The following is a 53,420-nucleotide window of genomic DNA, read 5'->3' on the forward strand; positions in this document are numbered from 1 at the left end:
CTTAATTAAATTACCCTATACAAGACAAGATTGATAAACGATATGTATATGTGCATATATCAAGATATAAGAAATACAAAATAACAACTTTTACAAAATCATAATGTTTCTCACAATAGCAAAGATGAGAGAAAAAACGTGTTTCAGTAACGGAGAAAAAAAAACATGAAAATCTAAATGTCAAAGTACCGTATCACACGCGACGAAGGTGCGTCGTGAAAAACAGATTATTGTTATATTACGAAATGGAGAAACAAAACTGCCGCGCCGCTATATGGCATCGGTGTAGTGACATGCTTATAAGAGATTTCAGGAGATGAAGTCCAGCGAGAAAAAAGCGATACACTTAACGGTAGCTCGTCGAGTAGGTACGCTTGTTAATCTGTGCTTTAACAGTCTGGACCGAGGTGAGTGTAAGGATTCATTTAATGTCAACACCTTAACGTCGTCTATACCGTCCGTCGTTGCAGTTGTCGTATTTCAGAGGATGCTTCTGGTTCATTATTGCAAGACGATTCTATCAAGACGCCTGCTTCATCATTGCGAGAAGAAGAGGAAACCTGTCATCTGTCCGATGCCGTGTGTTGTCATTTTTTACAAGTCAGAGTTTCATTAATGGATGTTCGCGATAAAAATATCTTTTCTATATATTCAGAAGGCGTGTAAAATTTTATATATGCGTTACGGTAATTTCGAAATAAATTGCTAGGTCATATAATACATTAATTAAACATTTAAGATATAGAAGACAAAAATAGCCCGTGCAAGGTAAGGTCAATATGAGATAGCTGTCAATGATTTATCGGATTTTATTGTGTATATAGACATATTGTGTAGATCGATCATGACCTTCAATTTTTAAAATGTATTGATCGGTTGCACAATCGGGAAAAATCTAAGGTTTTAGATTTCGGGCAATTTGTGCACTTAAACATTACAAAAGTGACTGCGTTATAATTTTCGCCATTATATAAATACGATGTAGAATGAGCACAAAAAATTTACTATACATGCGTTTTCAATATTTACAAAATATCATTTTATTAGATATATCCAAAGTATAAAATTATTACTAAAAAAAGAGCATCCCTCATAAAAACAAATAAGATCTATTTATATGTATATCGTTTGATGTAACAACTTTGTACGGTGCGTGTAAAACACGCGATCGATTACGCGAAACCTATTATCATTATTGGCGTGTAATAAAGGTATAGAGAAATGCGAAAGTTGCGCTCGTTTGACCCCGACTGCCGAAAATAAAGGAGATTTCAACTTTTTGTTTCGATATTAACGGAACGGCGTTCCTGAATCGATGCTAACCCCGAGGGGCCTCTCCGTATAGCATTAGCTACAGGGTAGGGGACTATACATATAAAGGAGAGAGCCCCGTACTCCGGGGGCCCAGTACCGTTCAAAGATGCAGGCTGCCGGGACGCTGTGTGGTACCAGGGCCATCTCCCTTCTGGCACTCCTGGTACCTCTCATTGGCTATGCCTGTGAGTAAAAACGACGTTCAAAATTCCCGCCCGGACGAGCATTGATATGTGACACGATAATATGCAATCGCATTGTGGAGGATCAGTGTTGTGCAGTGATCACAATTCGGGATTGTTGCTAGTGCGCTACTTTGAAGATTTTAAGAAACGTCGCGAATAATAAATTTTAAGAGCATGATAAATTTGCAAAACACCCCACGAGTTACGCATATTTTCTTAAATTACAAAATAAGCTAAAAAAGACTCTTTTAAATTCAAGTATACAATTTTTTTTATGTGCAAGTGAAAATTGAAGTATTTGTAAAGTAATGAATTAAACTTCGACGAAACAAGCAAAATTTTAAGTTTTCTTTAATTATTCTTCAGTAAATTTTATTTAAATATGTTTGAGAATATTTGAGAGTTCATTTATTCAAATAAATAAATATTAAAATTTGAGTAATTAAATATTAAAATGCAGGAAAATATAATAAAAATTTTAATTCCATAAAAGACTTCATATAAAAAATAAATAGTTTTTAAAATAACACGTCTGTCATATCGTTAGAATTTGTAATTAAAAGTTGTCAAAGTTAATGAAAAAATAAAAACAAATTTTCAAAGATATAAAAAAAATATTTTTTTAAGTTCAAATAATTTTGTATTAAAATAAATGCAACCGCATGAGGAATTATGCAAACCAAAAATTCAAAAGTTGCATACATAACTTTTACTCCTATAACTTTTAAACGAAAAAAAAATGAAATAATACCGCAATAGAGATAAAAGCTGGTTAGCTAAATCAGTCAAATGATTACAATAACTTACGATTATCGCAGATGGTGGGATTTAACTGAGCGCTTAGTCTAGCTAATCCCTATGCACGCGATTAAATATCCGCATTGCTATCATAGCCAATAAGCTTGCCTTGCCAAGTGAGCATTTCCACCGCAATCATCTGCATTAAGCATACACCGTTTCTCACCGCCTAGTTTCAACTAGCGTATTCGACTTCTTTTAGATTCAAGTCCCATTCAATATTTGCCCAGCATCCCGGGATACATACCTGTTTATATAAGATACGGAGATGAGCCGTTGGAGGGAATAAATCCCGAGTTGGCCGAAGCTTTCGGGGAGACATCAAATTCGGTTAAGGTATCAATATTCTGATAATTAAGATCGATAATTACGCCTTTAAATGAGAAAAACATCCACGAGAAGTTGTTGCCAGTTATAACGGCGAAAAAAAGATGTCGGTTGATCTTTAGAGTAAATCATAAGTGCCACGTAAATTGAGATATATATGTAGTTCACAAGAATATTAATCTCATACCATGATAGAGTTTGCAGAAGATAGACCACACGCTCGCTCACGAATCTGACAATTTCAAAGATGACGACATAAACACTTTTATGGAAGAATCGAACAGAGAGCATGTTTATCCGTTGCACGTTCGAGAAGCGGAAAGTCGTTCATTCGCCGCTGTCAATGACAACGAGCCAGGGAACCCCAATAAACCAAAACTTTTGACCATTTACACATTACCTGACGATAATGAAAACGGGCCACGTAGACGTTATCGAGGAAGATCTAGGATAAAGAATTCTAGAAAACGACCCGCGTTTAAGGTATAGATATAAAAATAGCCAATAATTAATTATAATCACGAAACTAATTAGTTATACGTTTTGACAAATAAAAGTTTTCAAAAGAAATTGCAAAAAAAATTCAGGAAACAAATAATTTGTATTAATTTCGGAGGATTTTTAGAATAATGTGTGCAGAATATAACGTTCTTAGCGGATAAAATCTCATCAATGACTCAATGAGCATTTATCATCCTATAATACTTTTATCATTAAAAATAAAGATTGCTTCATGTTAATTGTATCCGCGGTAAACAGCGCATTTCATTCCAAGAAAAGGAATTACTAATTTGAATATAACGCATTTTCGATTTCTGCACATCTATCTTGTTTGACGTCCGCTTATAATCTAAAAGAAAAATCTCTTTGAGTTGCCTGATGTTGTTTGTCGCTTCATTGACACGCAGCGACGCATTTAAAGATCTTATCTACGCATGATTGAGCTTTATAAGCCGGTATGTGGTGTTGTGTAAACCGGGTAAACATCTTTAACTTATTTTTAACACAGCAACTATAAAACGTAGCCATTTATGTCTAAGTCGATTGTTTCATTTATTCTCGCAACTCAAATCTTTAAATAAGTTATAAAACATAATGCCAGTTTAAGAGAGAAAAATACACGTTACGAGAAGATTTTTCTTCGTTTAACAAATATTGTAACACATAAACTTTTATTTATTATGAATAATCTCTTTATATAATTTAAAATAACTAATATATAAAGCTCAATGCACGCGTAAATAGAATGCGCTTAAATCTTTAGATGCTTCAACTATTATACTATATAGATGCCGCATGTCGATGAAGCAAGATATATTCGACAAAAAACTATGTACACATTGTTATTTCTTGTGCTACATAAAATAGGAAATTTATGTAAAATATTCCAAATAGGTCAATCCACTCTCCGACGAAGAAAAAGAAGAACTGGAAAAACTGGCGATCGAGGTAGAAAAAGAGGAGACCAAACCGAATGAACTCTACGCTCCATATCCCAGGTATCCTGAATCACCGTCTGAGAATACACACAGTCGACATAGAACGCACAATTTTATCGCGCCGATAAAAGTGCAAGTTCCGCTCGACGAAACCTTGACAGACCTGCCGAAAATTCCTCAAATCAGCGATTTTTCGCAATCGGATCATGATATCGCTACATTTGAAGCGGAGGAAGAGGAACTGCCAATTAAAGGACAACGTCCAGCTACATTTTTGTCTAATGTAGATAAATTGTCGCCTATCGACTTGCCAAACGAAAATGAAGCTAATAAAAATACTATATCCGAAACTGAAAAAATTAAAGAGAGACCACTTATGAAGATAGATCTGCTAGAAATACCTCAAGTTACGGATTTTTCGAAATCTTCGGACGAACACAATATCGCTGCAGCTAAAACTGATAAAAATGGATCGCCCATTAAAATACAACGTCCAACAACATTGTTGTCAAATGTAGATAAACTCTCGCCCATTGATTTGCCAAACGAAACCAAAACCAATGAAAAAAAAGAAATAAAAGACTTTGTACAGCATGCCGACGAAGTAGCAACGGATTAGAAGATTAGATAATCAAAGCTTTTGAAGCAAAAATTTTTTATAACTTATTTGTTGCAATAATACTGGATGTTTCAAATAATATTTTTCTTCAATCGTAAATTTTTCGAAGAAATCTCAAGGTAAAATTTTTCTTGATGAACAATTCACGATAAGACATTTGTCGCAATGTTTTCACATTTATCCCGACGCTAATTATTATAGAGTAATTAAAATGATTTTTCTAAAAGTTATTTCGCGGCGTTAATTAGACTTATTATAAAATTCGTCATAATTCAAAGTATTTATAGTCGAAAAAAAGTGTGATTGGTTATGGATATCCTGTATATTACGATAAGTTTCAAGCACAAACCACTTGCGTAAAAAAAATATATTTCTATGATTCTAATTTATATAGTATTGATGATGAGACAATCTGTTTATGCTATTACAAATAATACTTTATTACACTGTGTGGACGTTACAGTCTTTTAAGTAACTGTTATTGCTCTCGAGTTTGTAAAGTTTGTTTGCACATTGTAAATTATGTTAATGATAAAACCACCGTGTAAAGTTATTTTAGAATATTTCTAATAAAATCGCTGTCGCAGAATTATTCACAATAGTGAATACACAAATTTATATATTGACTTTTCTTTTTACATTATATTTCACCTATCATTTACATAAATGTATAATTAAATGTTATTCGCGTAAATAAATAATATTGCAAATAATATTAATTAAAACCAGGAAATCATCAAAAAATTAGCACATTATAATTGCATTTTATTTGAGCATACAATCTATTTCAATAATTAATTATTAATTATATCGCTGGTGATTTTTAATCGTATAAGATAGGTGAGTATGCTCACTCAATATTTTTGTCGTCAGCTATCTGTTCGTATAAAATAACACTTTATTGATTACATATTCTCGTGCTCGGGTTTTAAGATAGCTGGAATTAAGATAGCTGGAATAACGTTGAATCGATTATTCGTGAGAGTTATGGCATGGTTGTTTAGTTTACGAAGCGTCACATCGTCGATGTTGAAGCACAAGCTATTCCTACACACACGATCTTGGAAAAATCTTTTACTCGAGAGAATAAACGTTTTGCTTCTATGTAGATGTGCATGCATACAAAGGAACGTTTTCATTTATCTTCAGTATAAACATCTCGCATAATTCGACAGTAAAAATGTTCTTATCCGAATCCATCGTTTGATGAATTGTCGGAAATGCCATTGGACGATAGTTTCAAAGTATCAAGGAATAACGATGTTCTAGTATCCTTTGCAGAAACTCCGTTTCATAAATACGCGAACTCTCGGCATTGTAAACATATGTGATTAAATATCGTCAGATTGAAGCGGGATCTTCTTATAATCGAATTTTAGCAATCTTCAACAAAGTAGCAATCAAATAATTCGTTCCTCTAGGAGACATTTACTTTATATTCTTCATGTCGATGGCACTTTGTCTCAAAAGGGATGGAATTTTCTGAGCTTCTATTAACGCTCCAAAAATCATCGAATATCAGATGTTCCGTTTAGACGATTAAAACATCCTTCACGTCAATATCAACCCATTATTTATTTCCCGTATTACTCACCGGTAACCCATCGCTACCTATCAGATTGAAATCTGCCAACAGCAGGAAAATCGTTAACCGGCATATTGACATTTTGTTCTACAAAGCTAACGGGATTTTCTTTCAGTGCGGCACGTGTGAATTAGTCCTTGCTAGAAAGTGGCGCGAACAGGCACGCGTTTGCGACAATTGCGGCTATGTCGCAGGCCGCAGAAGATACTGACGGAAAAAATTAAGCTCGCGTGAACGCACGAATGAATGAGGTTGCTGGAGAACGACAAATTGGACTGTTATGTTCCACGCCTTAACTCCTTGTGCACTGACCCTATCTCCTCTCCGAACGTCGCTTCCCATGAAATCTTTTTTGTTTGACCAGGTACCAGAGCGTATATTCAAGGAATCGCATCGAATTTCTCGTATCAAACTCAAGTAAAGCAAAGTTCAATTATAATTTACTTGAATGTAACTCCTGATTACAATCGCGATAATTATCCATTATTAAAAAGAAAAAATTATTCGGTAATTTTAGAAAAACTGAGAATAAGTTTAAATAAAAGCACAGAATATTAATTAACTGAAGATACATATATATTAGTTAGTTTTTTATTATTGGCGAGTTCACTTTAAAGAGATATACAGTTTAAATTATAATGCAAAGTTGTTTATAGAATTTAAAACGGTTACAATTTTTATCATAAAATTTGTAATTTTGTTTATTCTTTACTTTTTATAGCGATTAATTTTTTTCTGACTTTTTGTACATTATAAACAAAATTTTATATACTTGTATGAAAAATAGCCGTCCATAGGCGTTAGTTTCTGCATGAAACGCCCGGTCAATAATGTGTTAATATATAATATTTTATTTATTAATCTACGTAAAATAAATATCTGTAAATTAAAATAAAATATAAGATTCTGACTGCAACATTTAGCTTTTATCTCTATACTTTCCTAAATATGTAAGTATTTCTGTGAATATACAAATAATTTATATTATAATATTTCTTCTGATGGTAACGAACTTGATTAGACATTCTAGACACGATCATGTGAAAGATATTCCACCAACGATAACAATTGAAAAGAGAAAGAGATTTGACAAATAAAACTCTACGCTTCATAAATTCTACAAATAATATGTGGTATTTATCAGTTGCGGGTACTTAGTGTTACACATATTTTGCGTCGATAAAATATCGACATTTTATCATTTATATAAATATGACGTCTTATCAGTTTACATCGCATTGTCGAAACATTGTTTGTTGCTTGCACAGGGAAAAAGGAGAAAGTGCATAAAGATGCAATGATAAAAACAACTGTATTGCCTGCGTAGCGCGAGTGCACTCTGACAACGATGTATTCAATAATTCTCTCACGTGACGAAAGGAGACGCGTTTGCACGCGTTTGTTTGACGGCTTGTTGCACGCGTGTATCGAAGAAAGAGATCTCCACATGATTCTCTTATAAACAACGTGATATCGCTTGATAAATTAATAATATAACTAATCAGCCTAATCAGGTAACCCAACTATATTAGAACTTCAAGAAAATCACGACATTATTGACAATTGATTAGACAATGTGACAGACCTCCTGTTTTTCACAAAAAAAAAAACTTTGAATCATGTGTATGTAAAATTAATTGCAAATTTTCCTTAACAGCAATAATGTTTTTAAATAAAAATTACGTTCTGCGGGCACGCGCAACGTGGTTAACCTCAAAATGACGATTGATTGGTAATGTTGGTGATTGGTAATGTTGATTTCTGTTCTAGTGGATGTACAGTTTAGCGGATGGAGCGTATGTCAATCAATTGACAAGTATTATTTCAAAATAAAACGCTAAATAAGATGGCTGGGCAACAACATCCTTTCCTACCTGGGTTTCCCAATGTGCAGCAATCGCCTATGCGCACACAGTTTGGTGGCGGACAAATGGTTTCTGGTTTGATGGGACCACAACAAGGGAGTGAGTATTTAAAAATGTCTTCCTATTTATGTTTTTATTTGTATGTTAATATGTGTATAATTATGTGTATATTAAACACACTAAGTACTGTGTATCGTTAGTGAATAGTATAAAAATGAATATTATCCACTTACATCTATGTTCATCTTCGATTGACAATACCGTCTGTTTCAATGTTATGTAAAAAATTAGAGTTTAATTGGAATATTGTGGCTTTATCTTCAAATTTGTGATCATATGCACTTTGATTATTTTAATTTCTCACACTTGTAGTAATCATATAAATTTTAATTTTTTGCAAGCCTAAGGTGTAAACTTTAATTTTTCACACTTCTAGGCTATACATCTTAATTTCTCACACTTCTAGCCTACTATCTTCAATGTCTGAGTAATCTAAAAATTTTTTAAAGTAATTTTCAAGTAATTTGAGAAATTGAAGTGATTTAGATTCTTCAAGCGGGTATTAAGTAGGTATATGTATCAGCTTTCATTAGACGTAATAGAAGTATTTTTTGATGGAGACCGGTATTTGCGAGCAACAGATTCTAATTTTTATGAAATATCTCGACAATCAATTTTGACAATCAATTCCAAACTAGAAATTAAGGAATTTGGTACTAATTATTGTTTCAGATATGGTAAGCTCTCAACAATTTGGCATGGGAGTTGGGGTTGGAGTAGGTGTCGGTAATGTTGGATCTAATGCCATGGGAATGCCCAATACCCAACAAGTCTTGGCGCAACAGCAACAACAGCAACAGTCCATGGCGATGCAACAACAAATGCAGCAGATACAGCAGCAACAATTACAATTGCAGCAGCAACAACAGGCTGCAATGGTTCAACAGAATAATCAAACCAATAATCAGGCCACGACGCCGCAGACTCCAGTACCACCCACACAGCCACCGCCGCGACAACCGCAGGCTAAGGATATTAACACCGTTAGTTTATGTAAATATGGACAAGAGACTGTACAAGAAATAGTCAATCGTACCCAAGAGCTCTTCGCAACTCTCAAGGTCCTTCAACCACCTAACGGTATTTATTTTCCTAATTCAATAATTAGAATGTCACCCTAAATATATTTTATGTATATGCATTAATTATGAATATAGGTACCGCACAAGGGGCAAACATGGCAAACGAGAAGAAGAAGAAAGTCTACGAACAATTGGATATGATCAAAATAATGTTCAAACGCCTGAGACTAATATATGAAAAATGTAATGAGAACTGTCAGGGAATGGAGTATACGCATATAGAAAGTTTAATTCCGTTGAAGGAGGAATGGGATATGAAATCCGACGAGAAGAAAACCTCAGAATCTTACAGACTCAGCTGCGAGGAGAGGAAGGAAATTATGGAGGTGAGTAGAATGAAATTATATACATTAATGCATAATTCCTATATTAATTTTCAATAAAAAATGGAATTTGTTTCTCTTTCAGCAAGTGGTATTAAAGAATAGGCACATTAAGGAAATAATCGATCACTTAAGGCGCATTATTTCAGAAATAAACACAATGTTAAATATGCGTCGATCTTAGGTTACCAAATATAGATAATTATGTTTTTGTAAGATTATGTTTATGTATTTTTATAATAATATATATATTGTAGTTAAATATTTATATTATTATAAAAATACATTAATAAAGAAACTTTTTTTTGGAACATGGTTGGCACTGCAATATTCGTTTACTTCTCACACATTTCTCTGTTTTTCATTGTTCAATATTAATGTTGTCTATGTCTAAACAAATTATGTCACTGCTCCGGAGGATGGCTTCCGGTATCGTTCCCATTGGTGTCTCCAAGTTCTTTACAAAAACCTTAGAACATTCCACGTCGCAACCCTTGAATTCGCCAGATACGCGTGTGTTTTCAAGTAAGTGAACTTCTGTTGGTTTACCTACAATATTTGAATACCAGTTGGTTACGACAAATGCTAAATAATTATTTATATCCACATGAATGAGTGTTAACGATAGTTAATATTTCTTTTTTTAATAATACCTCGTGACAAATATTTCCTGCACAAGTAGCAGTAGTTTGAATGTTTATCGTGAAGCGTTGTGCAAAATTAAATAAACTTTGCTTCGATTTGCGCAATATAGTAACTTTAAGAGAGAGAGATATATTAAAATGACTTTAATATCTCATTCACTTTACCGGCGGGAATTGATCTAGTTAAATTCTTTTAAACTTGATTGAAACAAAGTTATGATTAAACGCGAACTTTCTTACCGATAATGCCGGTAACGACACGCAGAAAACGTTCGCGCAGAAACGCACGGGCCTTTTGTTTTTCCGCAGATGCGAATGGCAAATCGGGTTTATTTGCACTCGAATTAATTTCGTCTTGGTCTGTCATCTTCTGTCCAAGAAACGTTCCGTTCCGTCTCGAGATGTCTCGAGATTGACACTATGGCTGCCGTTCCTTTTGACGCTTTCAGCGCTGAGCCGCTGAAAGCATCGCTCCATCTCTGTTTGATATATTCGATATGTAACGAAGACATAATGATGCTTTAAAAGCGTCAAAAGGAACGTAGCCTAGAGATGATATTCATGGCGGACTCAACGTGAAGATCGTGCGCGCGTCGAAGAGAACATTGGCGCTCTATTTGAATTCTCATAAAGCATTATCAGTTGATATTCATAACGATGTGATAATGATAACGATGAAATAGACTATTCGACACAATCAAAGTGTTTGTTTAACACAAGTCCGCTGTTACGTCAGTACTATAACATTAGAACCATTAAAGAAAGTGAAAGTTCAAACGAATGATGAATCACAATATATGTAAAATGCACGATGTGAGCCTATTGAAAGTAAGTAACTGTAAAAATAACCGTAAAGGAATTCTCAATATATTATATCATTGATGCGAAAATGTAATTCAATTAATATGTTAAAAAATTAGAGATTTGTTTCTGCAAAAAAAATTTAAAAATATTTATAAATTAGATAGCTCGTACAATTTGTTTCTATGAAAAATTTTAGGCAGAATGTAGCTATAAAAAAAATATAATATAAAATTACTTAACGAATTAAATTTCTTTGGATAAATAATATATTATCGTTTTAACTTATATAATTTAAAAAAAAAACGGCTGTTTCAATTTTATAACGAAGCATTTGCATACATATACACGTAAAATATCTCCGAATATGAAAGTTTTTGAAAGCAATCGAATACACAATGAAATAATCTCGGACATCCTGCATCGATAGCCCACATTTTCTATACGAGGCTAATTGCCACAGTTAAAGAGGAAGCTTAGATCGACACAATTATCATACTTATAACGATATCTACCAAACACACTTTCTCGCAGCCAAACATGGGGGCAACCCGCAGCTTTTTAATTTCTTCGGAGAAGACACGAGTTGTCACCTCATTTTCGTTCCGATCACGACGCGGTAACGATGGGTTCCCTCATCATTGTTTTAACAGCCTTCGCCGTATATTGTAGTGGTAAACAACTATTCGACATTCGATATTCGAACGATATTTCGACGTTGGTTCTGTGGCCACGTCGTCCGATTCATCCTCCCGATTCCAACGATTCTTTTTGTTACAGAGGTGTATTGTGATACACATCCGACTAAGGTTGCTGAACCAGAGGATACCGTGCTACTCGAGAAAAATAACAACAGTAATGCGACGATCGAGAAGGGTAGTCTTTGGAAAAGTCTCAGTCCATCGAGACGCAAACCGACGAAACTGGAGGAGTCGAGAAATCTGGTCAGCAGCACAAACAGCGAAGCGAACAAGAGGAGAGGACGATTTCTGAGTAGCTTAGCCTTTCTAACTGGCCTCGGCTTCGGCGGATTAGCCACCGCGGCATCCTCCACCGTGAAGAGCAAGACGATCGCCAAGATGCCACAGGTGTTCAGCATAAACCTAGGTGCCTCCAAAACCTCACCATACTTCGCCGCCTATTACGGCCAATATCCGCAAGCTCCCTTTCTACCATATCCGTTCTTCTATCCCGGTCCCTCTGGATTCGCGCCAACGATCGGCGCCGTAAAAACCCAGACGTCGCAGAACGATCTGACGCCTCAAGTAATAAACCTGTTCGACAACAGACCGAACGATCTCGTGGGAAACAACGAGGACTATGCAGAAGACACGGAGAACGCGGGCAACGGGGCTGATGATCGCATAAGATTGCAAGCCGAAGCCGATCGAAACGCGGAAGAGAAGGTAAGGATGTGATAGATCTCGGCTCGTGCCGTGGTGAGCAAATAGAAATCAGAGCGGAAAGCCACGCGACGTTTTATCTCGATAAGCATCTCACTCGGCAACGAGTACCGTGCTTTCTCAAAAACTCCAACATCGATTACTCGTACGCTCAATTAATTGTGCGAAAGTATTAATTATAGTGTACCCGTGATATATTTATGCATAAATTACAGTTATTAATCGCTTTACTTACAGTATACTACGTATTATCCAATCTAATAGGAGCGTAGCTCTTAATCTCTAAGCAAAATCCTAAAGCGAGCTTCAAGGTTTTCGAGTTACTTATACATACCGGGATGACCCGATAAACGCGGCACGTACCTTTCCTATTGGGTCTACGGCTGGATCTATTCGTGCGAGAACAGGTCATCTTATCGCGTATGCTCGGATAATAACATACTTGTACGACAGGTGTTCATATGACAAATGATTAAAGGCTTCATCGTGTCTATCGTTACTCTTTCGTAGCTTCCACGCGTGAATGACTAGATACGTGTGTGCCCGTAATTTTATTTGGACCCACAATGTGTATGTGTCAAGATAACGCGCGCGTTGAGGTATTGGCTCTTAAACGGAGCGGTATCTTGTATAAAGTCATGCGTGTCTAGTCGTAACTAATCTCGTACGTCGTAACAGAAATATTTTTTTACTTTATGGCGTTTCTGTTTTGAGGCGCGTATAACGTAGCTTCGTTAAAAGATAATTTCCATAATGTCCTAATAATAAATGATATTAATAATTTTGTTAATTTATGTTATATCGTTTACTTGTGTAAATATATGTATATATGTATATATATATATATATATATATATATATATATATATATATATATTATATCATATACGTGAAAAAATATGTAATACTTTTTGAGCATTTTCTCGCGGAGATATACTTATTTACGCTTGATTCGCGACAACACATTGCACGTTAATTTGTACTATTACAAATTTTATTAGGGTATGATAGGCGAGTGCAAAGAGGGCCAACGGAAACATGGCAAGGGAACAGCCAGAGAGCGTGAATATCTCCAAGTGAATGCCGCCGATTTGCGAGCAACCTTGAATTTTCAAGCTGCGAATCAGACCGTACCAGATAACGCAACTACGACAAGTTCACCTAACGATACAAATACAACACATCATCATCATCATCATTATGGCGGTTATAAGGAATACCCGCACTTCCCAGGATATTATGGTGGGTATCCGCAAAATATACAACACGTGGACATCACAACAACGCAACCGTACAGTCAGATTAGCTATAACGTACCGTATGAACAACCCGCTAATTTTTATCACGACGATAAATACAATGTTTATCCGGGACATAATCCATTTCTTCCCGCGCCATTCTCGTCCGATCACACAAACGAATATGTAGGCACGGATTTTAATCGATTATATCCTTCGATTATTCCTTCGAACTATCAGCCACCGAATATCAGCGGTTTTAAACCCTTAAAATAACTAAAATAAGTCATATTTTTTATACAAAGCTCATTATACACAAATTCCACCAAATCGTAAAGTAGATTATATCTGATAAACTTATAAAAATTAAAATGTTGCAGTTAAAAATTAATCATACAAAGATATCCAAATACACAAGATAAATAAGATCCTGAGAAGAAATTTTAAGCTAAATTAATATGAAAGTTAATGTGTTTAAGATTACAATTTATTATACTGTATTTATTATATCTAATACAAAATATTATAATTATTTTTCGAATCAGCTATATGTATACTAGAGTTACGGACATTTTTAGAAACACTTGATATATTTTGCTTCGTAATGTTCTGATAAAATAGAGAAATTTTTATTATGATTTATTTTTTCTATGTATAATTATATTTTTGATACATTCACAAGTTCTCCTTACACATTTTTTTTTAATATACATTTATATGGGTTAAATGCTTTTAGAAAGTTTTTTTTTTTATTATATTTTACGATACCCATTGTTGTACTATTTAGGGAAAGGTAATTATATTCACGAAATACTTGCAACATTAGTCAATAGATAACAGATGTACCTATATTGTCAATCATTGAAATATATTGTCTGTCAATTTTATCTAGTTGTATTTTGATTTATGGCACCCTTACTAGTTAAAATATAATTATTACCTTAGCATTTCATATCAATGTATTTGATTTTTAAGAAATTATAATTTCTTATAAACTATAGTTGTTATATAATCTCTCTGAGAGATAATTATATATATCTCTCTCAATGATTAGTATATCTAATACTCTATTATATCTAAGCATTTAATTATTGCATAGAAATTAAAATTATCTACAGTTAATGAAATAGAACCTCGTGAGAAAATATACACATTGGATGAGAAATGTTTTGTGCACTACGTACAAAAATTCAAATAAAAATTATGAAAAAGTTATACAAATCATTATAAATTATTATTATTTTTTTGTAATATCTAGAAGCCTAATTGCTACTCTATAATGCGTATAACTCTTTTTTAAAATTCTTTTTAGTAATTATATGCACATTATTATTGCTAGAAAAGATCCTTCGAGTAATTGTAATCAATTCATAAATTTTTTAATCACATCACTGTAGGTATTCACAATTCTGTGATCGAATCCGTAATTGATAACATTATTGAAAGCAATTGCGACACTTGTAAAAATAGCAATACTTCACGAGAATGTCCATCATGGAGAAGTTCGTATTCTTGATAACACAAGTTTCTACGTGTGTAGTTTGTTTGAACAATTGTTCACAGGATTGCACAGTTGTTCGGGATTGATTTTCCGTAAGCCAATCAATAACATGATTCACTAATGGCATTCGAGTTTCGTTGGTCTACATGAGTGGCACATTGACGACGACAACTGCCATCGGAAATAAACGTCGGATAATAAATAAATGACTGTTTCGTCGGAGTCTCGACCAATTGGACGTCGCCGCTCGCAAGGAAGAAACCTGTTTTATTTTCGGACGAGTTTGGAGGGCTGGGGCTCCTCGTCTATTTCGAGAAGGCCGCCAACCGCTGGTATTGTGTCTTTAAAGATACCGGTACTTTGCAGTTTTCGCGCGTAATTTTTCAGCCAGCAAAATTTCGTAATCTAAATCGCACATCAACATTCAGTTCGCGGCGATAAGCAAGATATCATATTTAAAAATCAGAAGAACAAAAAAACACGTTCCGATATTTACCTTCATTTGCCAAAAGTGACACAAATATCGTTCGTCAAGAATATTACCATCATATATTATAATTAAAGGAATAGTAGAATAGAAAAGTAGGTTGTAGAAGATGCGGAAAGAGCTCGGAAAGTGTGCGGATACGATATGCAAATACGTATACCCGGATATATTTAATTATTGTCGTCGTTGCGCTTTCGCTCTTAACATACCCAGGCGGCATGGTTTCAACAAGTCGCGCGTGCCTCCGTCCTGAAAAGCGTGCCAAAGACGGGAACTTTACAGACGGCGGGTGAGTCAATCGCGAAACTCTGACACGCCGCGATTACAGTAATTTCCCTCGATCGTTACCACTCTCGGCGTGACGCGCGTGTACGCCGTGTATACGATACGCGGAGTCGCACGTCGCCGTCGCTCGCCCCGTCGATTCCGTGAGTTCGCGGCGCGGTTATGTGGGTGAGCCATGTCGGTATCGCGTGCGCGATTGTGCAATAAACACGAGATAGGAAATGATCGGCTTCCTTCGCGGAAGTGTTAAGTTTTCTTTAAAAACGACGACGATGCTATCGACGGCCACGTGGCCGGTCAATTTAATGCCCATTTCTCTCGAACGTGTAATCGTAAATAATTCTGTTTCAAAGCACATGGCTCTCGCGTAATAAGCTCCGTTCAGGATGATATCTGCAAAACGTTTTCGAACAAGTTATCGTAGAAATTAATGATTGAGATAGATCTGCCTACTAGGCGATGGTCCCTTCGACGTGTCGCCTTGTGAACTCCACGCTGCGATTTCATTCGTATTTCGTTACGTGTTTCTACGCGCGCTATAAATAATCTAGCACGATTTTGATAATTTTAACGATGCGATTTAACGATTGTTTGTAATCTTACTTCTTTTGCAGCGACGAAGTCTCAGACTGCACAGTAACTTTTAGTTTCTAAATTATGACTACTATAAACACACAAAATCTTTTGCTTTCAAGCGATGAGAATAATTCTGGGACGGGATATGGTGATAGGTTCCATAAGATTCAGTGTTACTTTCAACATCGGGATTATCGATTAATCGCTTATCCATGTACGTATCTATGAAATCGGACTAGATCGGGTCTCTTTAAATCTAAATATATACCGGTCAGAGTTGAACGCCCTGGGATTTCCGGTTCTTGGCGTGTGCACTTCGCTTTTCCCCCTTCACGGTCCTTTTTATTTTTCGTACGAGCACTTACGTCTCTCTCTCCTCGTATCCTCTTCTCATACCCACTTTATGGTGCCGGCGCGATCTCGTTCTTTTTTTTTTCACGCGAAATCCAATAGCCCTGTATCCTCTAGGATACTCAGGACTATTTCCTGCGAGACTGCGCCGGTCGAGCCGGATGGGAAACCGCAAATGTAAAGCCCCATGCATATAGTCCCACTTCCCAGTGGCACCATACGTACATACATGCAATTCAGCATGTATATTTCGTACGAGAAATAGCGGCTATTGAACTTTTCAGAGATTTAGATATATATATATTCCTTTCAATACTAATAACTTTATTCGCACTTGAGATTATATTTTTACTGGTTATAACTTATTTGAAAGATTATTGACCAGAATACAATAACATTTTTAAAAATAAATTAGATTCAGAAATTCCAAAAGTCAATAAGTTCAATGCTGCGCATTTAATAATTACAATTAATAAAGACGTTAACAAGGACTATAATTTTGTGCCATTGAGATTGCGATTTCGGAAGTTTGGGAGATTGTTCAGAATATTTTGACGGATTTTCCGGATCAAGTACTTGTCGAGATTCATTTCTTGGGAGGACTCGAATGGGTGCTTCACTCGTCGCAACGTGCCATGCAACGCTAATAAAATATTGCCGAGTCGTACGCGCACGTGCGTCGTGCACACAGAAGCGAAACGGTTCGTTCGGTGTGGTAAATGCACCACGGTTGGGTAAGAACCCTGGTCTCGTATATGGGGGACGACAGAGGAGAGACAGCTGTGGGGCAGCTGGCAGCGCGTGCCATGAACCTATGGGGTCTCCTTCGAGCGCGGACGCGACGGACGATGATATCCTATATTCCGTCGCACGTAAGTAACGGCAGGTTTCGAACAATGCGATGTTCCTGAGCTTCGTCTATCCTTGGCATCAAAGAGAACGTACGTAGCTGGGCAGCTACGAATTATCGCTGCCTGGTTGCCTACCCCCGTAAGCCCCGTATAATAAAATTCCTTACGACTATCTTAAGACTGCGATTTGTTGGCATAACGCGTACAAGAAGCACCATGAAGACTACTTCACATTGAGTTTCATAAGAACATAATCGTAACTCGAGCAGGTCGTTACTGATGAGTATCATAAAACTATCTATGAAGGATGATATAGTAAAATTCATGCTAGGCTTCTATATTCAGAACACTATAATTATTAAATAAATTTGCTTGATGAGTTCAACGTTAACGACAAATAATAGTTTCTATATTTTCGTACATAAAAAGAGAGAATTTCTTTCATAATATTAATATTACTAATATACATTAATAACAAGAGCATAAGTTGTACGTAGGAAAATTGCTTTCGCAAAAAAGTTATTCTAATCTAACAAAATTGCAATAATAAGTTAACATTTTTCCGAAGTTATAAACTAATAAATGGACTTATGAAAAATATACTACAATTTGTTCAACATTATTTAGTTATATACTTGATATTAAAATATACAAAAGTATCAAATTAACGTAGCGTTAAGAGATTTTTGATATAGTTTTAAAAGAATCATTATACAATGCGGGATGCCGGATATCCTGGCATTCTATAATTTAAGATAACATGCATTTATTTTCTGTATGCGTTGCATTTGTTCGTGCAAAGCGTCGAAAAGGTGCGCTTTCCTTCGTGAGTTTTTCACCGGCTTGAAAGAAAAAGGATCAGCGAGTTCAAAGCTTTCGGGGGAGAACGTTTCAGGCTAGCGAACATCTGCCATCGTCTGCAACGATAATAATTCGAACAGCTGATGCTCTTCCGCGGACCACCGCACCGCCTCGCCTCGTATTATAGATCCCTCAGAATCGTTTCGCTTTGTTATGCACTTTCTTAGGAGAAATCCTCGCGGAAAAGAAAAGTGTATTTTTTCACTCTAATAAAGTAATAAAATTCTTTTAATAATTCTTTTAATAATTGATTCCACAATAAATGCTAACATATGTTGTTATTTGTTGAGATGTATTTTTAATGTACAAATTATAAGAGGTTTATTTTAAAAATATATCGATTTAATATAAATATATTTCTAGAATTTTGAAAGAGGAATTATTACAAAAATATAGAATTCAATTGTAATTAAATAATTAAATGATATTCATAGATTTATCTTCTTGTAAATATAATTATATATATTAAATATTTATATGTACAAATCATAATTCTAATTGTAATTATATGTATAAGTGTCAATTTATACGGCTATGTGTGCTCTTCATAAATCAATATATTTGTCCAATGGAATAAATCATAATTGAAAATTTTGAGTAAAAATTCCAATCGAAAAGAATATAAATAGACTATAATTACGTCGATCGTCAAGTTTCGGTGGAGTCTCTCGAAGAAAATCTATAGAACACACAAACACCTCAGAAAAAAGAAAAGATCGACAACTTGCCCGCGATTATGCACGTGTCCCCGTCGCGCACACGTGTTTCTCGGGACAATCGATCACCCGGCAACAAGTCATTACCCTGCCCATGCCCGCGAGAAGCATCTCACTACCGCGGACCAGCGTCGCCGAATACCGCGTGAAAACACCGATCGTACCCGCTTTTTGAATTTCAGCGCTCGTGTTTCCTGGGGGCATAGGGCTGCCTGCGTGCGCACGTATCCGTACACGGGAGTGGGAATAAATGTCGGCCAATCGAGAGGCTCGATGGCAAACCAACTGGCAAAAGGAAACTGGCGAACTGAAGCGCCATGCAGTAGCCGCGACAACTCAAACGGAAGAGTCGGGCATTCGCACGTGGGCCTTGGTCGGCGTCGGTTGCGTTTTGCGCGCGCTCTCGATCGCAAAAAAAACCGAGCACTGTTCGTAGCGCGTGGTGGACTAACGTACTGGCCGAAAACCACTCTGGATGTAACAAGGTGCCTACAATATTTCCGAGTATTTCTCTGGCGAGCAGAATAGTCGTCTTTCCGATAGTGCATCGTGCTTCATACAGATCACGCGGATTCCACACGGGCGGAAGATCCCTCCTAACCTTGGTGTATAGTACTGTTTGTGTATCGTCATTTTCGGATTATCACGGCAGTAGCTGCAGTGCGACAAACGAACGTACACAGTGCGTAAAAAAACGTAAGTAAACAAATCTTTCAACATTGATCGTTAACGAAAATTCTTAGAAGAAACCCGACTACCGAAAACTGTATTACAAAAATATTTCCATGTAAAATTGGATGTAACCAATCTGAATCGATTTCCTAATTGCCCCCTCAGGAGGTGCGATTAAACTACGGCATACTCCACTTCTCTTCGATCGGTCTATTTTCGATCGGCGTTCCATTCGCTGTTGTTTCTTTTGAAAATAGCACACTTGGCTACAAAATAACTCGTAAAAAAGTCATCGGTCTTGCGCGTTAGCACGCGTCATATTTAATGCATAGCTCCGTGTAAAACTGCTCGTCGTGTCCGTTGCATGAATTTTGGAATCGCGTGGCTCGTTAGCATTAATAGCTATAATTAATGTCAATTAATGGTAGTTAATGGCTACCATTAATTATAGGCGTATCGCACTCTCACATCGCGCGGCTTTATCATTGTAAAAATATGCAAGGTCGATAGTAGATTGATCTTTAATTTCTGAACATAAAAATAAATTGTTTTCTTTGTTCGAATTATATTAAATTATCATTCCCAGTATAATTGAGATATTCCATTTATAAATATATAATTTTATTTAGCTTGAATCCCATGTTCGCAAGAGACTTTTTAGCGATTTAACACTGAGAGATCATTGATTAAGAGGCAATAAAAAAGTAGGAAAGAGTTACGCGCGAACAGAGACAAACAAAACTAAAATAATCAATCATTTAAATAAATGACGAGCTAACAATGCGGCTGTGGCCATTGTATGCGGCTACTTAATCCTTGGAAAACATGAAGTATTATCAGTTATGAGGGAAACACACTGCCACTGCTCACTCATTCGCCTCTGCTATATCGCGACATTGAAATGCACCGATAAAATTGGATGCGTCGCCTGGCGAACGACACTAGCGTGCGCTTCCCTGGATCTCGATACGATATGTACGATCAGCACGGCACGAAACGGCGGCGTCTCGACTGAATCCGGATTTTGCTGTACGTGGCGTGTGAGATTGCGTGGCGCGCGAATTTGTATGCGCAGGAAATTCTGTTTATCCATCCGCGGAACTACTGCGCGGTGGCGCGTGGCCATCTTGCGCGTTCGTAAAATGGTCTGCTTCTTCTCTCAGCTGTCCCCTCTCAACCCCCGTTCAACGGCCTGGTCGTCGGCGACAAAGGGCGACCGGGCACGTGTTCCCCGATGTTTATTAATAAACCCCGACGGTCGTGCCCGACAATTTTGCCGTGCCGGTACGTCTGGAAACGGACGCAGGTGATAGTGCTTCTGGCTGAAAAAACTGCTCAGAATGACACCAATGGTCACTACACGGATATCCTATTATTTATTGCATATATCCATTTTATAAACATTTTGGATACTTAAGTAAATTGATGTCGCAATTAATGGCCTTTAGGATTATATTCGTGCAAAAAAAAAAAATGATTTAAACTTCAGATTCGAGTTAAGGCGACAATGTAAAAATTAACGTAAGCTTGTATCTTCAAGCACTACATAAGTGCATGTCGATAATTAAAAATAAGCCAACCATGGTGATATTCTGAAAGCATTTCAATCGGAATCACATCTGCTTTTTTTTCCGTGGAAAGCGCGGCGTGAAGGAAACTTCGCGAGTTTGCATAAGAACCTGGAAGTTATTTACTCGCGAAAGTTTGCTAATACGATTTTTCTGTTCGTCTTATATCTGAAGAGGTAACGGGACTGATCTAAGTCTTGTTATGTTAATGTTCGATGTTTTTTTCGGAAGTTCGCTAAGTTTTGTGAATTTCATGAAATGTCATAAAAGCTGAATACAGAATCCCCATTTTGTTATCCATATAATAAATTCCTGTCTTCTGCCGTATCTCTATCGAAATAGTAATGAGAATCAAGGTAACACTGGTTACTTTAATTCTTATTACTCTTTTGGTAAAAACAAAATTTCTTGAAGACATGAGTCCCGGAAATTAATCTTTCATTGACTGTAAAATAATAAAAATTAATATAAAAATTATACATGTTCAAGTTTTTCCACGTTTTATATAAAAAACCAAACCTCTGTCACCAGGAAAATTGTGGAATATATATTAATTTACTATATTTGTACTGTACACAAAACTGTACTATATGATGGACGTAAGGTAACAATAATGCGCAGATTTCGAGCACGAATCAAAACTGTTAATCTCTCTAATAGCACGGAACGAGGGTGTTCCTTCTTCTCGACAGTCTAACATGCAATTAAAACAACGCGTACTGTTTTCTACTAAGTATCTCTGATACAGAAAAATATAAGCCACGCAATTTTCACGCTATCGGCGGATAAGTAGCGCGAAACGCTTCTTCAGAAAGCCCGCGAATCGTCGACGTATAAACTTTCAGCAGACGTACTACGCTTATTGTCAATCGTGCTTCAACAAGTGTTCCTGCACGAGATGCAAACAATTTGATAATGACGTTATCGTCTGCGTGGCGAGGCTCGTCACATACAAACGTAAACTTGCTGCGGCAAGTTTTGCAGAAAAACGCGGATACACGCCAATTAATAAGTAGTTCTCGAAGGAGAGAAATTGTTCCGAAATTTATTTGACAGCTGTATAGCATCATCTATATATAAAAAGAATCTTGAACGGGTGATATGCAAATTCGTTTTAAAATTAACTGAATTTAAATAAATATGCGTGAAGCAGAATAATTAAAGATAGGATGGTCTATTTTGATCGTAAATATAATTTAAAATTTGATGGAAAGTTATACAAGGCATATTACTGACAATAAGTTTAAAGATATCAAAAGTAATTTCTTTTTCTTCTATATATCTTATTGATTTCGATTATTTCGATATTTCTATATGTGAAAAGACGCAATGTGGCGATTCTCAGTGATGACACTTAAAACCAGACTTGTTTTTAGGTTAACGCGCTTTTCGCTCGCGCTTCGTGCAATTAACTCGCGTATATCCGACACCTTTTCGCGAAACCTGACGAAAGCCACGCGTCGCACGTGTTTTTCGAAAGACTGGCCTTTGCGACTTTGGCCGAGAGGATATTTTCGCGGCTGCTTTCGTGAAGCACATGGCAATTGGCCAGTGCCGAACCGAATGCACATTGCACACACACGCTCAATGCGACCGAAAAGACAATGACGTCCCGATGTTATTCGCCGCGATAGGAACTTGTCGCCTAAGTGCGGCGCGTCCGAGAAGTACATTCTTCTCGTGCACCGCGGGGTGTCTGCATAGTCCACGTGTGAGCTATTAAAAACCAGTGCTTCTCAACGAGCGCTCTTTTAAACATTCCGTAAAGTTTTCGTCGCGCAAAGCACATCCTACGATCTAATTCGTCTCGAAACGGATCCAATTGTGTGCGAAATAGCACACGATGAGTACACGTCGTTCCGGAACAACGCGTTCCGCGGAGCACCGTCAGTAAATACAGCTGGAAATTCGTCGAAATTCTCGTGTCCCGCGATCGTCAAGTATTCCGATTGCCGTCGCGCGCCGTATGCTTCCACCGCACCGGCTTACGAGCCAGCCGGCGTACAGGCCATTGTTTCTACCCTCCGCAAGCCGTGCCTCTTATTACCTAAAGGGTTGAAACTGCTTTTACTAACGCCAATACTGGCCGACAGTGCGTTTTCACAGCATGAGCACACAAAGCTCGGAAATATTATGAAAAGTATTTTTTCTCACATCACTCATGCTTGCAGTGAAAAGGGATTTATTTTATAAATTGTGATTTACAAGAGATTTCAAAGATTAAAGATTAAAGTACGCTTTATGTAGGTGATAAATGTGAGATAGTTGATATTATGCTTCGGGCTTTTAATGGCAATGAGATTTCTACAGTTGTGATTTATAATTATCTGTATCATGTTATATTAACATTCCAGAGATTGAATATATGGTATCATATATGGAAGTTCACTAGACTTAACAACCTTCAATTATTATTTAATTACTCATTGTGGAAATGTTTCAAAAGAAAATTACATGGTTTCAAGGGGGACATAATTTCGTTTTAGACACGATTGCGTCTGAGATTTCAAAGTTACTTATGATTTTTTAAACGGATCGAATTCTTGTTTGAAACATCTTTCATCCAAGTAGTAGTTAAAAAAGAATTTAAGATCGCGCGCGCGCGCGCGCGCGTTAACGTACAATTTATAGAGCGTATTAAACTATATTTTAGGTTGGTTTGTATATAATGATTTACGAGTCTAGATTTTGGATTTTATCGGCATATAGTTATGCTTTACGCTGCAATATACTTGGAATATAAATGTTATCACAGAAAGTAGTTTGAATCGTGGTTCGTTAAATCGTAGCGCTAAGAAAAATAGTTTTTCATGCAGCGTTTCGTACGAATTGAGCTAGGACGTCTAGGGCAGAGCGAAAGATGGTGAAGGAGGAGAGGGCGGCGATGGCAATACAACAATATGATTATACGGCGTGCTGCACCGGTTTTCTGCAGCAGCTGCCGTCGTTTTGGGGGATCTCGACCGGGAACCGACGCCGCGGTCGTTCTGTCGAAGTACCGGTAGGAAAGGGCTGAAGAAGGAGGGATGGGCAAGGAGAACAGGCGGGGGTTAGAGTAGAGGCCCCTCTGCCCTCGCCGTAGGGCCCGGCGCGCACAATATGTTCGGGCAAGAAGAAGCGAGAGTGTGTTGAAAATGCCAAGCCGAGTGAGAGGAAAAGGGACGTGACGGGGGAAAAAGGGCCCTTTCTCCCTCTTCTATCGGCGCTGAACGCGTTGCAGAAACTCGAAAGACGAGCCGTACGAAAAATGCCCTACTACCTGGTTCCCTCGACCGTTTCGTTCTCTACCTCTACCTCTACGTGAGGGGCAAAACTGGCTCTCTTTTCAGGTTTCTTTAGAGAAGAGTGCGAGAGAGAGCCTTGGATGGAGGTCAGGGTCCTTCCTCTTTGCCCTTTCTTCTCCGTCCGTATGGCCCTCTTTGTCGCTCGGGGTAAAGCCCTCTCGCTTCTTCGCCGTCCTTGTCGGCCCGTCGGATTTTCCCCGATGCAGGGGTTCGGTTTCTACGTAAAAGGGAGCTTTTATCTGTTCCCTTTGTGTCCGAAAGAGTCATCGATTCGAGCACGCTAGAGAGGGATGGTAGACGAAAGTAATGTACGCGTCAGATGAAGCTAGAAGACGATTCGTTTTCGTCACCCTTCGGCTCTCGTGCTTGCTCGAACTACAGGAAGTTGCGAGTGCAGATGTATCCGCGCGCGTGTGCGTAGGTACCTTGTTGCATCATTGCATTGCAAACGGTATTTTTGAGTGTTTATTTTGTGATGCTGGATATTTTCGTATGTGATTGATCGTTGATTATCTCGTATTCGAATTTTTTAAAATAGAAATATTGGAAATGTATATTATTTTTTTTGTATATTAAGCATATACATACACAATAATAATATATCATGAATTCTATTTCAATAATTTTAATATTTTTATGCGTTGTTCGTTGTTTTATCGCTGAAACCATGTCACGATATGATTTACGGAGGGAAAATTCTATTATTCTCGTGCACAGGATTTTACTTTTATAAATCTTTATAAGCAAAATTTCACTATTTAACGGAGTTCTAAACTTCTAATAACATAGCGTAAAAAATTTCATAAAAGTGAAGTTTCTATCTTTCGACATATTAGACAATAAAAATACATTTTACACATTACGCTATAATTTCTACGGAAAATATACACCGAAGAAATTCATCTAATGCTTAAAATTAATTGATTAGATACATATCAACAATTATTAATTATATTTAGTGTCTAAGCGTAATTAGTGTAATTCCATGTCGTTGCGGTAATTGCTTTTTAAAGTTCTGCTTGGCGCCTAAGTAGGGGCAATATCTCTTTTTTGTGCAAGAATTTCCGCATCCATTTCACTCAATTATGATTCCCCTTTCACTGAAGCCAACGTGAGCGAGAGCCGCGTATATCTTTATAAATCAGCGAAATAAAATTCTTCAATAGAAAAGTGAATAGCGCTTCGTTCACCGTCTTTACAATTGCGTCGATATACAATATACATACTCACACGTACGTATATCAAAACATGTATGTACATCATTACAATGTACGCGCCAAGTACGCGTGTCGGTTTGGTTGCATTCTTAAAAACCTAATTATCGCAAAACTCGCACAAATGTATGCATCGAGTTTGCATGACGAAGTGCAATGGTTCTTTCACCCTCGTAAGGGCGGTGAGCATTGGATCTTTGCAGAGCTTCTAAACCGCACGCGTGCGACCCCCTTAACGCAACTGAATTGGACAGTAACGCGACATACAAATTAATCCTCCCGTAACAAACATATTACTTTGAGAGTACAATGTAGATCAAGCATCATTAAAACGAATGAGAATGTCCGATAATTTATACAGATTTTAAAGAGGCTTAATGCATGACATATAATTATTTTGTCTAAAAAGCATTCAATGTGTATCGAAAATGATAACATTTCAATAATAAATGAGATTTTTTTCAATTAAATAAATATAAATTTTCTTATTGCTTTCTTCCAAGGCAAAATAACGAAATTCGAGTATCATTTTTTATAAAATGAGATAAGATTGAGATACACGTCACACATTCTCTGTTATGTCTATTTTACATAAGCGAAATGGAAGAAAAGTAGATGATGTGCTATATGCAGATTTTACTCATCGTTCTCGTCCAGTATTTAAATCCGAAGTATTCGAGACGAAAATATACATACGTATCGATTTCATTCAAAATATTTTGTTCTCTTTAAAACGAGTTTTCCCTGCTACATAAACGCTTTACGAGATGACATTTTGATTTTATAAAGTTAAAAATAAGTTTGTTGTTAAAAAGAAGTAGAATTTAAGATCTTTAGATTAATCTATCCTATTGGCACAAATAAGCTACAAATTTTCTAAAGTTGGGTGAATATTTTATTTTAAAAATGAAATTTTATTGTTTCTTTAGATTCTCGATGTAAAACATACCACCTTAAATTCGCTTATGAATTTTCCTTAAGGGCCATCTACAATGGGTCGCAGTCGTAAGAGTCGTAAGAAATTGGCCAATCACAGTCTATTATTCTTCTTGCGGTCGAAGAATAATGGACTGTGATTGGTCAATTTCTTACGACTCTTGCGACTGCGACTCATTGTAGATGACCCTTAAAAAAAATATCGATTCCAATTTTATCGAAGAATTTATGTTAAAAAATATCGATTTTGTCAATTACTCTGAATCAAATCACAGTAGAAATACTCCTACACATTTCTTAATTTATTATCTCTTTTCTTCATCTTTATAGTTTCTCCGATTTTAATACAGATTTTTTTTCTGTTCCCAGAATAGGGAGCGTTCCGTGTCTAAATGCTGCACGGCTTGTGGTGTTATTAACGTTGACCGAGGTACCAAAGAACGTGTCAAGATTGAGCAAGTCGTTGTTCCGTCTGGCGGTGATCTCGCCAAAATTTGGAGGATGCTGATGCCGGGTGCCGCGGGTCTCGGTGTGGGCGCCGTGGGTGCTGTAGGCACTGTGAGTGCCCCAGGACCCGACGAATTGGTACAAGGATTGGGGGCCCTCGCCGGTACTACGCCGCAGCAAAAGGACACGACATGGACGAAGCTGTTCGTCGGTGGCTTGCCCTATCATACCACCGATAAAAGTCTCAGGGAACACTTCAACGTTTACGGGGATATCGAGGAAGCGGTCGTCATCACGGACAGACAGACTGGCAAAAGCAGGGGCTATGGCTTCGTAAGTAATTACGTATTAATATATTTGCATATATTCGATTTTTAATGCGATATTCGATATAAATCGAAGTCATATAAATTTGTTCGCCGTTTCGCAGCTGCTGTAGTTTTTGTCGACCTAACGGCAAAAAATACCCATCAGTCAGTCGATACGATTAGCTATTATATTCAACCGAGTTGACTATGATAACTTTATTAACGAGACCACATCAATCTGTTTTTACATATGCACATAAGCTTAGCCTTTCCGCTCGAGATAATGCCCTTTCTTTTGCATCCACGTCGTATAAGTCTCCATATCTGTTTCTTTGTATCGCGTGCATTTATAAGTATGCTGATAATATGGAAATAAATTTCGTTGTACTTTCTTAATATTGTTCCTGGACAAATTAACAGTGAGATATAGTTAATTTTTGTAGTTCTTTAATTTGCTAATTTTAAGGATGTATTAGATAAACTGTGTGAAACATTAAACCAATCAAATATACACATGATAACTAATTAAAAAAATATTTATTAAAAAATACTTTATCAGCAGTAAGGTTTTTATAAGTCGAGATATCTTCCATAGAACTCAATAGTTTTCTAATAAAAAAATTTTGAAAAAGTCTTTTTATACCTTCTTGAAGAGAATTTTTGGTGCACTAATATATTTTTGTTAAAGTTTTAGGGCACGTGTCGTTATTTTCGTAATGATGAATTTGTTTTCAGCCTATCCATGGCAAAAAATGGTACTCATTTGAAATTAAGTTAGAATGAATACAATAAAAGATCTCAAAATTCTCCTTTCTTCCTTTCGAGTTTTGTTACAATTTGAAATTCATCGTATATCTCATCTTTGTTTACGAGAAACTTGATAATAATGTGTTGTGTGTGCGCAATACTTCGCTACCTCTGCTACTTTCTCATATTTATAACTAATCTTTACTGCACTCTCTCTAAGAGAAGAATTTGACCTGTTAGGTAATTGTATATTAAATAAGAATGACGAGGACAATAGTCGTTTTGCTTTTCAAGATATTCGTCAAATAGAAAATGAAAGTCTCATTTACGAATGATTTCAACCATTAAAAGATCTAGTGATTTATAGAGTACGTGAGGAATACATATCCGGGCTTATTCTCAATTAATGGAAAGCTGAATCTAACATATGCGTAGGTAATTATGGGAGATAGACCGGCGGCGGAGAGGGCATGCAAAGATCCTAACCCTATTATCGACGGTCGCAAAGCGAATGTAAACTTGGCCATTCTCGGAGCTAAGCCCAGGGGTAACTTGCAAACGAGTAAGTATATTCTATTTTATGTTTTATTTACGAGACTAGTACGTAGAACATTTGCTAATTAATTTCTTGTTATGGTATGCAAAATTTATCTTCTGATGTATCACATCAATTTACTTTCAAGATTGCTAGACCGATTCTTATATACGAACACGATAAGCTACTATTATGGATGAATTATTTTGTTTGATGAAAAGATACTTTACTAATTTGCCTTCCACTTCACTTATTCTCAATGGTTGGCCTTTAAATTATATAGAAATAAAGTTAATTATGCAAAACGGATTTAATACCAACTTAATCAGTATTGATTTTGTCATGAAATTCACGAATATTAACAAGACATTTAATTTTTAGTCGTATTCGCATGAAATTTCGTTAAATTATCCAAACCTTAACTTTGGATTAAATCATTATACCCATATGCGTTTTTAGCCGGTTAAGAATCGCGTTCACATCTTCTATCTAGGAACAACATCGTATTTGAATTTCGTATTTTTGATATTTGCGTGTTACAGTCACGAGTTTTACGCTGTTGATACATTGCCAGCTCTGCAACTTCGTTCGTTGCAATACGCGCATCTTGGACACACATGTAGGATAAGAAATCTGTCGCATTATTTAGTAATCGTATACGTCTAAGTTTGAAGAAACATTTATCAACGCAATTTATTTTCGACGTTAATTGCGACAGATAAAAAATATTGTTATCGTAGCATTTGAAATGGCACATTCTTCAAAGTTTCATCCAAGAAATAATCACGAGAAACACAATAATGATTTTATATACAAGTAAACTATACAATAACGTATATAGATGTGAAACGAAAAGCACGAATGTGACGATCAGCCAAGTAGTGAAGTGTCCCCTGAGTCATTCTCTCGAACTCTCTTGGTGGCTTTGAGCCAGCATAGCTTGGCGCTTCGAGACCTAAGTCTAAATTTGCGTCGTTTAACCCGAGTACCGGTCTTGTCCGGCTTTCTTTTTTTCTGATACAAGAATTGTCTCCAGTTTAATGCTGAGTGAGAATCTCGTTTTAAAGTCAAGTTTTAGCTGCCAGTATACGTTATAATGTTCGCAATTGCTTTTGATGACGTAAATTACTTTCTAAATCCACACTTCTATTTTGATTTCATTTTTAGACAAAAGTTTTACTAACACTTAACATCACTCAATAAAAACAAGAATAGAAGAAGTCGTGGCTGTTTATAATTTCTTGGTGGAAACTTTTCAAGTTTGTTCGATTTAAAGATTAAAATATCTCTTTACATATCTAATTTTTGAATGTTTTGGACAGAGCTTCAAAAATTCTATCAAAAAGTATTTTGACTCGAGTCGATTTTGATTAGAAAATTACTAATTTTTGTATAACAAAAACGTAGAGTTGATTATTCTAAATCTTCTGCTCCTAATTTTTTTAAAATTATCTATGTATAAATATAACAGGATTGTATTTGGTACGTAAAATTCTAAAAAGGGGAAAGACAAAACTTTGTCAATTATATTGAATTTCTGAAAATGAACTATACTATAAAATATACTAGAAAAGTTATATTGCGCCATGTTGCAACAGGAAGGGCGAAACATATTCTTGATAGGACGGCAATCGTGATATATATTCGGTTATTATTGGCCATTTCAAGTTTATTACACGCCATAATGTACTCTCAGATAGCGAGCATGCCATTGAAGCATCAGTACGTGGATTCGTGCGCATGTTTCACGTACATCAATGTGTCTGCTTCTATTTATTTCTATTCGACGGCGCTACACCGTCAAATAGCATAGGACATAACAGTTATCGAATAATCATTATCAGAAATTTTGTTAAACAAAATAATGTCAAAAAACATGAAAATATTTGCGAATCGATAGCGAGTCTTTAAAATCGTATGATTTATTCAGTCATCAACGTGAAAAGCATAGATTTCTAATTTATCACGACTCAAGCGAATTTTTGTTTGCTGGTTATCTCTTCGAGATTGAGAGATATTACGCCCGCTATTTTCGTAATGATAATTTTGTCCCGTATATCGATCCGGCAGAATTTGAACGGATACTAGTTTTATATTGATTATACCAATGAATGAAACATGACATTACTATATTGTAAGATATGACACATGACATAGATTTCTGACTAAAAATATGAATTATTTTTACTATTCTTGTTAACTGTGTGAAATAATATATGATGAAATCCTGTAGGATCATATATGCTACGAATGATTAAGCTTACAATGTAATGAAAAAAATTTTTCACATTTGTTCCTATTTTTAATTTTACTTATGATAAAATCATCATACATCTCAATTGAAAATTTTTTAGTTAATTTTGATTATATTTCAAAAAGAAGACATCTATTTATAAAATTAGAGTGATAATTATTATTGCACTATTTTGTAATTTCCACACACATTTAGTAAATAACAGAATTATTTGAAGAAAAATTTCTCTCGAAAAAGGTAGACGTTTCATTGTACGATACAAAAATAAAATTTTCAAGATTTTCTTAACACTTAGCAAAAGAATGTTTAAGTGTATATTAAGCGATTCAATTATAATAATAAAGAAATATAGAATTAGGTATTAAAAACTGAGATTCACCGATTATATTTGTGATTCTAGCATTCCCGTTCGCTGCAGGCATCCGGGCTGGTTATCCAACAGTGCTTCCCGGACAATACGGGTGAGTCTACATTTATGTGCTTTGTCGACGGATATTAATAACTTAAATGTCATAACTGTAGCTAGATCAAAGTAGCCTAAAGTCAGGAATCCTCGTGATCGTTTATAATCGATGGCTACCGAATTTATTCGCTGCAAGTCAATGAAATCGTTTTCGCGCGCGATTTTTCTTTCAATTATCACATAGGCAAGTTAAATTGCAAAATAATCGATCATTGGCGCAGCGATTATGTAAATTTGCTGATCGATATCTTGTAAATGGAATCGAGAATTTTTCGTGCTTTGAATTTTTCGAATTATCGATGAGAATAAAATTTTTGAAATCCATCCTTGCAGCGAACACACGAGTCGTTTAGTTTTGCGTAAGAATTTCTCGGGAATATCGATACGACGGTAATTAATAGTCGGTAATGCAATGTTTAAGAGCCAACAACCCATTCGCTTAACGGAGCCGCACGGTCGAGTAATTTTACGAGCTTTTTTTTTAAGACACCATATATATGACGTTTCAGCATCCTGACGCGCGCGCGTAAGGAGACGGGCAGAGAGTTCTCTTTCCGAGATCCTTGAGACGGCCAAGGGCCATTCTAAGGACCCCATATTAACGCGAAAGAGAGACAAAGACATGAAAAAGAAAGAGAGAAAAAAAGGGCAAATGTATTAGCGATCGGTGAAAGAGCGAGAGAGAGAGAGAAAGGGAATGAGAGAGAAAGCGGCACACGCACACGTATCAGAAATCTACACGTATGAGTACCTACGAATTTCTTTCCATGAAGTACATAGCGAAGATCTTCCGGGGATCGGCCTGTTCTTCTTCTCCTAACGTACTTTTTTGACTGTGGTTTTTTTTTCTTGTTTCTTATTTCTTAGTGAAACTGACGTGAAGTGATGATAATGATTGCGGTTGCTGAGAGATTTGCGATTGTTTGTTATTTGGTGTTAGTTTTTTTTAATATTATATCTTTACACTCTTCACACTTTTTTTCTTAATAAGCATAATAATAATAATGATAATTGTAGCAATAATAATCGCAGTTTAGATAGCTGTTACCTCTTTGATTTGACGTTTTACCGCTCGTATAAAATAAAATCGAAATGTTGTAGTCCGTTATTTCGTCTGATCGGCAAATTTTTTTTTAATTATAAACAGGCATAGAAAAGAAAGACAAAAGGGATAATGCTATCAGTCTAAACAATGTTATCTCAGATATTAAATAATTCGAGAGATCATATTTATTATTTCAAAATCTTTAAGAATCACTTCGAGACACTAAAACTGCAAATTCTTTATAACTAATTTTTCTCTTTTACTCATTAACACATTGAGAAAAATAAATCTTAAAATAAAGAACGATATGTTCAATCTATAGCAGTATTCGTGCAGTATTATACTGTCAATTAGTTTAATAATAATGAAACTTTTGACGTAATTTTCTCGGTCAATTATCGGTCTTTAATCATTGAAACTAATAATTCGCAATTAGAGTTTAGGGAGTAAAGCGTTACTCGTTTATTCTTACCGAGCGGTTATTTTTTTAAACAATCTTTTAAATGCATAATCTTTTTCTTCACTTTAACGTATTTTTGAAAATTTTGCCTTTCGGCAATTTGTTTTATTTTCTTATGTGTATATTGTACTCCGTTAATTATAATTAATCTTTTTGTTTGCCTATGGTGGCGGGAATACTAAAACGGAGCGAGGGTAAAGCGTCTTCCAATTTTAGGCACGAATTTTCACAATGTATCCTTTTGCATTGGGTTATTTATTGTTTTTTAGTCGAAACGAACGACGTATTTTATTAGACATTTTAACGCGTCTTGTAGCTAAGCTGACTCCCCCCCCCCTAAACGTATTTCATCAATCCGACTGCATTGTTTCCTCTTTGAATTAAAGAACCGTGATATGAAATATGATTGTGAATGGCATAAAGAGCCGTATAAATTACGAAATAGGAGAGGTTTCTTCGTTAAATTAACGCAAACCAAGGAAGAAGCGTATCTGATCCGCCGCAACGAACCGTCCGGCCATTGCTTATAAATATTTAGTCTTTCGACCACGTAGGCCATGCAGGCTTCTCCTCGTGCCTCGTTTGCTCGCCTAAAGCGCCTTTCGCGATTCCGCGAGAACGGAGAAACGGATAGATGGAAGCCAAGTGCAGAAGCCGAGAGAATGAAGAAACGTTGGAATTCGGTTGAATAAAAAGAAACGCGACCGCGATTTCGCGAACTGGGAGATTTTCTTCTTTTGGGCTCCGCCGGAAATCGACCGGCACTTGAGACACGAACGGCGTGTATTAATTTTTGATTGCGCGACAATCGATCCTATCGCGGTTCACCTCGTTTGGTTCGGTGGATTCTTCAATGCCGCACGAAAATTTCGTTGAAATGTGGAAAACGCATAAATTGCACCCGATTGTACCAACAATTGAGGTAATTTTTTGCAAAAAAAAAAATTCCGCTTTAATAAATCGCTGTCTCTTCCTAGATCATTAATCTTATTCGCGATATAAATGAACATATAGCAATATTAAATAAGCAATATTAAGACGCGGCGGGAGAGATGTGGTCGAGAGAAAAATTCACGCATGCTCGAAATGGACGAGAAGAGCGATTCAACGAAATTATTTCTGTAAAGCTAACACATCAGTTTAGGATTCGCAATGGAGGCGATGCGAGATGAGTATACTCCTCCTTGGAATGCGATAAGGTGGATCGAAGTGTCTTTCACGAAATACCCGTCGGAGACTGCAATGTATAGGATCCGCTAACCACTATAATATTAATTAATAATCTTGTGTGTGTGGTGAAGGCTTACACTACACTTGGTGTCGCTATTGGTGTTGTATTTTTTTGGTGTTGTACGTGGGTGATTTTTTTGAACTTTCAAATAACACGGCATAAATATACATATATAGCTCTACGAGCTCTACGTCATGAAGTCGCGGAACGGATCATGGCGTCGTCGTGGGTGACTTTTTTTTAATTTACTTCAGTATTAATTATCGGAAGCAGCATGTATCAATTGTAGGATCGTCATTATTGCAATAAGTCTGCTCGAGATTACTATAATTACTTTGTTTTCGCGACTGTGCCAAAGGTGTACATATGTACGCAGAAGGCAGAAACTCTTATAGTTTGATTCGCTATCGCTCTTTGCGGTGATTTTTTTTGCGGAGTAATCTGAAACAACTCCCTTTTTTCTCGCCTCTTAATAAAAGGTCGCGGGAGAGAGAGAGAGATGGTCCTGACTTTCCTCATCTCGCGAAGAAACGTGTCGCAATCACACGAAAGAAGCGTGAATATATAGAAGCGTCATATGAAGGGGATTCATTTTTTGTGCGATCCGGCAAAGCCCCATGCAAAGGCCAATTGACTCTCGCGTGATCGAAATTACAGATCCAAATTACCAAAGATATTATCTAATAAAGTCAATTAGTTTTAATTTAGTTCTACTTTTAAAAGCTCGCGTTACTGTCACATTCAAACGTAAAGAAAGTTGCAATTGTATAAACGTACTTAAATAAATTGCATAATATATCACAATAAATGGAGAACTGTTGATTATATGTTTTTAGATGTTGGATGAATTTGAAAATTAGATTTTTCATTATGTTTGCGGAGTGCAATGCGGCGCAGCGCTGTTGCACACTGGCGAAGTTTTTCGTCACGGGAGAATATTCGCGGACTATATCGTCCGAAAATTCGCATTTAGCACGTCGACACGCGTTATTGGCAAAAACGTCGCTGTCGGCGTCACGCATAGGCGTAGATGCGTGGTTCGCGACGCGCGTCCTCGAATTAGCGAAACGTAGGTGGAAAAGTGAAATCCAACACCGGTCCGGACGTTGCGGTAGACGTCAGAGACGGTTCCGTCCGACGGTAAATTTGTGTCGTAAGCGAGCGCCGACGCCGACAACGACGACGACGACGACGACGACGACGACGACGACCACGACGACCACGACGACGAAGAACGACGACGCCGAACGTCTCGGCCGGCCATCTTGGAGCCGCGGCTGGCGACGGTCCCAGTCTTTATTTAGCACCACCTGTCCCTCATGTCAGCTTCTCTTTAACTGTGAGCCGCCACTGCTCGAAGGCCCTATCGAGAGGATTCTAACGCGATTTAAGGCCGTCTTTACGAAGGCGATCTGTAGCGTCGAGCCGTGTTAAAAAATCCACGCTTATTTATGCTCTCGCGCATCATTTCCGCTCGCTGCTATACCCATTCGTTATATGTATACCGAAAATCGCGACTGAATTAAGAAAGATGACTCAAATTCTTGGCTCAAGATGAATGCTTCCTGCTTCGAATTTTCTTTTTCGCGAGAATAGTTCGCGAGAGTCATTTCATACATTGTTTAGTTCTAATTATCCCTGAAAGAATAATACACCATTTTTTAGATGTACGGTCGTATTTCCGGGCTCTTACGCCACTTCTCTCTAATTTGATCTATATACACACATTCAGCGATATCTGTACATCAAAGTAAATATGGAACGCTTCAAAAATATGTCACCGCGTTGCTAGATACGTATCTTCTATGTGGTATACAATGCTGCCTTAGGAAAAGGTATATACTTTTTCTGACTCATTCGTAAAAATCATTGACTCATGCGTCCTTTGAAACAGTCGATTCTAACGTCGAGTACCACATTTCGGTATTTCATTTCCGTCTCACACGTCTCGTTGGGCGGGAATAAGATTTATGCCCATTTCTTTTCGGAGAGATGAAACGGTGCTGGGTGTTAAAGGTCCATTTCTATTTTCATTGCCGCGGCTCCCATCCACCTGTCGTCGTCGCTCTTCTGACGCAAGCCGTAACATCGCACCACGAGACAGCACAGCGAACGTTCTGTATCGCATTTACATAAATACATTGAGGCCGCATTTAAACTTGCATCTCGAATTTTAGAACGACGCGATTCCGGATGATCTCCCCGAAATTTTAGAGAACTGTCACGCACTTTGAGATAGACATAAATTATATTTTCGAGTGAACGCGTAAGAAATAAATTTTCCTCGTCTACCGCTGTCTATCTGTCGCGGCGTTTCTACATCGCTGCGTGTAACACGGTAAAAGTAATATATTTTTATCGGTGTCACGCGTGTATTTTAACTTCCTGAAGTTGAGTAAAGAAACTACCTGATTTTTTTAGGGGCTATTTAATTGGCATTAACGCGTATTATTTCTAGTTTGAAAAAAAGCCAACGATAGATTTTTACAATACGAGCAATAGCATAAACATAAAATCCTACAATTGCCGCGTATTATCTTATCAATCCATGCGTGTAATTCTTAAACGTTTTCCCGTTCTCGTCGAAAGTAAAATAAAGAATCTTCCTCTTTCTCCAAGCATGTGCCTCCTCGCGTTTCTTAATTCGTACACATTTGCCGAATCGTATTCTTGGCGGATCTGCGCGTACCGAGAACAATTAAGTCGTCGTGTGGCACCACCCTTCGCAGTCACCATTGGTCCGGTCTGCTTTCCAAGGATTGGCAGATCATCCCATTGGATTATCCACGGCGCCGGCGCCCGCACAATCCGTGCACTGCGCATCGGCCCGTCATGCATATATACATTTGCGCCCGGTGCACACATGCGCGTACAGAGTGCGCAGGTGGCTTTACGGATACGCGACGGATACGCATACGCATATGTACTATACAAACATACACACATCCACAGAAATCTACGTGCACTCGCGTATACGATGCGGAAACGCATTGCCGCGCGATCGTGGACGGTCGCGAGGCACCACGTGCCGCACCGATGTATCCGCACGCGTGTAAAATCGACCACGTCGCATTCCGTGACACATTTAATAATCGCGCGCGAGTATATACGGAAGGGAGATGATAGCGAGATTACGCGCTGACCGATGTACCTTGTCCTATGTAAATGTCGCTCGAGAGCGAAATGGAAATATCGCTAATTCAAATGCCTATACGAAGCGTGTCTTTAAAGCATCATTTTCTTTGTTCAGCTGTTCTCTCTGTTCGACTGTATTCCTCTGCAATTACATTAACGCCGGAGCTAATGAAATTAATTTCGCGTTCGTGTTCAACATCCCTAAAAACATCCGATTGAAAATTATTTTATCTGTGATAAAGATACCTAGCTCTATCGGGAATCCTGTATAGATTTATATATGTATTGTATTAGATTTCACGAGACATTACGCGATTTCTTTTTAAAGATATTTTTGAATATCACAGATTTCTTCAATAACAGAGATTAAATCCTACGCCTATCAATAGCCTATCGATTAATACATTTCCACAAATAAAAAAAGAGAAGAGATATATCGGTTACTAGATCATGGATCTTTCGTGTCGTAACGTATCGTGCAAGGTGTTTCGACAGTTTCCGCTTCGCTAACGCGCATTTCCGCTTCATCGTCCTTACCGTTAACGATCGCCCCATAGTCATGGGGGTCGTAGCGGCCCGCACGCACGAATTAATGGAGTTGATTGAACAACCCCTGTCGCTACGATTCACCCCTCCCCCCTCGTATACTACGTCATTAAGTTGCGTGGTAATGCACGTAGGGAAAAGTCGGGAGATTCTAATCGCGGTGCTCTGCCACTTTGCGTCGGAAATCGAGGGTGGTCACTTAGATCCGTCACGAAGGGACGATACGGGGATCTCTTCGTGACTGCGGAACGATTTTGTGTCCCTCACCTCGCTGGTCTTTCTGTTTAGCGTTTTACAAAGAGACGCGGAAATTCCAGGATTTGTCGGCAGTCGCGGCAAAAAGTTGCCGGGAAATACGTTTCCTTCCTAATATTTCGTCGCAGTGATTAAAAAATTGATAAAGACTGATAATGATAATGATAATTGATAAAGAGTGATATTTTACATACATGGCGAGTTATTTTCTGTTTCACACAGTTGAAAGTGTAAATTATTTCTGCTGTGCATGTGATGTACCGTTACTCTATTCAGATAAAAATCTTATAGCTTGTTGTTTGTCGCTCAACTCACTTCGTATTCTTTCGCAAATTTATATTTTTTAATATTAGTAAAATTTCTCCCGGGACCATTATTTTTATCGATCCTGACGATATTTTTTTTTAAATTGCTGTGACAAGCGTGCGCATTCATTCTCGCGGGAATCGCCGTAATGTGACGTACGTACGGTACGTTTTTTTTTTGTCTGTTATTCGTATGTTACATCGATCGTGTAAAAGGTCGTACATCGCATCGCGCTTCTTCATTGTAGGAATTATGCGTCTGTTAAAACCGACCGCCCTATTTTTACACGAAGGTTTCAAGGACGAAAAATACGGGCCGAAGGATGAGGTTCGTCGGACGTTATTTCGTCTCCGCATTGCATGAGCAAGTTCTTTTAAAAATTATTTTCTAATTTCATAAATTTCTAAGTGAAATAAAAGTTTCTATTTACCGAACATAATAGAAGTTTACCGTTTATTGTTTAATATTAAATTTTTTAAGTATTACGTTTTGATTTTTCTCAGGAAAAAATTTAATTTGTATTAAGTATTAAAGAACATTTTTTCTTTATTTTTATGATCCTGAGATTTGATTTAGCAAAAACTTTCGAGCTCTTGACGTAAATAATCCATAATTATTGGAGTTTAAGCGTATACCGGAAAATAATCAGTATTCTTTCTAGTTTGATTTGTAAAGTTTGCGACTATCCGCGTCATGTATAAAATAAACCGGTGATATGAATGCAATTTAGTATGCCCGGTACGCCTCCATTGTTTTCCTTATCGCTGATGTGATGAGATCGATCGATGCGTTTCTCGCGATCAATTAGCGGTTTATCTTTTATTACTATATACATGAATATGGCTTCCGATGAAATTTGACAGAATAATTCCGTACGAGGTCTCGCGGCATTATGAAAATCTGATTAGATGCGCAGATACGTGCGTTTAAGAGAAATCACGTAACCCACGTGTGTCTTTCTAAACTATAATAAATCTTGGCATAAATGTCATAATGTTTTGATAATGACAATTCGGTGGAATTTAACTCTATATCTTGATGAAACTCTATATGTATATCTTATCGTTGCATCGCCATATAGGATAAACGTATTTGTATAAACATACTTATATAAAAAATATCGTGAGCGTGAAAGTTATTTCCGGATATTTGTTATAAAACACGACATATCTTTTCCCACATCATTTATAATTTTTGATGAGATCGTAAATATTCTATGCATTTCCCATCAATTACATTAATTCCCGCGAGACATGTATAATACGAGGACATTTTCTCGCCCACGCCACGTGGATATTAGCAATTCATGAACATTTCCTCTCGCATTCCCTTGATTGTATGTATTTAAAAACTTTTTGCTATTAACATTGCTAAGTGACTATCGTACATCCTCATCTTTCTTACATATTGTGGAAATTATCCTAGAACATGAAAAATCTTCACTCGTAGTAAAATATGTAACAGTAAGAGAAAGATAAGCCCACGGCCGCGTATTTGATTTTTATTTTATTACGTCTTTAGTGATAATTTCTCAATGATTCTGCGTTCGGTGAGATTTCCTCATGCTTGTCGCTCAGTGCGAGGGAAACAGCGATGGGGGCAATTGGGATTGAAAATTGCCATCTGGACGGGGACGGACGCGCGCGCCGGTCTGGAAACATACGTGGAATGAGGAGAACAGAACAGAACACGTTAGAATGGGAAAAGAGGGGTTGAGGACACGCGAGCTATCCATAATGCACGTACCTCGGCTGAGATGCGACCGACAGATAAATTCGATGGAAAATGTTGAAGCAAAAAAGCAATGGAAAAGCGAGACTGTATACGAAGAAGGGAACGTCACTCGCGGGCTGTCTGGTTCTTTGTTTTCAGACCGCGAAAAAAATATCGAATGTTGATGCAACTTGATAATTCTGGACCAGTAATGAAACAAAAATTTCTTTTGTCATAGACGTCATAGAGGATTAATATACGGTTTTATATTTTTTTTCCTCAAACGTTTATAGATATTCTGTCCTAACCATGATAATTATTTTAACGAAATAGCTGTTATTAAAATATGATAAAACTTTGATTTGCTATCTCGAGAAAATAAATATATTTAGACATTTTTATATAATTTTTCTTTCAGCATGTGTTTTAACTAGAAAATTGTATTCCTTATCTCTGTTCATGATTTCTTCTAAGTTAACAGGAATTAAGTATATGAGTCAATGGAAAATCTAAAATGAACGAAAGAACAAGCGAGATATTTTTAACGATCGTCCATCAATTAATCTTTAAGTATTCTGTTTGTGTGTGTGAGTCACTGAAAAGTTCAGCAGGTGGCTGACAGTCTTCGATGTCAATAAAATTGACAATACTCCTATTAATTTCCGTGCGTTTGTTTGTACAGATAGATCGATTGCCGCGCAACGTGTCGAATTTCATTTATCATGTCACGCTTCTCTGTTATTTTTATTTTTCTACTTTTCAGCGAATCTCTCTCTGTTTCAGTTAAGAGCAACGTCGAGATACCTCGATGATAATTTGCGAGACATTTTAAACTGAGCAAATATTTTAGAACCGGAACTGAGATAAAAAAAAGTGCATAACATCAGTGCATAAATTTTCTATTCCTATGCTCCTCGATCTACTGCACTTCGCTGCGCCAAGGTCGCCGATTTTATCTTTCTTTTATACAAACAACATACAATTTGCTCGAGTCTCTTAAGTTTTAATGTGAATAAATATATGTGTTGTTAGGTTGTTGTAAAGTTACAATTAATGTTATAGCAAACACGGAGAGAAAGAGAAAAATTATAGGCTCTTGGAGTACGGCGTAAAAGCGATAGATATTTTTCCTGTCTAAGGACGCTCATTCAGAACAGTCATCTTTGTTATATCTTTCTTACACGTTTCAATGTCCCGCGGACAACGCAATTCACCTCGCAAATCGCCAGGCAAATTTGACGCGAATCGGATTCCCGCTCGGCCGGATCCTCTTCAAATGGTGCAGATAAAAAATGCCGCTCGTCCGCAATGCGACATTATAGCGTTATAGCGACATATCGCTCTTTTCCTTTTATCTTTATTATAATTTCGCCCTCCTCGCGTCATGTAATGCTCATCGACCGCGTGGGTCATCCATCCTAGATGACAGCTCCAATTCAAGGTCGTCGATTCTACGGCCATTGTGATTCTTTTCCCTCCCCCGTTGCAGCACGCGACTTGACATGCTCGTTCGAATTAAGCGACGTACGACACGCGTGTCGAAGCGCTCTCGATTGTTTGCGATTGTGTGATAATGGTCACCGGGCACCAATCCGGCGCGTTGCGGAGGAGCTCTGCCGTTCGGAGCTGCAGGACGACATATTGATTTCCTTCGCAGACTGGACACTGGCTATTATCGATCCGCTAAAAAGTTCAGGGCTGTCTCCGGGAAAGAGGCCGAACTCCTTCGGCCTCTGTTTCGAAACTACGGAATCGCTCTTTACCGTTTAATCATTTATCGAATATCTGTTGGCCCTCAATTCATAATTGACTATGTACGATATGCGTTTATACAGCTTATTGAGAATCGCGTGCCGAAACTAGGTTTACTTAATACCGATGGCAATCAGACTGTACAGAGATAAAATTATAATCTCAAGTTTGATTTTTTAAATAGGATTTAAAAACTTGCGTCACTCATCTGTCTATCTATATTTATAGAGAGGTCAACACTCTTGTTAGTATTTTTAAATTTCATATATATAAATGCTTATATCTTTTTAATATATAATAATGTTCGCTTTACGTTCCATATTAAACGTTAAATATTTAATTCTTTTATCAATATTTATTTAGTCGATTTGTCAAATCGATTAAACCAAATTTTCAAAATTATATGTTTAAGCATTAAGCAAAATATTGATTGCATATCTAATTGCAAATTACTCGAGATAATACATACAATAAAATTTAAAACACAACGGTATACACGAACTTAGAAAACGAATTTACCTATCCTATATATTTTTTATGTATTCGCAGAGTACACGTCGATCGATAAGAAACAATTGCGAATCGGTGAACAAATTTCGCGGGTGATCGAACGCCAGTCGGGATCTTCCGCGCGTCATTATTTGAGGAGAGTAAAGAAAGGCAAAGAGTAAAAGAGAAAGCGTAAGGGAGACGGAGGCACTGCCGTGAGATGTACTATCTTTTTTTCTTCCTTTCGTACGGGGATACGTTTTGAGACGTCTAGCGTCGATTTTTCTGAATTTGGATATATTCTGGAGTAATCTAAATTAAGTGACGCCTTATATTTTTTTTTCAAATGCACTTTGTCGCAGATTTAAGGGATGCAGTAACGTGACATTGATGTAATTTCGACAACTCGACACGTTCTAAGAATAAAACTGATAAAAACATTACATAATGCGTAACGAATGCGATGCACACACACATGCATGAATGCATGCAGAATGCTTGTACTCGTCGTTGCAATGACGTGCGAAACGCAACGAGCAAATTTACTGGATAGTGTAGCGCATAAACATACTTATTGTACGAAAACATTATTCACAGTGCGATATTATTTTACTCATTTTTCTATTTAAATAAAATAAAAAACTTCATAATTTTCAACACACCAATATTCAGTATAATAATGTTTTTATTATATTCCAATTAAATATGGCAAGTGGCAAAAAAAATATCAGTTTAATCTTTTATTTTTTCTATGCATTCTATGATTCAAGTGATAATGAATAGGAATATCGAGTTCGTCCCCTAAATCTGCAAAAAAAGAGTCTGATTTATAAAAATATATGTGTATCTTATTTTAAGATACTCTACGGCATATCCAAAGATAGTAAAAATCGGAGAATAACGAACTCGGGACGTTTCCTTAGATCTGTGAATTTAGGTACTAACGTTGGTGTTAGATAATCGTGTGCCGTGTGCCGAGAAGTATTTATATTTCGTGCAGTCACCTATACATACACGTTTGTCGTTGGTTTGCTGTTGTTTTGCCAACACGTGAAAGATTTTTTTCTTGGATTGTTGCGTACGTTTTTCGCCTTATTATTGATACCACATTGAGAGCAACGTTACCGTTTTCACATCGACTTACTTCCTTCCGCTTCCCGGGCCCGTCGTCCTTTCTTTTTCCAATGAATTATCCGTCGAACGTAAGCACGCACATATATACTCACACATTTACCGTGCATCCTGATGTTAATTGATTTCTCTTTTTTTACGAGGATGTGATTTGCCTTTCAAAAGTAAGATACCGATGTAGGTGTAAATTGCATTTTTTCTGTGATGAAATATCAGTGAAATGGTATTTTTTTATGTTTACAAACTCTTCAAACATTCTTTGAATTTTATTCAAACGCGCTTTAACTAGAAAAATAAAAATACGTATCTTAGGAACGATGTAAATGTAATTATTTTTCTAATTAATGGTTGTTTTTCTGTATAAATATTGCAACTGGCATATCATCAGAATGCACGTATTGAACATGCACACGTGTGTACAAATGGATTAAAAGACGCGAGTTTCTCTCAGTTCTTAATGAATTCGCCAGTAAATATGGAATTGATTATTTTCGTAATAAACATTTGATAAAAGACTGTATTAGAAGAATCTTGTATTATCGAAAATATTAATGGATTTTAATAACTTCGAGAGTGTGGAAATAAAATCTGACTTCTCAATTAATTTTAAATGAAGTTTGCTTCAGTAGAATTTTAATTCTCGGATTTAATTATTAAAATATTTAAGCTAAGAGAAAGCGCGGGACTTTCAATACTTGTGTACAGAACATTTCATCACAAAGCCGAGATCGCATATCTTGTATATAGAAAACAGAAGAAAAAAATAGTTTCGTCTTAAGGGTACGATTAAGTTAAACCTTTCGAAGATATGCTACTTTGGAACATGAAACAAAACATGGCGTACACTTAATATTCTTGCTCACACACATACACACGCGTATTGATTGATATCGAAACACACAGAAGCGCATTTTGATCGATCGTCCGTATGTTACATATGCGCGAAGATCGGTCGAAGAGAACTCGGTCCCTCGCTCACTTTGCCGTTTGGTGTTGCGTGCTTTTGGTGTTGGTAGAGAGCTGCTCGAGAGCGAAAGACCGTCGAGCCGAGAATCTTCTTGTAACGCGAAACGCAATGAAGAAAGTTTGTGTTTTTCGCCGCGCATGCGCTCTTCGCGTTGACGAATCGACGGTGTATTAGAAACACGTCTTTGCCACGTCGATTCTCGGGACATTTAAATAATCGCCGTCTTTATCTTTATCTTTATACGACCATCAAGATAATCAAGAGACAGACGAGTTTTCAAATATTTATTCCGATTGACGACCTATAACGGACCTATAACATCGCGAATTGTACATTAAAAACACGTTTCACGAAGAATATGTTCTTACATGCACAATTATACCTAATCATGACACGAGTAACATTTGCTGTACGTTATCTTTCCTTCCTAACTCCATTATATCCTATAAAATGAGAGAAGTATATAATTGAAGTGAACGAAAGCTATCGTATTTATTCGTTGCATCTTTTTCGAAAATTCGGAGCATTGTCCGATGGCTTTCGATCGCTTCAAAACAGGTGTACTTGTTCGTAAATTATTGTTCAGCGGACTAGACGGCGTTTTATTTAACCAGTTATGGCAAATAATTCTCATTCTTATAATCAGACTTGACATATAAAATAAAATACAATTATTCGCACAGATTAATTTTTAAGATTGTTAATATTCGCATTAACATTAGCACGAAATGGAGCGTTTGATCTACATAACAAGAGCTAATTTCGCTTCATTCAATTTCTTTTTCTTTCTTCAGAAAGTATAATAATATTGCCGTCAGTGCGCGTCGCATTGCACTTAATTTACAAACATCCGCCGCCTTAGATCGAGTGTTGTTGCGCCCGACATTGCATTGACATCCGTAACTAACGGTCATTTTCGTTTTGCAGAGTACCACCGGGCTACGTGTACCAGTCGCCCTACCTGGCGGCTGCGGCGCCAGGTGGTCTGGTACCGCTGCCGACGACGCAGTTGAGCCACGCAGCCGCCGTCGCCGCGGCATCGCAGTTCTACGAGTACCAGAACGCGGCGGCAGCCGCGGCGACTTACCCGGGCACCTCGTACAACTTCGCCGAGGCGTATCCGTACACCACCGCGGCCGCGGCTGGTACGTGTTTGAATAGTGTCCAGAGCAAGGGTAGCAACTATCCGATACACCACCACCAAGCCCACCAACAGCAACAGCAAAACGGACCCGGTGCGACGTTGGCGCATCAGCAGCAACGGTTGGAGAAAACTCTCCTGCCGCAATTTCTGCCGTCCGTGCTGCGTGATTACGGTAGAAGATCTTAAAAAAAAAAAAAGATAGGGAGGGAAGATAGGAGGGTTGCGCCGCCGCACTTTCCTCGAGGGCTACTGTCCGTAGTGCGCTTATCCGCAAGCGGGGTTCTCACAGGATCTGGTTTTCGTTTTCACAAGGGGTTCCGGGGGATACATGGGATAATGCGGAGGGAATTGAATTGGGGAAACGCGTAACCTGATGTGCGCAGCTTTTGCTACGCACCAAATTATGCATGGTTAGGGGAATAATAATTCCGATGTCGGGGATGTATAATGTCGTCACGAAGCGGATGCAATGAAGTATCGCTTATTCTTATTCTATACACACACGCCTTTACGTTTTCCAAAAGCCTTCGGCATTTCCGGACGGATCCGTCGTGGGAACTCCGCTACGTCTTTTGTGTTGATATATGTTAATAAATAGATATTTCGCTTTCTTTCGAATTCGATCGTTGAATATTTTGCAACCCTCGTATCAATATCAATTAAACAGGAACATTCTCAGTAAGTTCAAAAGTTTTCAAGTTATGAAATAGAATTTCACTTTTCTTATTACTTCTTACATACTTTTATTTTTTTATTTTCAATTTTTTTAAATAACTGCATATGTATTTCTTACATTAGCTTATACGTTCGCGCACGAAGTCTCTTCACTGTTCGATGCTCGAAAATAGGCGAACAACGAACAGGATAAAATCTTGCATGCGCTTCACGAACTATAAAATTGACGCATATAATATATTGCCAGTCTGTCTGTGCTGTCTGTGGTGATGGTGGCGGTGTTCTCGGTGAGTGATGGTGGTCAACGAGAGAAAGCACTATTCGCTTTACGTATTACAAGTGTATAGTAATATAAAGAAAAAGCTGAGGCACGCAATAAGATTCTCAACGCGCACAAATCGCTTGCGTATGGCTTTTTCTATGATCTGTTACGTATCAAGGAACGATATTTTACCTCGAACACGTACGCTAGATGTGTTATCTCTCATGTGTAAAATTTTAAACGTATTTAGAAATGAGAATTTTGTAATAAAAGCTTCAATAAAAACAATTATAAGATTAAATATCATATTATTATATTGAGTACGCATGATGCTTATGAGACATAATTTTTTCCTTGCAGCTAATGCAGCCGCGGCAGGTTACGTGGGACCGTACACGTACGCGACTTTGCCAGGTGCCGCAGGACTACCGGCAGCGGCAGCGGCGGCGGCAACGGCAGCTGGAGCAGCTTTCCCAGGCTTACCGTATCAGACAACACCTCAGGAGGCCAGATTGCAATAAAGCTTTATTAGATAGTTGCAGCTAAGCCTTCTACGAGACAGAAACGGGTGACAGAGCTGCGCGACACATTCGATCCTCGATTGTCGTCTTCGGGGATCGGCTCATCATCTTCCTCGTTATTAGTTATTTTTCGAGAATTCTATATGTTCCTGATTACGTCTCGCGAATACACCAACCGCGAGAATCGCAAGAGGCGAAGAGGATGAGCCTTGACGAAGCGACAGACCCGTCAGTGACCCGCAACTTCTCGCTAACAATCTGTACTCTTCCCTTTTCGCCTCCCCGATCGAATCTTCCTCTCTCTTCTCTCATAGAGCCTGGATAACTGGCGCGCTCGACCAACATAACGTGGAATTTTAGAAAAGACGCACCGATTTTTAGAGTTACGATTATAATTATTTATAACGAGCTGGCGATCGCTCGTTCGGGAAAGTGATCCTCGACGCGCGAACGATTCGGAACTTGAGAGCCGAAAAAAGAGGCTTAAGTGAACGTACTTTGGTCCGTATTTAAAAGGTATGTGCGTGAAAGGGCTTTTATTATTATTGGCTTTCGAACATCACGTTATTCTAATATTTGATGTTTATTCTAAAATGTCACAACCGGGCGATGTATCGAAATGTAACTACACGTTATGATTTTTGAAACATAACTTGATTTTTTAATTTATCGAATATTATAATTCTGTGCGCTCCTATATACATTTTCGTCGGTGGTTCCTAAATCGAACGATACGTTCGCGCATACGAATTCTGTAAGCAATCTTAACGGTGTCGCTCGAGAAACTTCTCTTCAGAGAACATTCGTAGCTATGACACACGATATTCGTCTTCTATGTCTTCTATGTCTTCGACAAAGTTAATTGAATGCGCTAAAAATATATCGACGAAGATTAATGCGAGAAGTCCGCGTAATAGCTTTAGAATCAGTTACAGAGATGCGCGTTTTCGGAGAGAACGTGTTTTAAATTTTAGTTAAATTTTAAGTAGATCATAAAAAACGTAATGATAAATAAAATTTCTAGTGCTATAAGTTGTTAAGTTATATTTTCACGCGCGTTTTCCGGTGAAGAAAAAGGTCGCGTTTGTCTGTAATGGATCAACTTTTAGGATAACGCCTTAGGAAAGCGAGAGACGGAATTTATAGCCTCCTTGGCGAATAAGAATTTGCTATTAATATAAATATACATGTTGATATGTTCACATATATGTTTATAGTTATAATAATTATAATATGTAATAATTATAACTATTATATATCACGTAACATATAATTATATATTATATATATAATAGTTATAATTATTATATATAATATATAATAATTTTAACTATATATAATTGTAATTCTTACATAATTATTCTTTTTCTTCAAAAATTGTTTATAGATACCGTCTATAAATATATCTACATATAGAATACGTTGTAATAACAAGGTATATCTTCCAAAGTACTTGTCTACCGATATATTAATTCGTGCGCACTGCTTGTTTCGGCTCTCTGTTGCTTATCAAAACATTATTTTACTTATATATATATATATATATATATATATAAATATATCGATATTTATTACAAGCTATAAAATATTGCGCGTATTACTAGTTGAGATATTAATTGATTTTACCGAGATAGAATCATAAATGTGACTTATTTATAGAAAAAAAATGAAGCGTACATGATTGTCGAAAACGTCTTATCTAGCCGCGGTGGCCTTAAAATCGCACATCAGCGAACGAAGTGTCTTACTTTCGAGGCCTTGTTGTGTTAAGCAACTAGATACTAAACGAAGTAACATCGACCAATTTTATGGCGATGCGAACTCGCAGAGGATCGAGGAGTAAATCGATTTTATTTGATAAATCACTCTCATTGATACGGAGCGAGCCTAACACATCTTATCGCTATCCAAGAAAAAATTTAATTTTTTGTAACGATTAGTGATTCTAATGAGAGTATCTGTTTTAAACGTAAGCGTACGTTTTAAACATTTGTATCGCCTGATTATTGTCGGCGATAATTTTCTGACGCTTGATCTAATCGATAATTTTTCGTAAAACTCAGAAGAAAATGTACATGCGTCTACTCTTAGTGATTCAGTGCCTTAATTAGCACAGTCGAGTAGCCGTAATGATTAGAAACTAGTCAGCGATTTCGTTAGTGCAACGCTCGACGCGCTAACTCGTGTACAAGAGTGACGCTCAACGAAAGGGTGAGGAGAGCTAAAGGAATATCAAAATGTAATCAACTAGGATCGGGTTATGAGGAACGTCGTTGTCTAGTCCCAAACCCTTTCAAACCTTAAACGAGGTTAACTCGGTTTGTTAGATTTGTAAGTAGAAGTTAACGGACACGGAAAAAAAAACCAAAAGCGAAACTTTTTGTAAAAAGTTAGAAAGAGAAAACGTTAGGAGAATTTAGTGTTAAGTATTATTATATAACGTAATAGCAAAATAAATTATTATTATTATTGTATTATTTCATTATTGATATTACGTTTTATTATTACTATTATTATTATTATCATTATTGTCACTATTAATTATATGGCATTGTTCAAGTACTTAACGAATGGATGGAATTATGAATATACGTGATTGAAGAATTTGTTATAAAAACACGCTGAGGCTTCCGCTATAAGTGAAGAGGATGGTAATAGAAAATCTGCGATGAAGACGCAAAGAAATGGATTCTTATCATGGATACGATCTTTCTTTTGAATATCCTATACTCCCATTGTATATATAGACTTAATTATATAAATAGGTTGTAATATATATTGCCTGTTATCCTCAATAATATTAATATGCGCTCTATTACTAGATTCACGAAAACCGAAAACAAATATATTGTCATTAAGAGAAAAACCCCATGTGTTCTTATCAATTAATTATGCGTATCCTTTGTGTGTATCAATCTGATACATAGCAAACGAATAGAATATAATAATTTATGAGAGATCAAACGTTTTTATATGTCTAATATCCATTTCTACGAATATAGATTAACTTTAATCTCTAATCCTTATAGAAAAAGATAAAATAAGTAAGTTAAACCGAGATAAAGTTAATCTGCATTGATAGAAATGAACATAAATGTGACACAGATACATTTTTCCCATTTTTCTGTATACTTAAAAATGTTCTATTTTATATTTTATAATTGCCGTATATTCTTGTTAATTGTATGAAACAACGGGATTCTCTCAAGTTGCTTTATGTTCGCTTTGTCCGAAAGAGATCCGTCGTCATTGGCTCTGTGTCGTCGTTTTTGACGGCTAAAGATAAATCTAATGGCTTCGCAGGATCAGAGCGTCGCGTCGCGACAAATCTCATCAAAAACAAGCAAAATGAAGAACCGCCGTCGTCAGGACCGTAACAACTACGTAAAAATAACTAAACCGCTACTGATGGCACGAAGTGATGATTTTACACTTGCGCTTCCACAGAGCGCTCCCGCAATCATAATATGACGCTCTTATGATAGCGTACTCAAAACATTTATTAGAATCGAGAATCTTAATACGGAAATATTGAAACTGCGATAGTTTCCGAATATGAAATTATCAACGTTAGTTAACAGACTTATGTAAAATTCTCGCGCTTAATATGCATATAACTTGTAATATAAATTGGTATTTACCAATTAATTCGTCTGTTATTGATCTACTATTTTAATCGTAAAATCTGAATAAGCTTGGGCTTGATTCGGTACGTCATGCTTGGCGAGAGATGACATGAGATCCAACACAAATGATAGGCTTTCCACACAATCAATATTACTGTCATTACAATCTTCTTTATACACGTCTTTATAAATTTTCGTATCAAAATAAATATCCCGTTATTACGTTGCCGATATTCTATCGATATTAAAATATTTCAATATAATACATTAAAGATATAATATTTTAATGTCACATTAATATAATTGACACATAGATATGTAATTGATTTAATTTTTTGAATTAATAATCCGTAGATAAAATTGTTCTATTCTCTCTGCAACAAAATATTTATTGGATCTCACGTCTCTCTTTTCTTTCTCATGTTATTTCTTCATTTCAAATAATATAAATTCAAGTTATAATAAATCTGGATGGATTGGGCTATGTTGAAGATCAGGCTAAAATTAGTGCATCATAAGTATAAATATAATTAACAATTATTATCTCTCTTATTAAATAAATTACTAGAAATATACGGTATAAGATTATTCATGAAATATTTACGAAATATTTTTTTTTTGCTTTTAAACTTGTGACGCTTTGAAAGTATCTCTAGCTCAGTCTAGGTATTACTTTCTAATTTGACTTTATTAACGGCGATCCTTGTTTAACACAAACGTAACTGTTTGCAACTTTATTTGTAATTAATGCAACATCAGACTATTATGATGTAAGTTTGATAGGAAAACGGGGAGTAGCCCCGGACATTATTGAAATTCAAGTATACCGCGTATCTATGGTCATTGTTTAAACATTCTGCATATGTCGAGATACGCAGAAGGGCATGCATATTAGAATGTTTAAACAATGGCCATAGATACGCGGTACACTTATGAATTTTAATAATGTCCGGGGTTACCCCCCGTTCCCCTAACTAATTTTTCATTAGACTCAATAGACTAATGTCTAAAGCTTCAATATTAGTATCTGATTATAATGATTACAGCATTAACTACGGCAATGTATCTACTGCAATTACAGTCAATTACTAATACATAAAAAAGTACAGTGATAAAGACTTTCAATTAATTCATATCTGTAATTTTACAAATATGCAATATCACAGCATTAATTATGATTTTTAATTTAAAAATTTTTTTGTAATCTATAAAACGATAAGAAGAAGAAGAAGAAGTGATCTTGGCTAATATAGAATACATCATGATCACTCTATCAATTATTATCGCGTATTTTAATTAACTTATCTATTCATAATCTAATAGACAAAGCAATCACAACATTAACTACGACTACAGCACTCTCTATAGAACAATTAAACAATGATCACGGCTAATATAGAATATATCATGATCACTCTATCAATTATTATCGCGTATTTTAATTAACTTATCTATTCATAATCTAAAATAGACAAAGCAATCACAACATTAACTACAACTACAGCACTTCAACTCTATAGAACAATTAAACAATGATCACGGCTAATATAGAATACATCATGATCACTCTATCAATTATTATCGCGTATTTTAATTAACTTATCTATTCATAATCTAATAGACAAAGCCATCACAACATTAACTACAACTACAGCACTTCAACTCTATAGAACAATTAAACAATGATCACGGCTAATATAGAATACATCATGATCACTCTATCAATTATTATCGCGTATTTTAATTAACTTATCTATTCATAATCTAAAATAGACAAAGCCATCACAACATTAACTACAACTACAGCACTTCAACTCTATAGAACAATTAAACAATGATCACGGCAAATGTAGAATATATCACAATCACTGTCAATTGCTACCGCCACATTTTAATTAATTCTTGCACTCATAAATTAATAAATATGTAACGAAACATTTTAAAATTATTATACTAATATTAAGATTGATATTTTTTGTAATTAATAGTGTGATGCATAATAAAATTCTATTTCTCTAAAAAATGTGTCAATATATAATTAGTAAATAAATTAAATAATGATAAGCTGACCACGTGATTTATTTATCACTTATGTATTATATTAAGTCAATTATATAATCAGTACTTATTTGATTGTGATTTGAGTGTGCGAGTATCGTATGAATTCTTTATATCGATATACAAGAAAAATCAATTAATAATTACAAATATCTTTAAATTAAATAAAATGACATATTAATCTTTAGCATAGCCCATCCGTTCCAAGGCAATGGATTTGTGAGATATTATATAACTATCCGTCTCTATGATATTCTCAATGCAAACTTCTGATTTTTTAGATAAATTATAATTATAAAAATAATATTCAAATTCAGGATTGACGTTCAAAAAGTAATGCATTCAGATATTAAATTCATAAGAAT

General features: G+C 36.6%; 5 protein-coding genes across 6 annotated transcripts; 4 read left to right on the forward strand and 1 right to left on the reverse strand.

Moving 5' to 3' along the window:
- The first annotated feature begins 1,341 nt into the window (after window positions 1-1,341).
- On the forward strand, window positions 1,342-5,300 carry LOC143895009 (uncharacterized). The gene is made up of 4 exons (XM_077401760.1): window positions 1,342-1,499; window positions 2,500-2,633; window positions 2,820-3,107; window positions 4,020-5,300. Exons 1-4 carry the CDS (start codon window positions 1,421-1,423, stop codon window positions 4,680-4,682), a joined length of 1,164 nt encoding a protein of 387 aa, XP_077257886.1. The 5' UTR covers window positions 1,342-1,420; the 3' UTR covers window positions 4,683-5,300.
- Window positions 5,301-7,517: 2,217 nt separating this feature from the next.
- LOC143895020 (mediator of RNA polymerase II transcription subunit 30) lies at window positions 7,518-9,908 on the forward strand. The gene is made up of 5 exons (XM_077401774.1): window positions 7,518-7,781; window positions 8,038-8,231; window positions 8,865-9,272; window positions 9,350-9,600; window positions 9,683-9,908. Exons 2-5 carry the CDS (start codon window positions 8,114-8,116, stop codon window positions 9,779-9,781), a joined length of 876 nt encoding a protein of 291 aa, XP_077257900.1. The 5' UTR covers window positions 7,518-7,781; window positions 8,038-8,113; the 3' UTR covers window positions 9,782-9,908.
- LOC143895021 (gem-associated protein 7) lies at window positions 9,625-10,828 on the reverse strand. Its single transcript, XM_077401775.1, has 2 exons — window positions 10,482-10,828; window positions 9,625-10,146 (listed from the first exon to the last, which is right to left on the reverse strand). The coding sequence occupies exons 1-2, from the start codon at window positions 10,606-10,608 to the stop codon at window positions 9,959-9,961; spliced, it is 315 nt and encodes a 104-aa protein (XP_077257901.1). The 5' UTR covers window positions 10,609-10,828; the 3' UTR covers window positions 9,625-9,958.
- Window positions 10,829-11,617: 789 nt separating this feature from the next.
- On the forward strand, window positions 11,618-14,570 carry LOC143895019 (uncharacterized). Its single transcript, XM_077401773.1, has 4 exons — window positions 11,618-11,716; window positions 11,823-12,448; window positions 13,447-13,687; window positions 14,064-14,570. The coding sequence occupies exons 1-4, from the start codon at window positions 11,668-11,670 to the stop codon at window positions 14,072-14,074; spliced, it is 927 nt and encodes a 308-aa protein (XP_077257899.1). The 5' UTR covers window positions 11,618-11,667; the 3' UTR covers window positions 14,075-14,570.
- A 5,041-nt stretch (window positions 14,571-19,611) lies between these two features.
- Window positions 19,612-50,237, forward strand: LOC143895114 (RNA-binding protein 24). Of its 2 annotated transcripts, none has more exons than XM_077401955.1 (6): window positions 19,612-20,007; window positions 27,355-27,765; window positions 28,923-29,049; window positions 31,677-31,737; window positions 45,697-46,085; window positions 47,211-50,237. In XM_077401955.1, exons 2-6 carry the CDS (start codon window positions 27,487-27,489, stop codon window positions 47,369-47,371), a joined length of 1,017 nt encoding a protein of 338 aa, XP_077258081.1. In that variant the 5' UTR covers window positions 19,612-20,007; window positions 27,355-27,486; the 3' UTR covers window positions 47,372-50,237. The 2 variants fall into 2 exon arrangements, with proteins under 2 accessions (XP_077258081.1, XP_077258082.1); XM_077401956.1 differs by having other exon boundaries at window positions 19,616-20,007; window positions 45,697-45,914.
- Window positions 50,238-53,420: the final 3,183 nt, after the last annotated feature.

Source organism: Temnothorax americanus, unplaced genomic scaffold (assembly GCF_048541705.1).
Source record: "Temnothorax americanus isolate GAGA-0224 unplaced genomic scaffold, ASM4854170v1 Scaffold15, whole genome shotgun sequence".
NCBI lineage: Eukaryota > Metazoa > Arthropoda > Insecta > Hymenoptera > Formicidae > Temnothorax > Temnothorax americanus.

What these genes read in the sequence shown, in the direction of transcription:
- LOC143895009 (XM_077401760.1), top strand. Translation starts at nt 1,421, where the DNA reads ATGCAGGCTGCCGGGACGCTGTGTGGTACCAGGGCCATCTCCCTTCTG. An exon ending in ACCTCTCATTGGCTATGCCT is followed by an intron (nt 1,500 to 2,499) that starts GTGAGTAAAAAC and finishes GACTTCTTTTAG; the next exon opens with ATTCAAGTCCCATTCAATAT. An exon ending in GAAAACGACCCGCGTTTAAG is followed by an intron (nt 3,108 to 4,019) that starts GTATAGATATAA and finishes TATTCCAAATAG; the next exon opens with GTCAATCCACTCTCCGACGA.
- LOC143895020 (XM_077401774.1), top strand. Translation starts at nt 8,114, where the DNA reads ATGGCTGGGCAACAACATCCTTTCCTACCTGGGTTTCCCAATGTGCAG. An exon ending in GATGGGACCACAACAAGGGA is followed by an intron (nt 8,232 to 8,864) that starts GTGAGTATTTAA and finishes TTATTGTTTCAG; the next exon opens with ATATGGTAAGCTCTCAACAA. An exon ending in GGTCCTTCAACCACCTAACG is followed by an intron (nt 9,273 to 9,349) that starts GTATTTATTTTC and finishes TTATGAATATAG; the next exon opens with GTACCGCACAAGGGGCAAAC.
- LOC143895021 (XM_077401775.1), bottom strand. Translation starts at nt 10,608, where the DNA reads ATGACAGACCAAGACGAAATTAATTCGAGTGCAAATAAACCCGATTTG. An exon ending in TGTCGTTACCGGCATTATCG is followed by an intron (nt 10,147 to 10,481) that starts GTAAGAAAGTTC and finishes CAAATATTGTAG; the next exon opens with GTAAACCAACAGAAGTTCAC.
- LOC143895019 (XM_077401773.1), top strand. Translation starts at nt 11,668, where the DNA reads ATGGGTTCCCTCATCATTGTTTTAACAGCCTTCGCCGTATATTGTAGT. An exon ending in CTTCGCCGTATATTGTAGTG is followed by an intron (nt 11,717 to 11,822) that starts GTAAACAACTAT and finishes TTTTTGTTACAG; the next exon opens with AGGTGTATTGTGATACACAT. An exon ending in ATCGAAACGCGGAAGAGAAG is followed by an intron (nt 12,449 to 13,446) that starts GTAAGGATGTGA and finishes AAATTTTATTAG; the next exon opens with GGTATGATAGGCGAGTGCAA.
- LOC143895114 (XM_077401955.1), top strand. Translation starts at nt 27,487, where the DNA reads ATGCTGATGCCGGGTGCCGCGGGTCTCGGTGTGGGCGCCGTGGGTGCT. An exon ending in CAGGGGTAACTTGCAAACGA is followed by an intron (nt 29,050 to 31,676) that starts GTAAGTATATTC and finishes TTGTGATTCTAG; the next exon opens with CATTCCCGTTCGCTGCAGGC. An exon ending in GTGCTTCCCGGACAATACGG is followed by an intron (nt 31,738 to 45,696) that starts GTGAGTCTACAT and finishes TTCGTTTTGCAG; the next exon opens with AGTACCACCGGGCTACGTGT.